General features: G+C 46.3%; 1 protein-coding gene and 1 pseudogene across 1 annotated transcript; both read right to left on the bottom strand.

Annotated features, from left to right (window-relative positions):
- Window positions 1-2677: 2677 nt before the first annotated feature.
- On the bottom strand, window positions 2678-3111 carry LOC101595651 (annotated as a pseudogene).
- Window positions 3112-13549: 10438 nt separating this feature from the next.
- Window positions 13550-67632, bottom strand: Grk7 (G protein-coupled receptor kinase 7). The gene is made up of 4 exons (XM_004663616.2): window positions 67027-67632; window positions 62656-63093; window positions 24759-25033; window positions 13550-13886 (listed from the first exon to the last, which is right to left on the bottom strand). The coding sequence occupies exons 1-4, from the start codon at window positions 67630-67632 to the stop codon at window positions 13550-13552; spliced, it is 1656 nt and encodes a 551-aa protein (XP_004663673.1).
- Between the last annotated feature and the right edge of the window lie 3812 nt (window positions 67633-71444).

The raw sequence follows: 71444 nt of genomic DNA, 5'->3' as shown, positions 1-71444 counted from the left end.
TAAAACAAAACCTATTGCAGGGTTTGCCTGTTTTGTGGTGGAAATATATCTATTACACCTGTCTTAGAATTTCGTGTACCCTATATATACCTGAGGATGACCTTGAACACTTTACCCTCCCACCTCCATCTCAAGTACTGGGGCTACAGGTATATGCCACCACACTGTTCTCTCCAGTCATCCCCATTGCCCTGCCTTCTGCCTCTGTGAGGAATCATGGGCCATTTTATGAAGGAGATACAGAAAGTGATCCCTCTGCCCCCACAGAGACCATCTGTTCCTCCTGCAAGCGTCCAGTGTTGCAGGCAAGAGACCATCAGCATCGTACCTGAGATAACCAGTCTGTAACTACAGCAAAGGAGGGGGCTGTGGGTACATGGGAAAAGGTGAGCAGATGGTCTGTTACTTAAGTTCTCAGAGAACCCAGGTTTCAGTTCATGTTTTTGATCTTCAATTTCTGTTCCAACATCCAATCAGTATATTTATTTCTCTTCACTCTCTCAGCCATACATATAGTGGATGGGCACTGTAAATAACTAAATGACCAAGAAATGTCTGGGTGGGTGGAGAGACAAGGTGACCAGACAGTCTCCAGACTGCAGATCACATCTAAGTGGCTGAGCATTGGTCACACATAGAGCTAAGGCCGAAAATGCTGCTGACAAAGACAGGCCCAGCCATAGCAGTGTGGGAAGATCCGCAGGTCTGAACAAAGTGTGCATTGCTTGTGTTATGCTGTTTTATGGGCCTAGCACCAGAACATGAGCTAGCAGAGGCCAAGCCTGGAGGGCATGGCACCCCACAGGAGGAGGCTCCGAAAAGGGCATGGGAATTGTGTTCGGTTGAGCTGTTCTTTCACTATTGTCTGCCACGTTACTGGTCGTGACATGTGCGGGATCAGCCTTCTCCCCCTCATTCCTCGGGCATTTGCTAGAATAACACTTGCCAGACCCAGCCTGGAAGTGCCTTGAACCTTGCTGTAACTTTCCATTTCCAGGGAGGTGTAATTAGGGTTTACAGGTCCTAATCTCACAGCTTTTTAAAACAAAGATACTAAAACATAAACTGGGAGAAATTCTTGTAAAGAGGAGAGGAAGAAAGAAAACTGGATTTGGCATCAAAGATAACAAGTATTATGTAAAAATTACAGGAGGCCATTGTTTTAAACTAGGCCTCAACAGAGCAGGATAAAAATCAAAATGGAAGACTGGAGAGATTGCTTAGTGGTTAAGGTGCTTGCCTGCAAAGCCAAAGGACCCAGGTTCAACTCCCCAGAAAGCATGTAAGCCAGATGCACAAGGTGGCACATACATCTGGAGTTAAGCTGCAGTGGCTGGAGGCCCTGGTGTGCCCTGCCCACTCTCTATCTGTCTCCTTCCCTCTCCCTCTCTTTCAAATAAGTAAACAAATCATTAAAATAGTTTAAAAAAATCAAACTGGAGTCCCTCATGCTCAAGACCCACCTCACCAAGGTGAAGCTCAGCATTTATACAACTGCCTGAGAAATCAGGATCTGAGAGTCAAAGCTTGATTTTCCAAACAGACCAGTTTTAACTTCATGACAATCATGTTCCCTTTGCTTCAGTCCTTACACAAGATAGAGAACTTGAAGTACCCTGGGGTTTACCAGTTATGTCTCCATTGTTCCATTAGCTCCCGTGTCCCTAACTTACAAGAAAAGCACTCCCATCCCTTCTTCACTCCTTCCCTTTCCTTCTTTCTCTTTTTCTTTCTTTTTTTTTTTTTCAAGATAGCCCTAGTTGGTCTGCTACTTGATATGTAGCCCAGGCTGGCTTGAACTTGAAGCAATTACAGGATCTTGCCATTATGCCTGGCTCTGTATGTGTGAGAGAGAGAGAGAGAGAAAGAGACTTCTTATATAGCCCAGGCTGGCCTTGAACTTGTTACATAGCTGAGAGCAACACTGAAGTCCTCTGGCCCTCCTCACCTCCCAAGTGCTGGGATTACACGTGTGCACTACTATGCACAATTTTCATTCATGTTGAGGATCAAACCCAGGGCCTTGTACATACCAAACAAACACCGCCGACCCTGTATCTCCAGCCTCATATTTCCTGGTATTTTTGAAAAAGGGTCTTACCTTACAGCCATGGCTGTCCTGGGACTTGCTAAGTACACCGAGCTGGCCTCAGAATTGTGCTGCTTCTTTTGTCCTCTGACCCCCAAATGCTGGGATGACAGATGCATCCCTCCACAGCTAGCCTTAAAAATAAAGCTGGGTGTTATAACTCACATGTGTAATGCAGCACTTAGGAAGTACAGGCAGAAGGATGAGGAGTTCAAGGCCAGCCCTGGCTACATAGCAAGTTTGAGGCCTGCCTGGGATACATAAGATCCTATTTTACAACAAACTAGCCAGCCAATCAACAAACAAATAAGAAAAAAAGAACCAAAAATTCCAGGCATGGTGGTGCGCCCCTTTAATCCCAGCACTTGAGAGGCTGAGGCAGGAGGAGAGCCATGAGTTCAAGGCCAATTTGGGACCACAGAGTGAACTCCAGGTCAGTCTGGGCTACAGTGAGGCCCTGCCCAGGTTGTCCTTTAAAGCGCTGTGTAGTGGATGACCTTGAACTCTTTTTTTTTTTTTTTTGGAGCTTTTACAATTTATTGGTTGTCTTAAACATTTGCAGCATCGCGACAGATGAAGTGGCCGCAGTCAGTCTTCAGTCCTTTGCCTGTTATCCGATCTCCAGCTCACTGTTTGCCGGCGCCGACATTGGCCTGGCAGTGCCCCTGGCTTTCTCCATCCTCTTCCCGCGTTCCTCCCGCCGTTTCCTTGAGGTCTTCGTTTTCTCATCCAGGCCGTGTCTGGCAAGCCTGTGTTTGGGTTCATTTTTCTTTGCATCATCCAGGGAATCATAAATCATGCCGCAGCCAGCTGTCTTGCGCCCCCCCCCCCCCACCAAAATGGGTTCTGAATCCAAATACAAAGATGACATCTGGTGTGGACTTGTACATTTTGGCTGTTTTTTCCCGAGTTTCTGTCTTGGGTACTGTAGCCTTCCCCAGGTGAGGGACGTTGAGGACCATTTGTTGCCTCTGAAGCAGAGGGGTGGTCATGAACTTCCTGGTCCGGATGGTTACTGCGTCATTCAGGATGGCGGTGATCCGCAAACGGCAAAGGTGGAAAAAGAGACCTTGAACTTTTGATCCTCCTGCTTCTGCCTCCCTAGTTCTGGCATTACAGATGTGGACCACCCCCCTGAGCTTACATGGTGCTGGGGATAGATCGCAGGACCACTAGGTGAACACTCTACCACCTGAGCTACACCCACAACTCCATGAGAAGTACGTCAAAAATAGGTATAGAGGCAGTTCCTGCCTTGGAATGTCAAGGACCCTCCGGTAGACCTGGGTTATCTCAGTGCTTTCTGTGTCCCTGGTCAGGGTAGTAAACCTCTAGAACATTCTATTTTTTTTCTCTATGAAATGCAGGTACTGTTTCTCAGGATGGTTGTAAGCATTGGAAACAATCTGCCAAAAAAAGTAGTGTGCCAAAGTGACCTTGGGACGACTCAGAAGGTATCATAGTGCCGGGATCACACCTTCCAAAGCTCAGGGTCTAATGCGGAAGAGGTGACGGAAAGAATGTAAGAGCCAAAGGAAGGGTAGGACTCTGTACAACGTGCTCACTCCAGACACAAAATGGCCTGGATATCCATGACCTCACAGTGCCTGACACTACCTACACAAGACCATCATAAGAGGAGGAAAAGATGATGACATTAAAATAAAAGAGAGACTGATTGAGATGGGGAGGGGATATGATGGAGAATGGAATTTCAAAGGGGAAAGTGGGGGGAGAGGGAGGGTATTGCCATGGGATATTTTTTATAATCATGGAAAATATTAATAACAATTGAGAAGAAAAAAGTAGTGTGCCAAGTTCTGTGCCTGTCGTGAAGCTCACGCTACACACTGCTGCCCACACCATCGGTGGCAGTCGGGGTCAGCAGCGCTGACCAGCAGCTATCCTCAGGAGAAAACATACTCGTGGACTTATGACAAAAAGAAAAAGAAAAAGAAACTGTACCTGAGGACAGTTCTGATGGAGTCATTTCAGACCCAGTCTCTGGCAACCCATGGGCACGCTAGGAGAGTCCCTGCATTTTCACTGAGCCTTATAACCCTGCTGTTAGACTAGAGAATTTTTTTTGCACATGCATGCATGCATGTGTCTGGTTGTGTTCCAGGATCTCTTGCTGCTACAAATACCAGATGAATGTTCTGCTTTTGTGTCCAGCTTTACATGGGTGCTGGGGAATTCAACTCTGGGTCGACAGGCTTTTCAAGAAAGTACCTTTAACCCCTGAGACATATCCCCAACCCACAAGGCATATTTTTTAAATATAGTTTTTGAGACTAGTCCAACAGACTGGTCTTTTTTTTTTTTTTTCCTTATGTGAGAGAGTGAGAGTGAGAGAACTGATGTGCCAGGACCTCAGCCACTGCAATGGAACTCCAGTTGTGCATGCCCCTTGTGTACATGGGTCACTTTGTGCATCTGGCTTACATGGGACCTGGAGAGTTGCATGTGAGTTCTTAGGCTTCACAGGCAAGTGCCTTAACCACTAAGCCATATCTCCAGCCCAAGGTATGTTTTTAAAAAATATTTATTTTTATTTATTTGACAGAGAAAGAGGGAGAAAGAGAAAAAACGGGCACGCCAGGGACTCCACTGCAAAAGAACTCCAGACGAGTGTACCACTTGTGCATCTGGCTAACGTGAGTCCTGGGGAGTCGAACCTGGGTCCTTTGGCTTTGCAGCCAAATATCTTAACCACTAAGCCATCCCTCCAGCCCTGAAGGCATGTTTACTTTTTTTTTTTTTTTAGCAGTCTGTATTTCTTTATTTTTTAATTGACAACTTCCATAATTTTAAACAATATCCCATGGTAATTCCCTCCCCCCTCCAACTTTCCTCTTTGAAACTCTGCTCTCCATCATATCCCCTCCCCCTCTCAATCAGTCTCTCTTTTATTTTGATGTCATGATCTTTTCCTCCTATTATGATGGTCTTATGTAGGTAGTGTCAGGCAATGTGAGATCATGGATTTCCAGGCCATTTTGTGTCTGGGGGAGAACGTTGTAAGGAGTCCTGCCCTTTCTTTGGCTCTTACATTCTTTCTGCCACCTCTTTTGCAATGGACACTGAGCCTTGAAAGGTGTGATAGAGATATTTCAGTGCTGAGCACTCCTCTGTTACTTTGAAGGCATATGAGTGTTTTCCATGCAACATTTTGGACAGAATTATTTCTGAAAAGAATCATTCATTGTTTTTCTAAGATTTACTTGGTATGCTAGCTTATATTGACTGTTGTCTTTTTTTTATCCCTATCATCTTGACAAGACCTATAATCAATTGTTTTCATTAGATTAGTTTAGGTGGGAAGACCCACTTTAGCTGTGGGTGGGACCCTGAAATGTACAAAAAGGAGATGGGGTGCTGGAGGGATGGCTTAGCAGTTAAGGCGTTTGCCTGCAAAGCCAAAGGACTTTGGTTCAATTCCCCAGGACCCACATAAGCCAGATGCACAAGGTGGTGCATGCTTCTGGATCTGGTTTGCAGTGGCTAGAGGCCCTGGCATGCCCATTCTCTATATATATATGCCTCTTTCCCTCTCTCGCTCTCTCTAATAAATAAATAAATAAACAAATAATTTAAATTTAAAAAAAAAAAGGTGGCCGGGTAAGTGCCAGCATTCATTGCTCTCTGCTTCCTCGCTGTTCTGAATGCGACCATACCTCAAGCTCCTGTCTTCCCCACCGTGATGGACTGTAACCTGGGACTCTACGCTGAGGTAAACCTTTCCTTCCTTAAATTGATTTTTGTCAGGCATTTGGTCCCAGCAATGAGGAGATCATGGATACAACTAGTTCTCCTGCACTTTACCTGGCAACCCTCAGAGGGGAGTAGCTATTGCCTGACCCACAAAGCACACCTGCCGTGGGTGTGCCTCTGGAGCGTGTACTGGCAGGATGGCCCTGGGGCTCAGCACACTGCTGGTAGATGAACTGCTGACACCTTCCTTAGTTCTTTGGGCTCCTGGCTTCCTCTTCCCTGTGTCTGTCTTCCCCAGCGGGAAAGCGCAACATGCAGGGACCGGCTACAGGATCGGACAAGGCAGCTGACAAGGCAGATGGAGAGGCAGGGTGGGGCATGTCGGCTTAAAAGTATTCAGCCATCAGCCGGCCTCATGCACCTCAACTCGAGCCCCTGGGAAGTGCTGGCTGCCTCCTGGGGTCAGCAACACTCTGCTTAAGGGCTCATCTGTTGTATGTTTGCTTTTTGTTTTCTGGGTAGGGTTTCACTCTAGCTCAGGCTGACCTGGAATTCAGTATGTGGTCTCAGGGTGACCTCGGACTCTCCTATCTCTGCCTCCTGAGTGCTGGGGATTAAAGGCGGGCGCCACCACACCCAGCTGTTGCATGCTTTTTAAGAGAACAAAAGGAGAAAGGATTCTTGCTATGGACTTTTGCTTCTGGAACCAGCATCCCAGAAGTGAGCCTTGTGTTCTTTTTCATTGTGATCCCTCAGGCTCTGTGAGGGGACATTCTTCAAGTCAAGGCAAAAGTATGACTGTCACACAGAAATACAAGTGAACATACACTAAGGATTTGACCTAACTCTGTAATGAGGACATTGGTTAGGTGTTAGGGTAAGCTCAAAAATGTGACAAAAAGGGCTGGAGGGATGGCTTAGAGGTTAAGGCATTTGCCTTAAAGCCAAAGGACCCAGGTTTGATTCCCCAGGACCCACCTTAGCCAGATGCACCAGGGGCACATGCATCTGGACTTCGTTTGCAGTGGCTGGAGGCCCTGGTGTGCCCATTCTCTCTCTCTCTCCCTTTCTCTGTCAAATAAATAAATTAAATATGTTTTTTAAATGTAAAACCCCCCACAAATTTATGTAAAGGAATCTTGAAATGGATGAGTAAAATGGGGTAAAACTACCTTAGGAAGTACTTGGGGGCTGAATTATGTCTACCAAAATTCATATGTTTAAGGTGTAACCCAAATATTTCAGAACATGGAACTACTTGGAGACAGGATCTTAGGTAATTAACCTGCGGTGATCTTTGCTGTATGCGCACACAAACACACACACAATTTTGAAAGAGAGGTAATTAAGTTAAAATGAGCTAATTACAGTGAGCCGTACCCAACACAGGAGGAGAAGATTAGGCTACTTACAGCAGGAAGATCCTGAGAAGATGTCGGGAGTCGACGGCCACCTACAAGCTGGAGCCCAGATCTTAGACTTAGCCTTCCATGCTGGGGGGCAACCCCAGGGCCTTGCTTATGTTAGGCAGGCTCTCTACCACTGAACCACCCCTCCCATCCTAAATGTCTGGTATTGTTTCTTCTTTCAGCTAGTGCCTCTTATATTTTGATGCCATCATTTTTCCCTCCTATTATGCAGGTCTCGAGTAGGTAGCATCAGCCACTGTGAGGTCATGAATGTTACAACTGCTTTGTGTCTGAAAAAGGAGTATTGCAAAGCGTTTCTCCTTCCTTTGGCCCTTACATTCTTTCCGTCACCTCTTCGGCAATGGTTCCTAAGCCATTCAAGGGGAAGTATGACAGAGATGTCTCATTTAGTGCTGACACTCAGTTGTCACTTCTCAGCACACTGATGAGTTTTTTATATTTATTTATTTGAGAGAGAGGGAATGGGCACACCAGGGCCTCCAGCTGCTGCAACCGAGCTCCAGATGCATGTGCCGTCTTGTACATCTGGCTTACATAGGTCCTAGGGAATCAAACCATGGTCCTTTGGCTTTGCAGATAAGTGCCTTAACTGCTAAGCCATTTCTCCAGCCCCTTGTTGAGTTTTTTAAAAAATATCTTTATTTGTTTATTTGCATGAAGAGATATATAGAAGAAAGACAGAGAGAATGGGCCTCCAGCCATTGCAAATGGACTCCCGATGCACGCGCCACTCTGTGCATCTGGGCTTTATGTGGGTACTGGGGAATTGAACTCAGGTTGTTAGGCTCTGCAGGCAAGTGCCTTAGCCACTGAGCACTCTCTCCAGCCCCACTGATGAGTTCTGAGTTACACTGATGTTCACGGCCATCTGAAGAGAAGTTTCTTTAACCAAAAGTGAGAACAGTACTGTTATGGGCAGAAACATAAATATTTAGAGAGCAATTTGATGAGCATATCTATTTAGCCCATCAACAATAGTAGCTTCCCTCCTAGGGCTCATGACCTTCTCAGACAGAGGCTTTTGACTAGGTCTTTAGTACCAGGCATGAGTCGGATCCTATGAAGTGAGCCTCAAACCTAATCAGAGAACAGTTGGTTTCCCCTATAACAGACATGACATTATTGCACTATGGCGCACGTCTTGCCTGGCCACTTGTATAGCTTGCAGTGGTTAAGACTGTTGCTGACTTTTCTCCCCCAGCAGACTGCATAGCACTTTGCAGCATGATGACAACTTGCAAGTTTTGTTTTGTTTTTCAGTGTATGTCTGTGTGATGGGTGTGTGTGTGTGTGTGTGTGTGTGTGTGTATATGTTCAAGTGGGGGGGGTCACACATGAACAGTGTGTGGTGGAGGTCAGAGGATAATTTCAGGTGTTGGTCTTCGATGTCCACCTTGTTTGAAGCAGGGCCTCTTTTTATTCACTGCTGCCTTTGCCAGGGTGGCTGGCCTGTGAGCTTCCAGGAGACTCTTCTGCCCTGTCTCTTCTCTCCCCGTTAGCACTCTGGGATGATGGATGCTCATGCTACAATGTCTGGATTTTGGGGGGTCCTGGGGATCCAAACTCAGGTGCTCACACTTGCGCAGCAGTGAGCCATCTTCCCAGTCCTCATTTGCATGTTTAAGATGAGAATCATTTTGCATTTCCATTATTGATCTACAATTTATAGACTGTAGGATATATACCATTGACTCATATAGCCCAGTCAGTTTATTTGTGTTTTTATTTTCATTTATTTGTGAGCAGTGAGACAGAGATAGAGACAGAGAGAGAATGGGTGCACCGGGACCTCTTGTCTCTGCAAATGAACTCCAGATACATGTACCACTTTGTGAATCTTGGCCTTATGTGGGTACTGGGGAGTTGAACCTGGGCTAACAGGCTTTGTAAGTAACCACCTTTTACTGCTGAGCCACCCTCCAAGCCCCCAGTCAGTTTAATAATAAGAGCTAATTTATTTTCTCCTCCTCCTCCTTCCTCTTCTTTTTCTTCTTTTCCTGAGATAGGGTCTCGCTCTAGCCCACCTCACAAATATAAGGACCCGAGTTTGATTCCCAGAGCCCATATGAACATGTCTGGTGTGGAGGCATGCATCTGTAACCCCACCACTGGAGAGGGTGAGATAGGTGGGTACCTGCAACTGTCTGGCCAGACAGTCTAGCTCCGAGTGAATGAGAGACTCGTCTCAAAACAAAACAAAACAAAACAAACAAAAAGCAGTTGAGTGGCATTACTGAAGAATGACACCTGAGGTTGTCTTATGACCTCCACATGTATGTACATACATGTGTGTGGGTGCCCCCACACACAAGCACACATGTACGCACACACTTGTGCATGTTAAAATAAACAGGCAGTGTAGATGAATTTGGACCACAGCAGTTGTTTACAAGCTCAAGTTATAAGTGAACTTTTATTAGACCGAGGCTGTAGTTTAATGGTGGAGAGCTTGCCTATCATGTGGGAGGCCCTGAGTTCAAATCCCAATACTGCCAAATAAAAAATAAAATAAAAAATAACAGCTGGGCATGGTGGCACAGATCTTTAATCCCAGCAGTTGGGAGGCAATGGTAGGAGGATTTCTGGGAGTTCGTCCAGCTTGAGACTACATAGTGAATTCCAGGTCAGCCTAGGCTAGAGCAAGACCCTACCTCAAAAAGACTAAAATACACAAACAAAAAAGACTGAGGTATGTAATTGCCATCTGCAAAGTCTAAAACATTTACTCTTTAGACTTTTATAGAAAATAAAAAGGATAGTAAACCTCCTTTAGATAATGCAGTTTTTCAGTGAAGCACAAATGTTTCACTATAATTTTAATGTGGTTTAAGGCCATTAAGTCCAAGGTTCCCAGTTGTGAGTCAGTACAATTTCAAAAGAAAATTTTTTGAGGGATTTTTTTGAGTCTCCAGTGTCTGCTCTGTCAGATAGCAACTAGTTCATAAAAGATGGCATTTAAACTACCCATAAGATATTTACAAGTATATGGAAGACTTGATGGCTTGTCCTTTCTTTTATTTCTCTGAGTTGTGGTTAAAACTTTGCCTCTGACCAGATAATTCATGGTCTGGGTTTATGCAATCACTGATTGGCCCACCCTTTGGCACCAACTGCTGGCTCTGTCCAAGGAGACTGTTGGCTTGGACCTGGAGTCTTGGGCTTATTCCCAGAACCCAGGCTGATGCCCTCTGGGAGAAAGGGGCTGGAATCTGGGGCCTGATTATGGCTAGAGTCAGCCTAGGCATGTACCTCATCCCCAGTCCAGTTATGATGGGTCCCTTCTGGCTTTCAATGATATAGCCACATTTAAAGACATGTTGGTGCAGAAATCTGCTGGAAACTGCAAAATACAAAATTCATCTCCAGCCACAAAGATTTATTGCTGCACAGGGCAAATAAAAAAATCTTTCCAACCAGGCAAGCAAGCACTTTAACCACTGAGCCATCTCTCCTGCCCCAACACTTTCCAATCAAATAATCCCCAAGAAATAAAATCATATCTCCCTTAAATAAAAATGGGGACTGACACATAGCAGGTGCCAAGATTTACTGAAAGAGTTAAAAAAAACTTAACAGTATTTTTCTTAGATGATCCAAGAGAATTCAGCCAGTTTTTTAAAATTTATTTATTTGTGTGTGTGTGTGTGTGTGTGTGTGTGTGTGTGTGTGTGCCAGGGTCTCTTGGTACTGCAGAGGAATCCTTGTCTGGCTTTATGTGTGTGGCTGGGGTACCGAACAAGGGCGAGCAGGCTTTTTAGCAGGTGCTTTACCTGCTGAGCTATCTTTCCAGCCCCAGCAAGGTGTTTTTCTTTTTCAAGGTAAGGTCTCACTCTAGCCTAGGCTGACCTGGAATGTACTCTGTAGCCCAGGCTGGCCTCAAACTCACAGTGATCCTCCTATCTCAGTTTCCCTAGTTTGGTTTTTCAAGGTAGGGTCTTACTCTAGCACAGGCTGACCTGGAATTCACTATGTAGTCTCAGGCTGGCCTTGAACTCATGGCAATCCTCCTACCTCTGCCTCCCGAGTGCTGGAATTAAAGGCGTGTGCCACCAATCCCGGATCCTTGGACTTTTCTTTTATGGATGTATTCCTCGTATAATTTTCCCCTTTAAGATTTATCTCTGCCAACAGTAACCATTTAAGAAACAAGGGTTGTTTTTACTGATTAGTTTTCATTACGATTTACTCTTCATAGTTTTAGCTGAGTTAGGTCTCATTATTCAACTTCCCCAGGGATATGTATAATATAATGATCTTTAACAGTTTGTTGGAGCCGGCTGTGGTGGCGCACACTCTTAATCCCAGCACTCGGGAGGCAAAGGTAGGAGGATTGCAATGAGTTCAAGGCTACCTTGAGACTGCATAGTGAATCCCAGGTCAGCCTAGGTTAGTGAGACCCTATCTCAAGCAACCAAAAATAAAAAGTTATTGGGGAGCCAGACATGCTTGTGTATATCTGTAATCCCAATATTTAGGAGGTGGAGACAAGAGGAGCATTTGAAGGCCAGCCTCCACCACACATTCAGTTTGAGGCTAGCCCAGGCTACATGAGATCCTGTTTCAATATAAAGGTTTAAAAATAGTGGACATGGGTCAGTGGAGAAAGCCTTTGCCCTTCAAGCATGAGGACCGGAGTTTGGATCCCCAACATTCACATAAATGTCAAATGGGCATGGTGGCTCTCCTATAAGTCTAGCACTTGGGAAGCAGAGACAGGCATCCTGGGAAAGTTGGCTGGCTAGACTAGAGGAATCAGAAGGCTCTGGGTTCAAGTGCAAGACCCTGTCTCAGTAAGTAGAGAAGAGAGTGATCAAAGATGATCCCCAGCAGTAACCTATGACCTCCTTTGTGCACCTGCACAGACATGCAAATTAACATGGGCACACCACACACACAAAAGTTAAGAAAATAAGTTGAAAATATTTTTTTTAACTTTTAAAAATTTATTTGACAAAGAAACAGGGAGAGAGAGAATTGGCACATGCCAGGGCCTCCAGCCACATTGCAAATGAACCTCAGACACATGTGCCCCATTGTGGCAAATCTTCTGTGAACCTTATTTCTTCATTAAATACGGAGTGATAACACCATCTGAAATCTACATTCTATCTTATACTATTTTAGTTTCCTTATTTCTCTTTGATGTCCCCCTGAACTACCCAGGGAACATTTAATGCATAAGGGGACCTCAACACATGCTTATTTGGTGATTTTTATTTATTATTTATATTGTCACTTACTATTTATCCAATTACTTTCCTGAAATATACCACCACACCTGATTAGAATACTTTAATTTACAGATAGTTTTATTTAAAACATTTCCAGATTTTGATGATAAATTACTTCAAAAGAGAAAAAATGGTCAGTGAAATTGAAAAAAAATATTCTGCAATCTGACATACATTGACGACAATACAGCACTTTTCATGAACATCAGGAGCATCTTCTTTCAGCTTCACATTCTCTTTTAAAGTAGAGAGGCAGGGCTGGAGAGATGGCTTAGCGGTTAAGCACTTGCCTGTGAAGCCTGAGGACCCGGATTCAAGGCTCAGTTTCCCAGGACCCATGTTAGTCAGATGCACAAGGGGGCGCACGTGTCTGGAGTTCATTTGTAGTGGCTGGAGGCCCTGGCACACCCATTCTCTCTCTCTCTCTCTCTCTCTCTCTCTATTGACCTCATTCTTTCTCTGTCTGTCACTTTCAAATAAATAAATAAAACAAAAAAAATTAAAGTAGAGAGGCAGAATAAATACTGGGAGATGAAGGGAAGAGAGAATATAAACAAAGAAAAACTAAGATGATTATTTACTGGGAATTGCAAATGTTAATTTCCTCACTGGGCACACCACAAATTTCTATTCTCTGCTCCTAAGGACTTTGCGTAATTCACAGACAATGGGGAAGGGCTCGTGTTTTTAGTTAGCAAAATAAACCTGAGTGCTCCTTTCCTTAGCTCCAGTGAAGTTGGTGACTTTACTGAGTTTTGTTTTTTTTTTTCCAAAGTTGGATCTCCCTGTAGCCCAGGCTGACCTGGAATTCATTGTATGGTATCAGGGTGGCCTTGAACTCACAGCGATCTTCCTACTTGTGCCCCCCTGAGGCTGGGATTAAAGGCATACTCCACCACGCCCAGAGACTTTATTAATTAATTTTATCAGGGAAAAAGGAAAGAAAACGACTTAAGCGACTTAGTTGTGAGCCCACCTGCCCTTTAGAATGTCCCTCCTAAGGGGCTCTCATTCAGCAGCGGTCCTCAGGGGTCTTCCTAAGGAACAAGCTGGGGACCTTGGAAGATGATGTCCGCTGACACAATTCACAATAACACACACACACCGGACTTGGAGGAACTGCCCTTTCCGTAAGCTGCCAGCCTGTTGGGGTCATTCAGTTCCTCAAAGAGACCAGTTTCTATGATTTCCTCCTGCCATGCGATGGGGACAGCACCTGTTGCAAATCTTTGAAAGAACTTCTTATCCTGGTCATCGAGTTCTACCCCCCGAACCTCGGAGAAATCTGCGATGTCGTCGATGTCTTTGGCATAAACCACAGAAGGGTCTGGCACAAACGGGGGATCGACTAGGCCTGCTTCCAGGCGAGGGAAATTGATGGTGCTGAAGAAAGGGTGCTTCCTGGGATCGTCAGACTTTTCTCTGTGAAGACAGGAGAGGATTGCCTGAGATGGAAGAAACGCTCTAATCATGCCCAGTACGAAGGACTTTGCTCACAATGCATTGCATTTTACTTCCAAAGGCAGTTTCATGAGTACAAAGAATAACTTTGAGCCTACTGTGGAGGTGCATACCTATAACCCCCACAGTAACCCCCACAGGGAAAAAAAGAAGTTCTTAGCTAGGCATGGTGGCACATGCCTTTAATCCCAGCACTTGGGAGGCAGAGGTAGGAGGATCACTGTGAGTTTGAGGCCACCCTGAGACAACGTAGTGAATTCCAGGTCATCCTGGGCCAGGGTGAGACCCTACCTCGAAAAACCAAAAATAAAAATAAAAAAAAATTCTTAACTCTTGTGTTAGTTATCTATTGCTGTATAAGAAGTTCTCCCAAGCTGCCCTTGGGAGCACATGCCTGGGGAGGTGAAGGCTGGAGGATCAAGAGTTGGGTCATTCTTGGGCTAGAGGGATGGCTTAGCAGTTAAGGCATTTGCCTGCAAAGCCAAAGGACCCAGGTTTGATTTCCCAGGACCCACGTTAACCAGATGCACAAGGGGGCGCACACATCTGGAGTTCATTTGCAGTGGCTGCAGGCCCTGGCATGCCCATTTTTTCTTTCTTTCTCCCTCTTTCTCTGTCAAATACATAAATAAATTTAAATAAAATATTTTTGTTTTAAATTTTATTTGCAAGCACACAGACCGAAAGAGATCGAGAAGAGAGATAGACAGAGAGAGAATGGGCGCGGCAGGGCCTCCAGCCTCTGCAAATGAACTCCAGACGCGTGCGCCCCCTTGTGCATGTGACTAACGTGGGTCCTGGGGAGTTGAGCCTCGAACCGGGGTCCTTCGGCTTCACAGGCAAGCGCTTAACCGCTAAGCCATCTCTCCAGCCCTAAATAAACTCTTTTTAAAGAGAGTTCAGCCATTCTGGACTGGAGAAATGGCTTAGCAGTTAAGGCGTTTGCCTGCAAAGCCAAACGACCCAGGATTGATTCCCCAGGACCCATGTAAGCCAGATGCACAAGGTGGCACATGTGCCTGAAGTTTGTTTGCGCTGGCTGGATGCCCTGGCATGCCCATTCTTTCTCTCTCTCAAATAAATAAATAAAAATATTTTAAAAAGAGTTCAGTCATTCTTCGCTGTGCTACACAGCTAATAGAGGCAACCTGAGCTACATGAGACCCTGTCTCAAAAGAACAAGGGGGGCTGGAGAGATGGCTTAGTGGTTAATGCATTTGCCTGCAAAGCCAAAGGATCCTGGTTCGACTCTCCAGAACCCACGTCAACCAGATGCATCTGGAGTTCATTTGCAGTGGCTGGAGGCCCTGGAGTGCCCATTCTCTGTCTCCCTCTCTCTCTCTCTCTCTTTAATGAATAAATAAAAATAAAGCTTTAATAACTTTTAAAAAAAATAACAAAGGCTGGAGATATGGCTTAGTGGTCAAGGCATTTGCTGGCAAAGCCAAAGGACCCATGTTCAATTCCCAGTACTCATGTGAAGCCAGATGCACAAGGCGATGCTGCACGAGCCTGGGGTTTGTTTGCAGTGGCTGGAGGTCCTGGTGTGCCCATTCTCTCTGTTTGCCTCCTTGTCTCTCTCTCTCTCTCAAATAAGTAACATAAATATTTTAAAGGATTTCATTATGAACTTTTTATATGTGTATAGAATGTACTTTAACCATAGTCACCTCTATTACTAACTTCTCTTGTCCTTCTTTCTGCCCTACCCCATCTCCTTCCTTTTCCTAGATAACCCTCCCTCTACATGCATGCCTTGTTTTGAAATCTGAATTCCACATATGAAACATGAGATATTTATATTTGAGCCAAGCTTAAACATTAAAAGAAAACAAAATGGAAGTAAACCATAGGTATAGTCAGAGGGCTTTTTTTGTGGCATCAGATTCAAAAAAATAAACTTTTCTTTCTCTTTTATGTGAATACATTTATTTCCAGGATATTGAGTAATGTGTTTTCCTTGAAAGAAGTCAATTTGTATTATGTCAAACTCAGTGTAATTTAATCAAAGTCATGGTCTCTTTTTACATTTTTCATTTGGATATCAATAAAAGGTTTGGGAAGGACTGAGGGTTTCCTCCAAGCAAGTGACTTTAACCACTGAGCCATCTCCCAGGCCCCATGATGTCTTCCTCCAAATCCCCTACATGCAGATGACAACTGCAGCTGCCTGCTCAGTAAAATGACCAGAGGCTACAACGAGTGGACACTCAATGACAAGCGTGAGGGTAATGAACATCCACTCAGGGCTTACTCTCAGCCAACACAAGCTCTTTGCTTACGTTATTCTCTTTAACCAGCACAGAACAACTCTGCTTCTAACGCTTATGGTTTTGATTTTTCTGGCTTCTGCAGTCATGAATAGCTGCACATCTGGGGAAGCTAGAGAAAATAGATAAACTTTTTTTTTTTTTTTTTTGAGGTAGGGTCTCATTCTATCCTAGGCTAAATTGAACTCACAGAGAGAAAGTGCTTCTCCAACAGAGTCAGGAACACCCTTGTGCTTGACACCTTTGCTGTGTCTCTAATAAATAAATAATAAATCTTTTAAAAAAATTGAATCAAGCCAGACATGGTGGCACACACCTTTAATACCAGCGCTCAGGAGGCAGAGGTAGGAGGTTGCTGTGAGTTTGAGGCCACCCTGACTACATAGTGAATTCCAGGTCAGCGTGGGCTAGAGCAAGACCCTACCTCAAAAAAGAAAGAAAGAAAGAAAGAAAGAAAGAAAGAAAGAAAGAAAGAAAGATGGAAGGAAAGAGAGAAAGAAAGAAAGAAAGAAAGAAAGGAAGGAAGAAAGAAGGAAGAAGGAAGGAAGGAAGGAAGGAAAAAGAGAAAGAAAGAAAGAAGGAAAAAGAGAAAGGGAGGGAGGAAGGAAGGAAGGAAAAAGAGAAAGAAAGAAAGAAAGAAAGAAGGAAGGAAGGAAGGAAAAAGAGACAGAAAGAAAGAAAGAAAGAAAGAAAGAAAGAAAGAGAGAGAGAGAGGGAGGGAGGGAGGGAGGGAGGGAGGGAGGGAGGGAGGGAGGGAGGAAGGAAGGAAGGAAGGAAGGAAAGAAAGAAGCTTGTGGATGCAGGAGGGAGATGTTGGGCTTTCCCCAGTGTCTCCTGCTGGCTTGGCTCTAGAGGATACCACAACATATAGAAATCATTCTTGCATTTGAATGAGTTTTCACAAATACAGTTAGAATGAAAATCTTGGAGGGCTTTCACCTTCAGTGAGCAGCTGTTTTTTATATGCCTGTCCTCTGATGTCTTGAATAGCTTTACTTGAAACAGTCACAACAGATGCTCTGTAACAGGGCTGTGCTGGGTGGAGCAGCCCTGGCAATGAGCCAAGGTAATTGAAGAAGTCTGTCAATATGTTTGTTATAGAAGCAAAGGCTTCTCTCCAGCTCATGACAGGATTTTTAAATGTTTTACTTTTATTTATTTATTTGACAGAGAAAGAGAGAAGGAGAGAGAGAGAGAGTGGACACACCAGGGCTTCCAGCCACTGCAAACAAACTCCAGACATGTGCGCCCCCTTGTGCAGCTGGCTAACATGGGTCCTGGGGAATCGAACCTGGGTCTTTTGGCTTTGCAGGCAAATGCCTTAACCGTTAAATCATCCCTCCAGCCCAGTGACGGGCTTTTAAAATTAAGCCTTATCTGAAGAATTCAAGCAGGTGGCATTCCCTTCACCGAGGTCATCTAAAGGGACCGTTGGCTGCCTGTGCCGTGGCCCTAGACTCCCTGACCTTTACAGGACAAACTGGCAGGAACTGTCGGTGGTCACCATATTTCTTCCTCTTGGGTACAAAGAGGGCAGCTCCTGAGGACTAGTTCTGGCGGGTGGAAGTATGCGAGCTGATGTGTGTTGCTTCCCGGCTGAAGTGGAGTTCTCTGCTCTCTAACTGCCACGGAAACAGAGCGCCATCATGGTGGTGGCTCTGCTAGAGACAGAAGCAGCCTGGCTGGCTGGGTCACTGCTGGGAAGAGAGATTCCCTGGAGAGCTCTGGTCCACAGTGGACTTCAGTGACTAGACGCAGTCTTGGGTGAAGCTGCTGGAACTTTGGGGTCTATCTGTCATCACAACATGGATTGTTCTGGCCTCATTGATATGATACTGGAATACTACACAGACAAACAGTTTCATATTATATTTCCATGTAATGGAGAAGTCTATCTAATTTAAAAATATTTCCTGGGCTGGAGAGATGGCTTAGCAATTAAGGTGCATGCTTACGAAGCCTAAGGATCCCAGTTCGATTCTCAGGTACCACGTAAGCCAGATCCACATGGTAACACATGGGTCTGGAGTTTGTTTGCAGTGGTTGGAAGCCCTGGCACACCCGTTCTCTCTCTTTCTCTCTCTCCCTGTCTTAAATGAATAAATAAATAATATTTCCTAGTCATGTTGGTCATTGCTTGTGCTTTGAAACATTTGTTTTTGCTGGGCATGGTGGTGTATGCCTTTAGTCCCAGCACTTGGAAGACAGAGGTAGAAGGACTGCTGTGAGTTCGAGGCCACCCTGAGACTACACAGTGAATTCCAGGTCAGCCTGGGCTAGAGTGAGACCCTACCTTGAAAAACCAAAACAAAAAGAAGGGTTGCTATGAGTTTGAGGTCAGCCTAAGACTACAGTGAATTCCAAGTCAGCCTGGGCTAGAGTAATACCTTTCCTCAAAAAAATTTTATTTATTTATTTGAGAGTGAGAAGAAGTAGGAGGAGGAGGAGGAGAGAAAGAGAGGGAGGGGGAGAATGGGCACACCAGGGCCAGCTACATCCCTAACCCTTTTAGAGATGTTTGGATTTGTTTGTTTTAAGTGCTGGGGATAAAATCCAGGACTTGAGCAGGGGAGGCATATGCTGTATCATGAGTTTCATCTCTAGACCATCTGTTCATGTAGTTTTTAGATTTAAAAGAATAATTTTTAGGACTGGAGAGATGGCTTAGCAGTTAAGACATTTGCCTGCAAAGCCCAAGGACTCAGGTTCAGTTCCCCAGAACCCATGTAAACCAGATGCACATGGTGACATATGCATCTGGAGTTCATTTGCAGTGGCTAGAGGCCCTGGCGTGCCTATTCTCTCTCTGTATCTGACTCTTTCTCACACTCTCTCTCAAATAAATAAATAAATAATATTTATTTTAACTGGGCATGGTGGCTCATGCCTTTAATCCCAGCACTTGGGAGGCAGAGGTAAGAGGATCACTATGCATTCAAGGCTAATCTGAGGCTACGTAGTGAATTCCAGGTCAGCCTGGGCTAGAGTGAGACCTTACCTTACCTCAAAAACTCAAAACAAAAAATTAATATTTCATTTGTTTATTTATATTTATTATATTTATTTATCTGAAAGAGAAGAGACAGAAAGAGAGAACAGGATCAAAAGAGAGCTGCAACAAATGAATTCCAGATGCATGTGCCATCTTGTGCATTTGGCTTATGTGGGTACCAGAGAGTTGAACCTGGGTCTTTAGACTTTGTAGACAAGTGCCATAATCACTAAGCCATCTCTCCAGCCCTATGTATTTATTTGAGGGAGGAAGAAAGAGGCAGATGGGGTTGGGGGAATGGGTGCACCAGGGCCTCTAGCTGCTGTAACCAAATTCCAGACGCATGTACCACCTTGTGCATCTGGCTTTACATGTATACTGGGGAATAAAACTTGGGTCCTTAGGCTTTTTAGGCAAATGCCTTAACCACCAAGCAATCTTTCCAGCTCTATTTTTAAGATATTTTATAATGTAATCCAAAAACATAAGATATTCAACATGCCTTTAATCCTAGCACTTGGGAAGCAGAGGTAAGCTGACCACAGTAAGCTTGAGGCCAGTCTGGAACTACAGAGTGAGTTCCAGGTCAGTCTGGGCTACAGTGAGACCCTACCTCAAAATAAAAAGATATTAAGACTGGAGAGATGGTTCAGTGGTTAAGGTGCTTGCCTATAGAGCCTAATGATTTGAGTTTGATTCCCAGTTCCCATAGAAAGCCGGATGCTCAAATGGGGTGCATGTGTCTGGAGTTTGCAGTGGCTGGAGGCCCTGTTGCACCCATTTTCTCTCTCTCTCTCCTTGTAGATAAATAAGTAAAATTATTTTAAAAAATTAAATAGAACTGCTGAGATGGCTTAGCAGTTAAGGCACTTGCCAGCAAAGCCAAAGGACCCAGGTTCAATTCCCCAGAACCCACATAAAGCCAGTTACACAAGGTGGCGCATGCATTTGGAGGTTGTTTGCAGTGGCTGGAGGCCCTGATGTGCTCATTTGCGTGTGATCTCTCTCTATATATATCTACCTCTTTCTCTTTGTCTCTCTCAAATAAATAAATATTTATAAATTTAATAAAATAAAAAATATATTCAGGCTGGAGAGACAGCTTAGCAGTAAGGCACTTGCCTGCAAAGCCTAAGGACCCAGGTTCAATTCCCCAGTACCCATGTAAGTCAGATGCACAAGGTGGCACATACATCTAGAGTTGGTTTACAGTGGTTGGAGGCCCTGGTATGCCCATTCTCTCTCTGTCCCTCCTTCCCTCCCTCGTTCTCTCTCTCTCTCAAATAAATAATAAAATATTTTTTAAAATATATTCAAGGAGCTGGAGAGATGGCTTAGCAATTAAGGCACTTGCCTGCAAAGCTTAAGGACCCAGGTTCAATTCCCCAGTATCCACATAAGCCAGCTGCACAAGCTGGTGCCCTGGTGCTTTCTTTCCCTATCTGCCTCTTATCTCTCTCAAATAAATAAAATAGTTTAAAAAACAGTCAAGCTCATAGTACAGAATATATGTATATATATACATGGTCTCACTCTAGCCCTGCTGTCCTGGAATTCACTATGTCTATCTACTACACTACTACCTTGGCCTCCTGAGTGCCAAGATTATAGGTGTGTGCCACCATGCCCAGTAGAGAGAGAGAGAAAGAGAGAGAATGGGCAAGCCAGGGCCTCTAGCCACTGCAAAGGAACTGTAGATGCATGTGCTACATTGTGCAGCATCTAGCTTTGCATGGATACTGGGGGATTGAACTTGGATCATTAGGCTCTGCAGGCATGCACCTTAACCACTGAGCCATTTCTCCAGTCGTAAAGTATCTTTTGTGTACACGTTTATGTGTGTGTACATATGTGTTCATGTGTGTGCGTGCAGGTGTATATGTATGAATGAACATTTGTGTAGAGGACAATTGTGGTAGCTTCAGTGGATGTCCCCCAATCAATTCAGGAGTTTTATTCAAGCTTGTAACTTGGTGTCACTGTGGATGGATCCCAGGTCCAGCCTTAAGGTGTTTGGGGGCAGATCTGAAATTCCAGTGTAAAGACATACAAAGTGCATGATCTTTGCCTGGAGTTCTTGAAGTGTGCTCACCTGTGCTGGTAGTAGTGACTCTTGGCTCTTGGCTTCTCTCTTTCTCTCTCTCTCTCTCCTTGGTTCTGTGCAGGGAGGCCAACTTCTGCCATTATGGAACTTCCCCTGGATCTGTAAGCTTCAAGTAAATATCTTTCCTCCATAATTGTGCCTGGTCTGGAAGTTCATCCCAACAGAAGCTGACTGCTACAACAGCCTTATGTGTTTACAGGTGCCTTCCACCTCTTTTGAGACAGGTTCTCCCAGTGGTCTGGAACTTAACTGATTAAGCCTGACTGGCTGGCCAGCGAGCCCCAAGGATCTGTCCATCTGCTTCGCAGTGCTGGGATTATAATCACATATAACACGCCTGTCTTTTTTTCCTTGAGTTTGAAGGGTTCACTGCGGGTAAGACCAATGATGACTTTTGTCTTCCAGCAGGTTGTATGGCACTTTCCAGCGCTATGACAGCTAGTCAGCAGAGAGGAGGCTTCCAGTCAGTTCTAGCTAGATTTCTCATAGTCCTACGGTCTAAGCCTGTGATATCTTCAGGACAATATGCCTTGTTTCTTTAAATGTTAGTTCTGGGGATCAAACTCAGCTCTTCATGCTTGCAAGTTGGTAAAGATTGAGCTGACTTCCCAGGCTCCTTTGCAAATATTTTGATCTCGTTATTCTATCATAAACAGTAATAATTCAGCTGGGCGAGGTGGTGCACTCCTTTAATCTCCGCACTTGAGAGGCAGAGGTGGGAGGATCACCAAGAGTTCGAGGCCACCCTCAAACCACATAGTGAATTCCAGGTCAGCCTGGGCTAGAGTGAGACCCTACATCAAAAAACCAATAAATAAATAAAGAAATACATAAAATAAGCTTAAAAACTCTACTTTCCTCAAGTCTAACTTCAATTGTACTTAACAGCTGGAATCACTACTATATATTTCAGGTTTCTAAATATTTTATGGGAGACATTTTGAAAGGGGCAGAATTTTTGGAGATAGGATTATCAATAATGAAGTTTTTATTTGAATTTTTTTCATTTTCATTGATTAGATATTTCTTTATTTTAATTTAAAATGTTTTTGTTTATTTTATTTATTTGAGAGTGACAGAGAGAAAAAGAGGCAGATAGAGAGAGAATGGACGCATCAGGGCTTCCAGCCACTGCAAAGGAACTCCAGACGCGTGCGCCCCCTTGTGCATTTGGCTAACGTGGGGCCTGGGGAATCAAGCCTCCAACCAGGGTCCCTAGGCTTCACAGGCAAGCGCTTAACCGCTAAGCCATTTCTCCAGCCCAGATTAGAGATTTCATTCACGTGATTCAAAATTTACAAGATAACAGAGGTATAGTTGAAAAATCCTCATGAGCATTCTGTGTGTGTGTGTGTTATTGGGGTTTGAACCCAGTGCCTTAGCCACGTGAGCACTCTACCACACCCCCAGTGCTATTCTGTTTTGAGACAAGCTTTCCTGTAGTCCAAACTGGCCTTAAACTCTACATATCTAGGGATTATCTTTTTTAAATTTTATTTATTTATTTATTTATTTATTTATTTATTTATTTATTTATTTGAGAGCGACAGACACAGAGAGAAAGACAGATAGAGGGAGAGAGAGAGAATGGGCGCGCCAGGGCTTCCAGCCTCTGCAAACGAACTCCAGACGCGTGCGCCCCCTTGTGCATCTGGCTAACGTGGGACCTGGGGAACCGAGCCTTGAACCGGGGTCCTTAGGCTTCACAGGCAAGCGCTTAACCGCTACGCCATCTCTCCAGCCCTAGGGATTATCTTTTTAAAAATATTTTATTTATCTATTTGAGAGAAAGAGGCAGATAGAGACAATGGGCATGCCAGGGCCTCCCGCCACTGCAAACGAACTCCAGATGCGTGCGCCCCCTGTGCATCTGGCTAAAGTGGGTCCTGGGGAATCAAACTGAGGTCCTTAGGCTTCGCCGGCAAACGCTTCAGCTGCTAAACCATTTCCCCATTTCCCCACTTCCCCAGCTTTAGGGAGTATCTTGAACTCCTAATTATCCAGCTTCTACCTCCCAAGTACCTGGATTTACAGGCATGGGCCAACATCCCCAGTTCATTTGCATTCCCATAGCCAGCCCCCAGTTTTCCTTCATCAGAAGTAACCAATCCTAAAAACAATCCTTAAGAATTTTCTTTGGAGCCGGTTGTGATGGCATATGCCTTTAATCCCAGCACCCAGTAGGCAGAGGTAGGAGGACCACTGTGAGGCCGCCTTGAGACTACAGAGTGAATTCCAGGTCAGCCTGAGATAGAGCGAGACAGTCCCTATCTCAGAAAAATCAAAAACAAAAACAAAAAAAGGAAAAGAAAAGAAAAAGAGAAAGAAAGAATTCTCTGAAATATTTTATATGTTTGAAAGATTCGTCCTTGTGCAAGCTAAGCAAGCACTCGACCACTGAGCCACACCTCAGCCCTTCTTTTAATGAAAGCTGAGCCAGGTGCAGCGACACATGCCTTTAATCACAGCACTTGGGAGGCAGAGGTAAGATCATTGTGAATTCAAGGCCAGCCTAAGACTACATAGTGAATTCCAGGTCAGCTGGGGCTAGAGTGAGACCTTACTTAGAAAAACAAAACGATGACAAAAAAAAAAAAAAAAAAAAAAAAAAGGTTTAATGCAAGCCGTTTTGTACTTTATTTTGAAATGATTTTTTGTTTTTGTTTTTGAGGTGGAGTCTCATTCTAGCCCAGGCTGACCTGGAATTCACTGTTTAGTCTCAGGGTGGCCTCGAACTCATAACAAGTCTCCTAACTCTGCCTTCTAAGTGCTGGGACTACAGGTGTATACCACCACTCCTGCCTTATTTATTTGCAAGGGGAGAGAGAGAGACAGCGAGAGCGAGAGAGAGACAGAGAGAGAGAGGGGGGGGGCACACCAGGGCCACTGCAAACAAACTCCAGATACAGGCATTACTTGGTGCACCTTACTTTACCTGGATACTGGGGAATCGAACTTAGGCCATTAGGCTTTGTAAGCAAGCACCTTAACTGCTGAGATATCTCTCCATCCCAATAAGGTTTTGTACTTTATTTTGCCACTTTAAAATATATTTCAAAGAAGTCAGGCATGGTACCACACACCTTAATCCCATCACTCAGGAGGCAGAGGTGGGAGGATAACTGTGAGTTCAAGACCAGCCTGGGACTGCCTGAGCTACAGTGAGACCCTACCTAGAATATATATAAATACACACATAGTTATATGCATATAAGGGTTAGAGTTATAGCTCAGAGGTAGATCACTTGCCTAGCTTGTGCAAGGCCCTAAGTTTGATCACCACCAACACAAAAACAAACACATATCTCACTCCCTCTCTATAAAATATATACAAAGTAACCATGTGTGTGCAAATAACACCAGGAAAGTGCTAATATTTAATTCAAGACTTGCCACAGACCCATAGTATCCTCGAAGCTGATGTGGTGGTGCTGATGGCAACGATTGCCTGCTGCACGGTGGCTCACCTGCTTCCTAAGCGCTGTTCTGGGTTCTTAGCCAAGAAGAGTCTGCAGATATCTTTTGCTTCCTCTGTGAAGTTGTCATGCTGGAACACGACCTCCTCTGTCAGGGTTCTGCGCTTGAGATCCTCTTTGCTGACCTTCTCCTGGTAGTCTTTGAACGGTGTTCGCCCAGCCACCATTTCATAGAGGCTACATCCCATTGCAAACCAGTCTACAGGGTAGGAATAGCTCACTTTTTCTGCTAGGATTTCAGGAGCCATGTAACCGTGGGTTCCAGCCTGTAACCCCCAAACATAAAACAAAACAAAAATACTAAGGTGAGTGTAACAGAAACCGCTGGATACCTACTCAGTACCTGTGGCAGTCAGGTTCGCATTGCTGGCAGAAAACACCGACCACAGCAGCTTGTGGGGAACAAGGGTTTATTTTGGCTTACAGACTCGAGGGGAAGCTCCATGATGGCAGGGGAAACAATGACATGAGCAGAGGGTGGACATCACTCCCTCACCAACATCAGGTAGACAACAGCAACAGGACAGTGTGCCAAACACTGGCAAGAAGAAGCTGGTTATAACACACATAAGCCCACCCCCAACAATACACGGCCTCCAGGGGGCTTGAATCCCCAGCTTGCCATCAGCTGGGAACCTAGCATTCAGAACACCTAAGTTTATGGGGACACCTGAATCAACCCACCACACTCATTATGTCATCTTGAAGATTAATAGTTCAAGAAGGGGCTGGAGAGATGGCTCAGTGGTTAAAGGCATTTGCTTGCAAAGCCTGACAGCCTATGTTCAATTCCCCAGTACCCACATAAGCCACATACACAAAGTGGTACCTGCATCTGGACTTTGTTTGCAGTAAAAAGAAGCCCTGGTGCACCCATTCTTATGCTCTCTCTAATTGCAAATAAATAAATCTTTAAAAAATAGCTCCTCAGTAGAATTGGGGTAGGGGAGAGAGGAGATATTAGGAGCAAAAAATAAGTTCAAGTCAATATCCTGAAGATTCCCTAGTCTCTTTTTTGTTTTTGAATTTAAACATGATGTAAAACTAGATGTATGGGGCATTTTTACAAGTGAACACTTTGTCACTCATATTGAATGCTCACATAAAAACTACTCTGTGAAATTTCTTATTCTTTTTGCTAGGTAATGACATTCATACACACATGTTTACTTGCCTATTTCTTCAGTGAATAACCAGCAGGGTTTTGTTTGCAAGTGTGCATGTGGGGGGCAGATATGCACAAGTGTGAAGCATGCATGTAGGGGGCAGATATGCATGTGTGTAGCATGTACGTGGAGGGTATATATGCACGTGTATAGCATGAATGTGGAGAGTATTATGCATGTGTGTAACATGGATGTGGAGGGAATATATACACGTGTGTAGCATGGATGTGGAGGGTATATATGCACATGTGTAGCATGCATGTGGAGGGTATATATGCATGTGTATGTATGCGGATATGCCCACCCTGTGCACACACATGCAGAAGCCAAAGAACAGTGGCTGTCCCTCTCCATTTTCTCTCGACTTGTTTCCTCAAGACAGAGTTTCTTGCTAATTACAGAGCTTGATGTCCCCCATATTCTCTGGTTTCTGCTCCTCACTGTACTGGGGTTACAAACGTGCGTGGCCTGCCCAGCTATTTATGTGAATGCTGGAGAAGCCATCTCACATGGTCTCCACACCTGCAGGTTTGTGTAGAAGAGCTCTTGGGTGCTGAGCCATCTTTCCAGCCACTTGATTTTTGTTTGGCTTGGATTGGTTTGAAGCAGGGTCTCACTCTAGCCCAGCTGACCTGGAACTCACTCTGCAGACCAGGATGGCTTCAAACTAATAGTAAACCTCCTATCTCAGCCTCTCAAGTACTCCCATTAAAGGTGTGTGCCACCATACCTAGCTCCCTTATTTTTTTAAATTGGGTTCATGTAGCTTGGGCTGGCCTTGAACTCACTATGGAGATGACCTTGAACTCCAATTCTCCTGTCTCCATCTCCTGAATGTTGTGATTACAGGTATACACCACCACACCTAGCTAACAATCATTTTAATTGAGAAAATCTTAGGATTCCACCTAAAATTTAATTTAACAGGTGTGAATATGTGTGTATGTGTATGTATGTATTCATGTATCACACTTCTGATGATATATGCCAAACAGTCGCTGGATTAAACACAGGCATATATATTTCCAAGGAAATTCACATAGCATGAACTTTTCCATTTTAGGAATTTTTCGATGTACAGAACAGTAACATTGAGTACATTTGTTCTGTTGTACAACCAATCTTTTAAACTCTTTTCATGTTAAAAATCTGAAAGTTGGCTGGAGAGATGGCTTAGTGGCTAAGGTGTTTGCCTGCAAAGCCAAAGCACCCAGGTTCAATTCCCCAGGAACCACGTAAGCCAGATGCACAAGGTGGCGCATGCATCTGGAGTTTGTTTGCAATGGCTAGAGGCCCTGGTGCATCCATTCTCTCTCTCTCTCTCTCTCCTTCCCTCTCTCTTTGTCTCTATCTGCCTCTTTCTCAAGCAAATAAATAATAAATGCTTTTTAAAAATTAAAAATATCTGAGGGTTATACTCATTCAACATGAACTCCTTGCTGTCCCTCTCCCCAGTCCTGGTAGCCCCCCTCTACTTCTGTCTCTATGAGTCTGGCTACCTTAGCACCTCATGCAGGTAGAATTTGTGGTATTTATCTTCTTGGGACTACATATGAATTTAATACACTCATTCACTCAACAATATTGAAGCAAAAGCTATTAGCAATTACGAAGTATATACAGACATGATTTTGTAAAAACTGTATTTGTTTTTGAAGTACAATGAATAATTTCTGTAGCAATTTAAACAAAAACAAGGCTAGGAATGTAGCTCAGTTAGCAGAAAGCTTGAATGCATGAAGCACTGGTTCAACTCCTTGCACCACATAAATGAAGAATCCCAGCAAGAGAGGTGGAGACAGAAGTTCAAGGTTGCCCTTTACTACATAGCAAGTTTGGGGCCATCCTGAGCTACATGAGACCCTGTCTCACAAAATTTGAAAAATAGGGAGAAAATCTAGCTTAAAAAATGTTAGGCTGGAGAGATGGTTCAGTAGTTAAGGTGCTTGCCTGTGAAGCCTAATGACCCGGGTTCGATTCCCCAGGACCCATGTAAGCTAGATGCACAAGGTGGCACATGCATCTGGAGTTTGTTTACAGCTGCTGAAGGCTCTGGCATGCCCATTCTTTCTCTCTTTCTACCTGCCTCTTTCTCTCTCAAATAAATAAAATAAAAATAAGTAAATAAAATTATAACACTTAGGAGGTAGAAACAGGAGGATCAGGAGTTCAAGACCATCCACTCTCAGCTACATAGCAAGCTTGAGACTGGCCTGGGCTACATAACAGCCTGCCTCAAAAAGAAATGATGGACAAGTTCCACATGGCTAACAACAATGAGAAAAGAAAGGATCTAAGAGTGGTGAGAAGTAATTGTCCTGAGCAAGAAAATTCTGGAAGTGACTAGGGTCTAGTAGCTGGGCATGAGTCAGCATGGCACTGCTCTTATCATTGAAGCTGATATATAATTTGGGTGACTGTATGTTCCGGTTGTCTGGAAAGTCCCAGTTTACATTTATCCTGGCATCTTGTCCAATTTTGCATTTGTCCAGACAAAAGGGTCCTGTGGGCAAAACCGCCCAGGATATTTACTCATCTTTGTATCCAAACCTATGCACTTAGCACCAGGCTTCACTTGGTGCCTGTCCAACATAGCAATTGTTAAACAACAGAGAAGACGGTGACTAGATATTTTCCATCCAGTGTCCAGCAAACATTTATTAAGCCATGCTCTGCAGTGAATTCCCAGAATACACAGACACAAGAGGTCCACCCTGTCCTCGAGAATTTTGACTGGTGGAGACAGACAGAGCAAAAGGTTAATTCGATAAAGCAGAGTAAGTGGCATAATGGAGTGCAAAGGAAGTGTAGAGAGACTCGCGTCCACGTGTGCACACATGTATGTGATGTGTGAGTGCGTGCATGCTGTGGTACTTTGCTGCAGATCCACCAGAGGTGAATCATGGGGTAGAGTGCGGAATCTATTGTATCTGAAAGGCTATCCAGATAATAAGCAGGTTATTTATTTATTTATTTGGTTTTGATTTTTAGAGGTAGGGTCTCTAGCCCAGGCTAACCTAGAATTCAGTATGTAGTCTCAGGCTGGTCTTGAACTCACAGTGATCCTCCTGCCTCTGCCTCCCTAGTACTGAAATTAAAGGTGTGCACTTCCACACCTGCCAGAGGGAGAGAGGGTGGGCACACCAGGGCCTCTAGCCACTACAAATGAACTTTAGACACATGCACCACTTTATGCATATGACTTTATGTGGGTACTGGGGAATCTAAGTCTGCTCGTTAGCTTTTACCCACAAGTGCCTTAACCACTGAGCAATCTCGCCAGTCCCTATTTTTTGAAATATATATATAAGTTTAGGAGAGAGAGAGAATGGGCGCACTCTAGGGCCTCTAGCCACTGCAAAACTCTATACACATCTGGCTTACATGGGTACTGGGGAATCGAACCTGGATCTTTTGACTTTTCAGGCAAATTCCTTAACCACTAAGCCATCTCTTCAGCCCTGAAATATTTATTTATTTATTTGAGAGACAGCAAGAGAGAATGGCATGCCAGGGCCTCCTGTTGCTGTAATCAAACTCCTGATGCATGTGCCACTTTGTGTATCTGGCTTTACGTAGGTACTAGGGCATAGAATCTGGGCCATCAGGCTTTGTAATGAAGCATCTCTTTGTAACTGCTGAGCCATCTCACCAGCCCATTAAGCAAGAAATGGAATTAGGAAAAATGGCTGGGCATGGTGGTACACGCCTTTAATCCCAGCACTTGGGAGGCAGAGGTAGGAGGATTATTCTGAGTTCAAGGCCCTGGGACTACATAATGAATTCCAGGTCAGCCTGGGATAGAGTGAGGCCCCATCACAAAAAGAAAAAATGTAATTAGGAAAATTGCAGAGAATATTCAGGGAACTTTAAGTAATTCATATCTCTGGAATGTAGAACCTATGAGTCTGAGGGATGCCACAATGGGCCCTGGGTCTTCAGAGACAGACGTGGATGAGAAGGAGAAATTCCATAGGCTACTGTAGCAAAATACATTTCCACTTTCCCCCTTTTCCTGCTCCCCTCTACTATAAAGGCCAGACACCTGAAGACACTAGGTCCCGCCTCCTCTGCATAGTCCTGTACTACGAGCTTTATTTGAGACGTGTGTGAACTGAAGATGCTAAGAGTTGGTGAAAAGACAAGTGGCTTGTTTAGAGATACAGAAGTGACAGAAGATGGATTAAATGGATAGCTAGAAGATGGATAAATGGATTAATGTGTGGTAACGCAAACTTAGTCATGTGCTGACGATCCCGAACTGAATACCGTGTGCCCATACAAACCTAGTCACGTGTTCACAGTCCAGAACCCAATACCGTGTGCCCATACAAAACACTCACACACATGCTTGTATTGTTTACACTTACATTTTTATAGCAAGTGACCAAAATAGACAATTCCGTAGGGACAGAAAGTAGATTATTTTTTCTCCATCTCTTCTATTTACAAAAAAGATGATTTTTGGGCTGGAGAGATGGCTTAGTGGTTAAGGTACTTGCCTTCAAAGACTAAGACCCAGGTTCAATTCCCCAGGACCCATGTAAGCCAGATGCACAAGGGGGGCACACACATCTGGAGTTCCTTTGTAAGTAGCTAGGGGCCCTGGCACGCCTATTCTCTCTCTACCTGCCTATTTCTTTCGCTCTCAAGTAAATAAAGAAAAATAAAAAATATATATATATTTAAAAGCCTGGCGTGACAGCACATGCCTTTAATCCCAGCACTAGGAGGATCACTGAGAGTTCAAGGCCACCCTGAGACTACATAGTGAATTTCAGGTCAGCCTGGCCTAGAGTGAAACCCTACCTCAAAAAAACAAAACAAAAAAAAAAGAAAGAAAGATGAGTTTCATTATGGAAAATTTCAAACCTCTCCAAAAGAAGGGAAAATAATAAATCCAATTTATACTTCACCCAGCTTCAGAGATCATTAAACGTGGCCAGTCTTGTTCGATCTAAGTCCCTACTGTCTTCTGCCCCCTGACTATCCTAGTTCTCACACAATTTGTATCTCACTGTAAATCTCTAAATGATACTGTCTTTTGGGCTGTAAGGCAGCTCAATGGAAGAATGCCGGCCTAAAGTGTATAAGGCCCTAGGTTCAATCCCCAATACCAAAAAGAAAAAGAGCAAAATTAAAAAAAAAAAAAAAAAAAAAAAGGAAAGGAAAACAGAACAAAACAAAGTACTCAAAACCCATCATCTCCCTTTAAAATGACAATAATTGATTTCTTGGTACTGAGGACTAAATCGAGTGTTCTTGCATGGCAGGTGAATGTTCGGCCACTGAACTCTATCTCCAGCTCTTTTTTTTTTTTACATCTTCCCTTTTCCTTCTTGCCTTCTTTTCTTTCTTTCTTTTTTAAAAAATATTTATTTATTTATTTATTTGAGAGAGACAGAGATAGAATGGGCACACCAGGGCTTCCAGCCACTGCAAACGAACTCCAGATGCGTGTGCCCCCTTGTGCATCTGGCTAACGTGGGTCCTGGGGAATTGAGCCTCGAACCAGGGTCCTTAGGCTTCACAGGCAAACGCTTAACCGCTAAGCCATCTCTCCAGCCCTTCTTTTCTTTCTTTTCGAGGTAGGATCTCAATCTAGCCCAGGCTGACCTAGAATTCACTCTGTACTCAGGGTGGCCTTGAACTCATGGCAATCCTCCTACCTCTGCCTCCCAAGTGCTGGGGTTAAAGGCATGCGCCACCACACCTGGCTCTTTTGTTTTTTTAAAGTTGAGTCTTACCCTGTAGTCACAGGCTGGCCCAGAACTCATAGCAATCAATCCTCCTACCTTTGCCTCCCAAGTGCTGGGACTAAAGCCTGTGACCTTACCTGGCTCTTCTTGTCTTTCTTTTACCCCTCCCCCACCCTTTGTCTCCCCTTCCTCACTTTCCCTGCACTGAACACCCTCTGCTTTCCAACGCTTTCCTCTTCTCTATAGATTTTTCCCTTCCTTCTTTCCCTGCATGCTTGCTTGCTTGCTTTTTAAATTAATTAATTTATTTGCAAGGAGAGAGAGGGAGAGAGAGGATGAGCACACCAGGGCCTCTAGCCTCTGCAAATAAACTCCGATGCATGTACCACTTTGTGCATCTGGCTTTACATGGGTACTGAGGTATCAAGTCTGAGTCATTAGGCTTTGCAGGCAAGGGCCTTAACCACTGAGCCATCTCTCCAATACCACCCCCCCCTTTTTTTGGACAGGACTTTTTTGACAGGATAGGTTGTCTAGGCAGGTCTTAACCTATGGTTCTCCTGTTCAACCTCTTCAATAGATGGGACTATAGGCCTATACCACCAGGTCTGGCTAATAGAATTTTTTTTCTTTGGATTTTCCGAAGTAGGAAAGTGAGTTTCAGATCAGCCTGGGCTAGAGTGAGACCCTGCCTTGAAAAACAAAACAAAACATACTAGATAAATTCCAGTTGCTGAGTAGAAGATGTAGGGTGAAAGTGGACAACATACTTGTTATTAACAAAGGTTTGTAAAACACATTAAGAGAAAAATTGAAAATAATAATAGACCTTATTGAGGGCTTATTGAATGCTAAGATATTGTAAGTGCTTACATGAATTCTGAATTTCTCACTGAATCTTCATAATCCTATAAAGACAACTAGTTTAGTCCCAATTTTATAGATTAGAAAATTAAACCAAAAGGTTAACTTTTTCCCAAGGTTACCCTCCTACGTTTCAAAAATAGATCTGATGTTTTGAATTTTTTAAATTTTTATTTAGAGGTTGGAGAGATGGGTTAGTGGTTAAGGCACCTGGCTGTAAAGCCCAACAACCCAGGTTTCATTCTCCAACAACCCAAGTTTGATTCTCCAGTCCCCATGTAAGGCCAGATGCTCAAGGTGGCCTAGCATCTGGAGTTCATTTGCAACAGCTGGAGGTACTGGTGCACCTATTCTCTATTGCTCAAATATAAATATATAATATAAATATATATATACTAGTATATATATTTATATTTATATATTTATATATATATTTAAAATTTTTTATTCAAAGCCAGACATATGGTGCATACCTTTAATCCCAGAACCAGGGAGGCAAGGTAAGAGGCTTGCTATGAGTTTGAGGCCAGTCTGGGTCTATAGAGTGATTTCCAGGTCAGTCTGGGCTAGAGTGAGACCCTACCTCAAAAACAAAAACCAAACGTTCAAGGGAAATAGCTTAGCAGTTAAGGCGTGTGCCTGCAAAGCCTAAGGACCCTGGTTTGATTCCCCAGAACCCATGTAAGCCAGATGCACAAGGTGGCACATGTGGCTGGAAGCCCTGGTGCACCCATTCTCAATCTCTCTCTCTGCCTCTTCCTCTCCTTCTCTCTCAAATAAATAAATATTTTTTAATTCAAATTTTGTTTATTCATTTGCATGATGTGTATCTGTCTGCCTGTCTGTTTGTATGGGTACACTAGGGTCTCTTTCCACTGCAAATGAATGATAGATGCTTGCATCACTTTTTGAGTCCGACTTTACATGGGTGCTGTAAACCTAGGCCAGTAGACATTTCAAGCAAGCACCTTTATCTGCTGAGCCATCTCCCTAGCCCCTGATTTTTTTTTTTTTTTTTTTGGTTGTTGTTGTTTGTATTTTGTTTTTTCAAGGTAGGGTTTCACTCTAGCCCAGGCTGACCTGGAATTCATTATATAGTCTCAGGGAGGCCTCAAACTCATGGTGACCCTCCTACTTCTGCCTTCCGAATGCTGGGATTAAAGGCATGTGCCACCACACCTGGCTGATTTTTTTTTTAAATATATATAGTGCTGGACATCACACCCAGGGGCCTTGAACATGCGGGCACACGCTAAAGCTGAGCCACACCCTTTGCTTCCAAAGGTTTCCCTTTTTCCTTTTTTGTTTTTTTGAGGTAGGGTCTCACTCTAGCCCAGGCTGACCTGGAATTCACTATGAAGTCTCAGGGTGGCCTCGAACCCATGGTGATCCTCCTACCTCTGCCTCCCGAGTGCTGAGATTAAAGGCGTGCACCACCATGCCTGGCTTGGTTTGCATTTTTAAAAATTGAAACTGTATTTATTGAAATATTTTACTTATTTATATACAAGCAGAAAGATACAGGCAGAGAGAGAGGGAGAGAGAGAGAGAATGGATGTGCCAGGGCCTCCATCCACTGCAAACCAACTCCAGATGTATGAGCCACTTTGTGCATCTGGCTCATGTGGGTACTGGGGAATTGAGCCTTGGGTCATTAGGCTCTGGAGGCAAGTGTCTTAACCATTAAGCCATCTCTCCAGCCTTGGGACTGTATTTCTAAAAACATTTTTTTCAGGCTGGAGAGATGGCTTAGCGGTTAAGCGTTTACTGGTGAAGTCTGTGGACCCCGGTTCAAGGCTCGATTCCCCAGGACCCACGTTAGCCAGATGCACAAGGGGGCACACGTGTCTGGAGCTCGTTTGCAGTGGCTGGAAGCCCTGGCGTGCCCATTCTCTCTCTCTCTCTCTCTCTCTCTCTCTCTCTGCCTGCCTGTCTTTCTCTCTCTCAAATAAATAAATAAATAAATAAATAAATAAAACACATTTTTTCCATTTAATAGCTGGGTGTGGTGGCATACACCTTTAAAAAAAGATTTTATTTTTATTTATTTACTTATTAGACATAGAAAGAGAGTGACAATGGGCATACCAGGGTCTGTAGCCACTGCAAACGAACTCCAGATGCATGTGGCATCATGTGCACCTGGCTTATGTGGGACCTGGAGAATCGAATCTGTGTCTTGGTGTTCATAAGCAAGTGCCTTAACTGCTAAACCATTCCTCCAGCCCTTTAAAAACATTTTTAGTGGGCTGAAGAGATGGCTTAGCAGTTAAGGCATTTGTCTACAAAGCCAAAGGACCCCAGTTTGATTCCCCAGGACCCATGTAAGCCAGATGCTCAAGGAGGCGCATATGTCTGGAATTCGTTTGCAGCAGCTGGAGGCCCTGGTGTGCCCATTCTCTCTCTCTTTCTCTTTCTCTCTCTGTCTCTCTCTCTCAAGTAATATATGTATTTTTATTTTTATTTTTTTTTTAATTTTTTTTGTTCATTTTTTATTAATTTATTTGAGAGTGACAGAGAGAGAGAAAGAGACAGAGAGAATGATTGAGAAATGGCGCACCAGGGCTTCCAGCCACTGCAAACAAAACTCCAGATGCGTGCGCCCTCTTGTGCATCTGGCTAACGTGGGTCCTGGGGAACCGAGCCTCGAACCGGGATCCTTAGGCTTCACAGGCAAGCGCTTAACCGCTAAGCCATCTCTCCAGCCCAATATATGTATTTTTTAATGAGAAAAAAAATGAGCTGGAGAGAGGCTCAGCAGTTAAGGCACGTGCCTGCAAAATCTGACAACCAGAGTTCAATTCCTGTTATCCACATAAAGCCAGATGCACAAAGCGGCGCATGCATCTGGAGTCCATTTGCAGCTGCTGGAGGCCCCGTCAGTCTTATTCTTTCTATCTGTTTCTCTCTGCTTGAAAATAAAATTAAAAAATGATTTTTAAAGTATTTTTATTTATTAGAGGGAGATGGATTAAAGGTGTGCCTCTTGCCTCTGCAGACAAGCTCCAGACATGTGGGCCACTTTGTGCATCTGACTTTATGTGGATACTGGGGAATTGAACCTGAGCTGTCAGGCTTTGCAAACAAGCCTTTACCCACTGAGCCATCTCCCCATCCTGGGACTGTACTTTTATTCACTACATTATGGTGCCTCTATGTAAGTAGATGAAATGGATCTTCTCTCCCCCTCCAAGTTCCCTTCAGGATTTATTTTTGTAGTGTCCTTTTTTTTTCCCTTTCCCCACCTGCCAACTGCTGCATTGGTCTCAGCCTGTCACTGCTTGTGATGCTTCCCTGACTCTTCTTCCAGTGAATTCTCTATGATTTGTCTGTATCTCTGTCCATTAGACTGGCTTACAGCTCTACTCAACGGAGGCGAGGCGCTCAGGACCTTCTCTTCCCCACAGAAATGCATGAAGAATTGACACACACCTGTAATCCCAGCACTGGGGAGGTACAGGCATCAGGATGAGTTCAAGGTCAATCTTGTCTTCATGAGACCTTGTCTCAGAAAAAAAAAGAGAGAGAGAGAGAAATTTAAAAAGTAAAAAATTGGCCTATTCTTTCAAAAACTATTTTTTTATCTTTCTGAAAGAGGCAGATAGATAGAGCATGCCAGGGGCTCTAGCCACTCCAAGAAAAGACTCCAGATGCATGTGCTAACTTGTGCATTTGGCTTTACGTGGTTACTGGGGAATCAAACCCCAGTCTTTAGGCTTTGCAGACAAGCACCTTAACCACTTAGCCATCTCTCCAGCCCCTGGCCCATCCTTTGTGTAACATTCAAGTCTCCTGGTGTAGTGGACAGAGCATGAGAAAGCATTCAAGGTAGCCTTAGATTCATTCCAAATGATTTCCAGGACTAAATTCACCTCTTACCCCTAAAGAGAAAAATGTCATTGTCGGAATCTGAAGGGCACCCCTCCTTGAAGAGTGGAGGGAGGTATTTCCCTGAGGAGAATGGAAGCAGAGGCGCACGCCAGACACCCACATTCCATTGCAGCCTCCAGCTGAAAACATTAATTGCCTGCTCTTTATGCCGTTTGTCTTCTGCCTGAGAACTGCCTCTGCAGAGCGAGGTGGGAGTTGAGAAGCCAGGCAGCGTGGGGCAGGCTCCAACCACGCTGGTCTCTCGCTGCTCAGGTTAACTCCGCGGCTACAAAGGGCCCCTGCACATCAGTGTCTGTGGCATCAAAACACTCTCTCGGTCCATGTGACTAGAACTGCCACCTCCAGGCCTGCAATGCTCCCTCAGGGGCCAGCAGGCACAGATCTCTGACTGGATGGGCTCTTGTATGGATTCTCTCTCCCCCCTCCCCTCGCTCCCTCTCTCTCTCTTTGTTTTGCTGTTGGTTTTATGATGTGACCTTTGGCAGATCCACACAATCAACACCTGCCCATGCAAAACAAAGCAGAACCAAGCATTGCACCAAATCCGTCATGCAACCTCAGAAGGTTTTGGAGGCCTGGCAACGTCGCCCCCTCCCCCCCTCCCCCACTGCCACCCCCCCAGCCCCCCACGGGGCAGCAGGAAGTCAGATCAGTAATCTCAACGGATTGTTAAATACCACCTGCACCGCTAGGCTCTCACAGGTGGCCTTAAAGACAGTGGACGCCTTAGATGGGGTTCAGACCCCTGGGCTGCGGGCACCTGTCCTTGACATCCCCTCCGATGCTCCGGTAGCTGTTGCCTTCCCGTGACCCGTGGGATTTAGTGGCATGGTCCGGGAAGGGCAGACAGTCTACTTCGTCCCAGTGTGGCTTTGGACAACAGTGGATAGTGACCTTGGCAGTGATGAGAACAGGGCGGGGCCTCTGCCCAGCGCTGAGAGGGCACAGTTCGCATCTTAACAGTTGTTTGCAAGTCCTGAGCGCGCAGTTCCTTCGAAGTCAAGGTCACCGGTCAATTCCACCCCCCCCCCCCAGCTCTCACTAAATCTGAAAAATTGGCAACTTCACATTCCATCATTCAAAGAAAGGTCCTTGTCGGCCCCTGGTGTGTGTGGGGGGGGGTGCTGGCCGGGGACCGGGCAGAGCGGCGGCGCTGCCACTCGCTGGCAGGCCGAGCAAGACGCCTCTCGCCGGCTCATCACGAACCCCGCGGCAGCGCAATCCAAACAGAAGAGGAATCAGAATGTACGTCTTTTGTTTGCCGTGGCAGGAGAACTGTTGAGCAGAGGAAAAATACACGCTGAGCTTAGCGCTATCAGCTGTTTCCTGGGGCTCGCTCCTTCCTTCCTCCGAGGGGGGCCTGGCCGCTTTGTTCTCGTTCCCAGCTGCTCGCCTGCGCCTTTAAGCGGTGGCCTTTGCAGACCTCGCAGGAATGCAGCCCCGCGACCCCGGGGGACCGGCTCCGGGCTCCGCCCCGCGCTCCGCCCGCCCAGCCCGCGCCGCGGGGCCCGGCTCGGCTGGACCGCTCTGCCAGCCACTTCCTGGGCTCAGGAGGATGCGCCTTCCCAGACAGGCTTCCTGTTTCCTTTGACATCCCTTGACGGCACTTTCAGTCCCACACAGGGACCAAAAAAATAGGGGTGTCCATAGTAATGCCGCTTACCCCCCTCCCCGTGCTCATTTGTTGTGGTTCGGATTCCAACTCTACCAGTTATTAGCTGGTTTCCCCAATAAGGAGCTTAACCTTTCTGAGCCTCAATAGCGCTGACCTGAGGGAGATTAAAGAGATAAGAGAGACTGGGTATTTTACCAAGGCTTGCCTCATAGGGCGCTCTCAACCGGTGTCAGCCACTATTACCACCATGCCTGGCATCTCTGGCTCAGACAGGACAGGTCCACAAGGAAAACAACCCAGAACCCTTTAAGACTCATCAGGCTGCCTTGTGCATACCTGTAATCCCAGCATTTGGGAGGTTGAGGCAGGAGGATTACCAGTTCTAGGCCCTGTATTAAAGAAAGGGGGGGTCTGGAGGGATGGCTTAGAGGTTAAGGCATTTGCCTGCAAAGCCAAAGGACCCAGGTACGATTTCTCCAAGACCCAAATTAGCCAGATGCACAGGGAGTGCATGAGTCTGAGTTCGTTTGCAGTGGCTTGAGGCCCTGATGCGCCCATTCTATCTCTCTCTCTCTGCCTCTTTCTCCCTCTGTCTGTCACTCATAAATGAATAAAAAATTGAAAATGGGGGGCGGGGCTGGAGGGATAGCATAGCAGTTAAGGCGTTTGCCTGCAAAGCCAAAGGACCCCGGTTCGAGGTTCAATTCCCCAGGACCCACGTTAGCCAGATGCACAAGGGGGCGCAGTCTGGAGTCCATTTGTAGTGGCTGGAAGCCCTGGCACGCCCATTCTCTCTCTCTCTCTCCTTCCCTGTCAAATAAAAAAAAATATTTTTTTTCAAAAAGCAAATCAAACTAAGTAAATAAAAGACTTGTAGGTACAAAGGGGGCACACGCGTCTGGAGTTCGTTTGCAGTGGCTGGAGGCCCTGCCGCGCCCATTCTCTCTGTGTCTCACTGCCTCTTTCTCGCTGTCTGTTGCTCTCAAATAAATAAATAAAAATAAATTTAAAAAAATTAAAAAAAAGACTTGTAGGTACAGTGGCTCATACCTTTAATATCAGCATTCAGGAGGCTAAAGTAGAAGGCTTGGCATGAATTGCAGTGAGTTACAGGTCAGCCTGGGCTAGAGTGCGACCCCTGCCCTGAGGGGGGGCAGGGGAGAGTGCTGTGGACAAGGGTAACTCCATAGTCTGAAAGCAAGGGTGTGGAAGAGCTCAGAGCGGATGGCCAGGGTTCTTCCCCGGGCAGGGTGCTCTCCAGAGGCACTGTGTGTGTTGCGGTGGCCAATAGGAAGCGAGACATCTAATGGCAGGTGCCTCAGCTCAGTCAGGGCCAGGGTCTCCCTCAGCTGCAGCCCTGGGCCCTACAATATATATATATATATATATATATATATATATATATATATATATATATATATATATATATAGAGAGAGAGAGAGAGAGAGAGAGAGAGAGAGAGAGAGAGAGAGAGAGACAGAGAGAGACAGAGAGAGAGCGCAAGGATCTCATCATGCAGTCTGGCTGACCTGGAACTTGGGACCTGCTGCGTCCCGCTGAGTGCTTGGGTGACAGGGAAGCACAGCACACCTGCCCCCCCTTTTTTCTTAATCCCATCATCTGCCCAGATGGACTGGTTGTGTTAATCGGGTTCAGAGAAGACCTGCTGGGCTGTGGCCCGCCTGTGGCGCACCTGTGATGATGCCACACTCTGAAGGGCTTCGTGTGAGGAGCATGGGCTGGAAGCGGGTGCCACCCCCACCAGCCTGGACCCCTCCCGATGAGTCAGCATGCACATGGCACACGGCAGCCAGGGTGGGAGAACCAGGACTCAGGATTCTCACACTCCAGCCCTTTCTCACCCAAAGACATTTGCTGCGTGTGACCTAAGTGATGCTCTGAGGCTCCAACCTCACAGTAGCCATTTCTTGGACCCTAGGCCATGTCATGGAGTCCCCCTTCTGCCATTCCCTGCAGGCCTTCCCACCTCAGTCTCCCCTTATCCCACCACCTCCCTTGATGGTGTGTCTGCCTACCCAGATCCCAAAGTCTCCACTTCACTTTTCCCTGTTTTTCGTCTCATCCAACTCCCTCTTTCTGATTGTCCTTCAGGGATGATGTTTAAATTTTTTGTTGTTGTTACTTATTTGCAAGAATGTGTCTGGGGCATACCAGGTCCTCTTGCTGTTGCAGACACATGTACCACTTTTTGTATCTGACTTTACATAGGTACTGGGGAATTGAGCCCAGGCTGGCAGGCTTTGCAAGCAAGACCCTTTAACCGCGGAACCATCTCTCCAGCCTGCAACCTCTAGGATGATTTTTTGTTTGGTTTTTCGAGGCAGGGTCTCACTCTGGCCCAGGCTGACCTGGAATTCACTATGGAGACTCACGGTGGCGTCGAACTCATTGTGACCCTCTTACCTCTGCCTCCTGAGTGCTGGGATTAAAGGCGTGCAACACCATGCCTGGCTCTCTAGGATGATTTTGATACTTTCCTGCTTCAGCGGGTCCTTTCCACATGCTTCCTGGCTCAAAATCTTCCTTCCCCGCCCCACACACCCATAGAGGCCTTGTGTTGCTAACCATAAAGACATTCTCTGGGGGTTGGGAGTATAATTGGCTGGTAGAACATGTGTTCAGCATGTGTGAGATCCTGGGGCCTGGGGTCAAAACCCTAGCACCAAAAAATAAAACAAAGCACAAAACCTCTCTGATTTACCTTTATCTGATAGCAGATGAAAAGGCTCCTGCCCTAGAGTAAGGAATGCTGAAACATCTGAACCAACAGGCCTGGCTGGCTTCTCTGCCCTGTCCATCAGCACATCGTCCAGTTACATCTCCAGCCTTTCTCTTTGCTCCGGTCATGTCTGTATGGTGAAGTCCCCATAGAGCCCCACAGGGACAGGGTTCACAGACCTCCCGGGTAGGTGAGCATGTGGAGGGCCCTGAGCTTGGCTGAGCAAGGATGCTAACCACCACTTCCCCCACTCCTGACCCCCCGTGTCACCTGTCTCTTGCAAGGTCTTTCATCATGACAAGCAAGTGGTTTCTTAGAGTTCTGTGAGCCATCGTGGGAACTTGAGCTCATTGTTAATGGATCAGAAGTGACAGAGAAATAGGAGCAAGATAGTTTTTGGGTACATAGTCAGCTAGGGAAGGACCAAAGAGAGGGAGCCAAGAGATGTCTCCCCACCTGCCTTGGCAAAACTGGAATTCAGTCTCATCCCTCAGCAACAGCGCCCCCCTACTTCTTCCTCGATTGACATACCTAGGTATGCTGGCCCCTGTTGGGCCAGCTTTTTGAGTCCAAAAAAACCCCAATCAGCTCTCCCCCACACTCACCTGATCCTGATGGTAGAGCCCACCTCAGTAAGCTATGAAAAGGCTTGTCAGGTGGGGGAGGGGGTTTTTGTCTTGGCTGCCCGTTCTCCTCTTGACCCTGAACTTGGGGATATCCATTCTGGTAGGGCCTCCCTACATCTCAGCCTGGCTGGTATTGTTACTCTCTTGTAAGCTATGGGACCTTTACTCACTGATCTCTTTTCTTCTAATTTGAAGGCTAAAAGCTTATACCTTCATGTTCCAGTTCTGCAGAAGCAGGTGGGGTGACATCTCTTTTGGCTCTCTTTGGGCCTTCCCCTAGCTGACTACCAGAATAAAAGAAAGAAGGAAGTTGAGAGAGAGGGGGCAGGGGTGGGCAGCATGGTGGTGCAAGCCTTTAATCCCAGCACTGGGAGGCAGAGGTAGAAAGATCGCTGTGACTTGAAGGTCAGTTTGGGACTACAGAATGAGTGCCAGGTCAGCCTGGGCTACCTTGAAAAAAATAAAAACAAAAGAACTACCTTGTTTCTGTTGCCCCCTTAGAAAGGAGAATTTCTTTCCACTTATTACCCTCCTCTAGGATGTGGCTCTTTCGTTTTGTTTTGTTTTGTTTTTCAAGGTAGGGTCTCACTCTTGGAATTCACTATGTCATCTTAGGCTGGCCTCGAATTCATGGCCATCCTCCTCCCTCAGCCTTCCAAGTGCTGGGATTTAAGGCATGTGCCACCACACCTGGGTCGGAGCTGGCTGTTTTAAATCTCCCCTTCATGTCTTCTCTTTACTTCCATGCCCTGCTTCCCACATGGGCTCTCTCAGGTCTGACTCTCTCTGTGTGTGTGTGTGTGTGTGTGTGTCCATTCCAGCCTTTTCCAGGATACTAATTTTCCCAAATAAACCTTATAATTTAAGCTTTTCAGAACCCATTTTCTCAATTCTTCGTTGGAATGCACAAGGATCTAAAAGTTGGAATTCACAGGCCAGGGGAGAAAAACCCTGTCCCCCAGGATCACATAACAAACGCACAAACAAACAACTGGAGGTTTGTGAAATGTGGTGAGGGAGCGCAGTCTGGCAGTAAGCCCTCAGCCTGCAGGACCTGATGCTACCTTCAGGTAAAGTGTCAGAATTGAGTCAAATAAGAGCCTGGTGTGGCGTCACACTTGTCTGTAATCCTGGTACTCAGGAGATAGAGGCAGAAGTATCAGGAGGTCATGGTCACCTTAGCTATATACAGAGATCAAGGTCAACCTGACCTACATGAGACCCTATCTCAAAAAGCCAAAATAATAGACAAATAAATAAATAAATTAACTGGGCATCATGGCACACACCTTTAATCCCAGCATTTCGGAGGCAGAGGTAGGAGGATCACCGTGAGTTAGAGGTCACCCTGAGACTACATAGTGAATTCCAGGTCAACCTGGGCCATAGCAAGAACCTACTTCAAAAACCAAAAACATAGCCGGGCGTGGTGGCGCACACCTTTAATCCCAGCACTTGGGAGGCACAGGTAGGAGGATCATGGTGAGTTCAAGGCCACCCTGAGACTACATAGTGAATTCCTGGGCCAGAGTGAAACCCTACCTCAAAAAAACCAAAATAAATACATAAATAAAAATAAAATAAGGGCTGGAGAGATGGCTTAGCGGTTTAGTGCTTGCCTGTGAAGCCTAAGGACCCCAGTTCGAGGCTCGATTCCCCAGGTCCCACGTTAGCCAGATGCACAAGGGGTCGCAGGCGTCTGGAGTTCGTTTGCAGTGGCTGGAAGCCCTGGCGCGCCCGTTCTCTCTCTCTCTCTCTCTCTCTCTCTCTCTCTGTCACTCTCAAATAAATAAATAAATAAATAAATAAAATTTAAAAAATAAAATAAAATAAAATAATAATTAAAAAATAAATAGGGGCTGGAGAGATGGCTCAGCAGTTAAAGGCACTTGTTTGTAAAGCCTGCTGGTTCTGGCTCGACTTCCCAGTACCCATGTAAAGCCAGATGCACAAATCTGTACGTGGGACTGGAGTTTGTCTGTAGGGGCAAGAGCCACTGGTGCATCCACATACTCTTCTCTCCCTCTGCTCACAAATAAATAAAATATCAGGAAATATGAATACCTAGGATTGGATTTAACCAGGGGAGACCAGGGGAGACACACGGTGCAGATGCTGGCCGTGTGGATGACAGCGCAGACAGCTGAGAAGCGGCCTGGGCCAGGGCACGTGGTCAAAGAGGCTGAGTTTGAGTTTGAGTTTGAGGTCAGCTTGTTTACCCCACACGCTGCTTAGCTTTCGCTGGTTCCCTGACACCCTCGGTATTGATTAAATGGCCTTGTTTAACATCTCCAGTCCTCTTGGGCCTGCTATCCTCGAGGATCTCTGGTCATGTCTTTGTCACACCTCTTATACCTCATGTCCCCACACTTCAGGCAGCTAGGGTCCACTGTGTTGTAGCTGAGCCCCAAGCCTCATGGTCCAGGCTCTTATCTAAGCCAGTGTATTTCAACCGAGGCACCCTGGCTGCTGTGGGCTGGCTATTTTTTGTTATTATTTTGTTATTTTTTGTTATTTTTGTACTGACCCCCTATTCAGTAAATGACAGCACATGCCCAGTAATGACAACCAGAGCTGTCTCTAGGCATTGCCAAATGCCTCCTGGAGGTCTGGCAATGGCGCTCTGGGTTGAAGACCATCACCTATGACGTCTTCCACTTTGCCTGCTCCTCTTCCTTGATGCCTGCCTTCCTTGTGCCTGACTTTTGAGTTTCTACTTGGTGTCATCTGTTGGGTGACTCCCCCCCCCCCACCACGTTCCCAACTTGGACAGCCCTTCCTGTCAGGAGACACTGAGTGTTCTCACTGCCCATTGGCTGTCAGGCTCTTCCGTCCTGTGGGGCTTCCTGACGAGTTTTCCTCCCTGGCTCCCTGCCGAGCCCTCAAGCACTGCATTCTGGGCCTGGGGCACAGCCACACCTCCTTGACGCCAATTCATGCACAAACCTCTCCAATACACCCATTGTGTCTGTCCGACACTCTGTCATCCCTTGACCCACAGCATCTCTCATCTGGATTACACAATGCCCACAATCCACCTAAATCCCTTCTAATCTGTTCTCACTTCAGCTGGGGCAATCTTCAAAACAAAAGGCTAAGCTGATTTTCCTCTTGGCTGAATCCTTTCAAAGGTTCTCTGGGCTCTAAGGCAACAACTTGGAGTCTTCCACCACCTGAAATGCCACGCTTGGGGTGGCTCATGTTGCCTCCCGCTGTGTGCTCTTCTCACCCTGGTTTCCTCAGTTTCCCCCAGAGACGCAAGCACCTATTGTGCTCTGGCTTGTCCTGTCACTTGAGGTGCTCTGGCCCACTGTGGTGGATGCCTGAACCCTGTCTCCACTTTGGGTTGCTCTCAGCTCCAACCACCCAGGAGCTGGAACCAGAGCAGCCTTTTAATTTATTTATTTGCAAGGGAGGGGGAGAGAGAGAAAATGCATGAGAAGGAGTGTGCCAGGGCTTTTTGCCACTGCGAATGAACTTCAGATGCGTACACCACGTTGTTTATCTGGCTTTATGTGGGAACTGGGGAACTGAACCCAGACTGTTAGGCTTTGCAAACAAGTGCCTTAACTGCTGAGCCACCTCTCCAACCCTAGATCCCTGTACATAGAAGCATCCCCATGCCGCATTTAGTATTGTTCAGCGACGGTCTAGTTACCTGTAATATTTATCTTTGAATTCTGTGGGGTTTTTGGTCTTTTCAAGGTAGGGTCTTGCTCTAGCCAAGGCTGACCTGGAATTCACTGTGTAGTCTCAGATTGGCCTCAAACTCACAGCAGTCTTCCTACCTCTGCCTCCTGAGTGCTGGGATTAAAGGTGCGTGCCACCATGTCCAGTGAATGCCCAGCGGATTTGTGTGTGATTTTTTAAAATATACTTTTTATTTTTTTAGAGAGAGACAGACAGAGTGAGAGAATTGGTACCTGAGGGCCTCAGCCACTTCACTCGAACTCCAGATGCTTCAGCACCTAGTGGGCACATAATACTTGCACTTGCCTCACCTTTGTGCATCTGGCTTACGTGAGATCTGGAGAGTCAAACATGGCTCCTTAGACTTCACAGGCAAGCATCTTAATGGCTAGCCATCTCTCCAGCCCTAATTTATTTATTTATTTATTTATTTTTTAATTTTTATTTTTTGAGATAGAGAGAATTGGCACGCAGGGCCTCAGCCTATATAATCAAATTCCAGACGCTTGCACCACCTAGTGGTCATGTGCGACCTTGCACTTGCCTCACCTTTTGTGCATATGGCTTAAGTGGGATCTGGAGAGACAGAGAACATGGGTCCTTAAGGCTTTGCAGGCAAGCACCTTAACAGTTAAGCCATCTCTCCGGCCCTGAATTTTTGTTTGTTCAGTGAAATCCAATGAGGCAATGAAGCAGGGGCAGGAAACTTGGATCCTCAATTGTCACATTCCTACCTCCTACAACCTTTTTATCATTTTGTTTTGTTTTGTTTTGTTGAGGTAGGGTCTCACTCTAGCCCAGGCTAACCTGGAACTCACCCTGTAGTCCCAGGCTGGCCTTGAACTCACAATGATTTCCCTACCACTGCCTCCCATGTTCTGGGATTAAAGGTGTGAGACACCACACCATAAAACCTGGCTATCCCACCACCTTCTGGGCTCCCATAGATGGTTACTTGTTTCCCCATCCCAGCCACAGATTTTACCACCTTTGTCCCTGAATTTATGTACAGGGAGGTTGGGGCAGGCCTATGCTTCTTCTAGTTCAACTGTAGGTGGAGTCCTGGGTGCTTTGTGAAGGTGGTCATTACAGAGTTTGAGGGGCTGTGACATTAAATAGTAAATAAAATGCTGTAATCCCAGCATTTGAGAAGCTGAGTGAGGCAAAAGATACATGAGTTTGATACCAGTCTGAGCTACAGAGTGAGACCCTTTCTCAAAAAAAAAAAACAAGGCTGGAGAGATGACTTAGTGGTTAAGGCATTTGCCTATGAAGCCTAAGGACCCAGGTTCAATTCCCCAGTACCCACATAAGCCAGAGGCACAATATAGCAACATGCATATGGAGTTTATTTACAGTAGTTAAAGGCCCTAGCATCCCCATTCTCTCCCTCTCTTTCTCAAGCAAATAAATAAAATATTCTTTAAAAAACAACAGACAAAGCTGTACGTGGTGGCACATGCCTTTAATCCCAACACTCAGGATGCAGAGGTAGGAGGATCGCTGCAAGTTCAAGGCCGCTCTGAGACTACATAGTGAATTGTAGGTCAGCCTGGGCTAGAGCAAGACTCTATTGGAAAAAAAAATCAGACAAATATATGGCTAGGTGAAAATTACAACCATGGATATTTTCTGGATATTTTAATAAGGGGCCCCATATTTTCCTTTAGGACTAAACCCCATAAATTATCCAGGTCTGGTTGGCCAGAGTGCTTATGTTCCTGGGAGTGGTCTCTGTAAGGAACTGTTTCCCCAAGCTCCCACCCCTTTAGCTGGCTCGTGCAGGGATGCAAAAGCCTGGACCCCACCATAGTTTGGGATAGCTCCCATGGGCCATCCTAACTGCAGAGCTCCCTGAGGGACTAGCTGGGGCTGAGGGCCAGCTTCTCCAAACTCTGCCCAGGCCTGCCTTCTTCATGGATGCACCTCACAGGAGTACCCCAGAAATCTTCACTGTGTACAGCTGTTTCAGGAATCACAACCTGAGACACCACTTCATCCACTGTGCTGAGTGAAACCCTGTCTCTTGCTGGGCGGTGGTGCATACTTGTCATTCCAGAGCTCAGGAAACTGAGGCAGGAGGATCACAAGTTCAGGCAGCCCTGGATGCATATTGAGGCTCTGTCTCAAAAATAAACAACGCAGGGACTTGGAGAGATGGCTTAGTGGTTAAGGTGCTTGGTTGCAAAGACTAATGACCTGAGTTCAATTCCCCAGTACCCATGTAAAACCAGATGCACAAAGTGATGGACTATAGGCCCCGGCACACCCATTCTCTTCATAGATGGGTGTGGTGGCATATATCTTTAATTCTAGCATTTGGGAGGCACAAGTAGGAGGATTGCCATGAGTTTGAGGCCACCTTGAGAATACATAGTGAATTTCAGGTCAGCCTGAGCTAAAGTGAGACCCTATCTTGGAAAAAAATAAAACAAGTAAAGCAAAACCTGATCTGATAGCAGTATTTCCCAGTACAGCTGACTTCCTCAGAAAGCCTTTACCTTCCTAGTGCCTGTCATAATGAAAGTCATATGTTCCTTTGAGTGACTTTTTAAAAATAGTTTGTTTATCTATTTGTTTGAGAGAGGGGGAAAGAGAGAGGGAATGGGCATACACCAGGGCTTCCAGCCACTGCAAACAAACTCCAGACACATGCACCCCTTTGTGCATCTGGCTTTATGTGGGTACTAGGGAACTGAACCTGGGTCCTTAGGCTTTGCAGCCAAGTGCCTTAACTGCTGAGCCATCTAATTTATTATTATTGTTTTGGTTTTGTTTTTTGAGGCAGTTTCATTCTAGTCCAGGCTAACCTAGAACTCCCTCTGTAGCCCCAAGCTGGCCTTGAACTCATGATGTTCCTACTACTTCAGTCTCCTGAGTGCTGGGAGCTGGCTTAATGTTAGATGTTCTGAGTGTAGACTTGAATTTCTGTAGTAGTCAAAAGTTACTTGGGCTGAGAGTAGTAGCTGACACCTTTAATCTACCACTGGGGGACACAAGTAGGAAGATTGCTCTGAACTCAAGGCCAGTCCGAGACTACATAGTGAATTCCAGGTCAGCCTAGGCTAGAGTGAGCCTCTGCCTTGGAAGAAAAAAGTGACTTGGAATTGGACTGAGTATATAGCTCAGTGGTAAAGAGCTAGCCTAGCATGCACAAAGACTTGGGTTTGATTCCCAATGCTGCCAAAAACAATTGCACTAGGAGGCCACTGAACTGAGCTGGAGCTGAGCTGAGAACCTCCTCCATGCAGACCAGCTGACAGAAAGCTGGAAGAAGCCATTCTGCATGCAGTTCAATGGGAGAGAGAGAAATCACCAGTGAAGATACTCATAAGTGGACACTGCAAGCCTTATATTTGGCCAGCCAGGCCAAATGAGCCAATGGGTGCAATAGTGGCATGTCTGTCATGGGGGAAACCAACTGCCCTCCAATTGGACTGGAGGCCTGCTCCATGGGAGGGAACACATCCCTGATACTGAAAACCTAAAATAGGGGTAGTCATGAGCCCTAGGGCTATAATGTCTGCTGCTGTCTGGCTAAATGTATATACTATGCTCATCACTGCCCAGTAAACACTTCTTTTAATGTTCATACACATATTAATGCTACTCTCACTTTTGGTACAGAACTTTCTCTTTTTAGATGGCAGTGACCTTGGGATGACTCAGAAGTCATCATGTTGCTGGAAAGATGTGACAGAGGAGTGCTCAGTACTGCAATATCTCTATCACACCTTCCAAGGCTCAGGGCCCATTGCGGAAGAGGTGATAGAAAGAATGTAAGAGCCAAAGGAAGGGTAGACTCCTTACAACATGCTCCTCCAGACACAAAATGGCCTGGATATCCATGACATCCCAGTGCCTGACACTACCTACACAAGCTCATCATAAGAGGAGGAAAAGATCATGACATCAAAATAAAAGACAGTGATTGAGATGGGGAGGGGATATGATGGAGAATGGAGTTTCAAAGGGGAAAGTGAGGGGAGGGAGGGCATTACCATGGGATATGTTTTTTTTTTTTTTTTTTTTTTTGGTTTTTCAAGGTAAGGTCTCACTCTAGTCCAGGCTGATCTGGAATTAACTATGTAGTCTCAGGGTGGCCTCGAACTCATGGTGATCCTCCTAGCTCTGCCTCCCAAGTGCTGGGATTAAAGGCATGCGCCACCACGCCTGGCGGGATATTGTTTATAATCATGGAAGTTGTTAATAAAAAAAATGCATGAGGGATCAGATTTGGTCCAGTGAGAGCAAAACGTGAGATCACAAAATAATCAGAATGTCTCTCTCTGTAGCTCTTAAACTGGTTCTTATAAGTAATTTTTCAAAGAGAAAAAAAAATCTAGGCCTGGGTCATTGCTATAGTTTGACTTTTTTTTTTTTTTTTTTTTTTTTTTTTTTGAGGTAGGGTCTCACTCTAGCCCAGGCTGAGCTGACCTGGAATTCACTAGGTAGTCTCAGGGTGGCCTTGAACTCACGGTGATCCTCCTACCTCTGCCTCCTGAGTGCTGGAATTAAAGGCGTGCGCTACCACGCCCAGCTCGACTCTTTTTTTTTAAACAACATATTTATTCATGAGAAAAAGAGAGACTAATATGGGTGTTCCAGGGCCTCCTGCCACTGCAAGCAAACTCCAGGCGCATGTACCACAGTGCACCTGACTTTATGGGGTCCTGGGGAGCTGAACTCAGGCCTTTACAAGCAAGCGCCTTTACCCCTGAGCCGTCTTTCCAGGCCCAGTCTGACTCTTAAATGTTCCCCAAGGGCTCTTATCTGCCGGCTTGTTCCCTCCCCAGCAGATGGTGCTGCTGGGAGGTGGTGGCACCTTCAGGAAGGGGGACCTGGTGGAAGGAAGCTGGGCCATGAGGGAATTGGGGGCCCAGGTCCCTCTTTCTTTGCTTCTCACCACAAGGGAAATAATCGCCCCTTGCTATGCACTCTTGCCACTAATGTGCACTTTTGCTACCTCACGGCCCAGCGACAGGGCTAACTGACCGTGGGCTGAAACCTCCCAAATTATGCTAAAAAAAAATCAACCTTTCCTCCTTTAAAAAAAAAATTTTTTTGTTTTATTTATTCATTTGAGAGCGACAGACAGAGAAAGAGACAGAGAGAGAGAGAGAGAGAGAGAGAGAAAGAGAGAGGGGAGGGAGAGGGAGAATGGGTGCTCCAGGGCCTTCAGCCACTGCAAATGATCTCCAGACCCGTGCGCCCCCTTGTGCATCTGGCTAATGTGGGTCCTGGGGGATCGAGCCTTGAACCAGGGTCCTTAGGTTTCACAGGCAAGCACTTAACCGCTAAGTCATCTCTTCAGCTCAATCTTTCCTCCTTTTAAGAGGGTTTTCGCAGGTGTTTTGTCATAGTGTAGAAAGCTACTGACATGGTGGTGAAGTATGTTAACCTTTAAGGAAATACAGAGACCTCTTAGAAATCATTTATTTACTGATGTCTCTAGTATTGTATTTGTTCTCAAAATGAGTAGACTGCCTGACCTCTGCCTCCCACAGTCCCTCTGAATATGAGGCGTTGGCACCATGCTTCACGGAGGGAGAAGTAGCTTGTGAGTCATCCTTCCAACTTCATTCCCATTCCCAACAGCACAGGAAGTTCTACTGATTCACAGCGCATACCCCCTGAAGGTCACTGCTCCCTAAACAGAACGCTGAATCGAATAGAAGTCCCAGCATGAGCCTTCGCTATCCAGTTTTCTGATCACATTTACCCAGTCTCTGAAAATAATATGTGTTAGTTTCACTGTGTTTTTGTCAATGTCAGCCAAGCACAGGCAGAAATACTTATCACATTAAAAGTCACTACCAGGCTGGAGAGATGGTTTAGTGACTAAGGTGCTTGCTTGCAAAGCCAAAGGACCCAGGTTCAAGTCCCCAGGCCCCATGTAAGCCAGATGTGGCACATCTGGAGTTCCTTTGCAGCAGCTGGAGACCCTGGCACACCTATATTCTCCCTCTCTCTCCCTCCCTCTCTTTCTCAAATAAATAAAAATAAACCAGGCATGGTGGTGCACACCTTTAATCCCAGCACTCGGGAGGCAGAGGTAGGAGGATCACCATGAGTTCGAGGCCACCCTGAGACTACATAGTGAATTTCAGGTCAGCTTGGGCTAGAGTGAAACCCTACCTCAAAAAAAAAAAATTAAATAAATACAAATAAATAGTTTTTAAAAGTGATAGGCTAGAAAGATTGCTTAGTGGTTATGGCACTTGCCAGCAAAGCCAAAGGACACAGGTTCGATTCCTCAGTATCCACGTAAGGCAGAAGCACAGGTGGCAACATGCATCTGGAGTTCCTTTGCAGTAGTTAGAGGCCCTGGAGTGTCCATTCTCTATCTGCCTCTTCTCTCTCTCTCTCTCTCTCAAATAAATAAATAAAACAAAATAAAAGCAAGGTGTGGTGATGCACACCTTTAATCCCAGCACTCGGGAGGCAGAGGTAGGAGGATCACTGAGAGTTCAAGGCCACCCTGTGGTTACATAGTGAATTCCAGGTCAGCCTGAGCTACAGTGAGACCCTACCTCAAAAAATTAAAAATAAAACCAAAGAATTAAAAAAAAAAAGTGACTGTCAGCTGGGTGTGGAGACTTCCCCTATAATGCCTGCACTTAGGAGACTGAGGGAGGAAGATTTTCAAGTTTGAGAACAGCCTGGGCCTAAGTGAGACCCTGTCTCAAACACCCCTCTACCCTCACCACACAAAGCGATGGAAGTAAAGGAAAGACAGAAGACAGAAAGGAGCATAGGCTGGTTGAATGTCCACAGTGCCGAGCACCATACTGCATTGTGCCTGGGTGTGGGAGGCTGGCTGGCTCTGGGACTCCGTGTCTTGTGTAGGTCAGGGTACTTCTTGCTGAAGTTTTTCTCTACGGTGGTTCAATTAAGCTTTTGGTTAGTTTATATCAGACCAGATTGGGACAATATTTTAATGTCCTCACGTGCTAATCTGAGTTAAAAAAAATTTTTTTAATGATTTGTGCATGTGTAAAATGTATGTGCCACCCGTGCCACGGCGTGTGCAGAGGTTAGAGGATGGTCTCAGGGTGTTTTCCTCTCCTTCCACCTTCTTTATTGAAAGAGAAGAGAACGGGTGTGCCAGAGCCTCTTGCCACTGCAAATAAACTCCAAAAGCATGAGCCACTGTTGCAGTCAGGTTCACAATGCTGGCAGAAATCACCCGACCAAGAGCAGCTTTTGGAGAAAAAAATTTTTTTTTAGCTAACAGAGTGGAGAAGAAGCTCCATGATGGCAGAAGAAACGATGGCATGAGCAGAGGGTGGACATCACCCCCTGATCCACATAAGGTGGTCAATAGCAATAGGAGAGTGTGCCAAACACTGGCAAGGGGAAACTGGCTATAATACCCAAAGCCTGCCCCCAACAATACACTGCCTCCAGGCGGCATTAATTCCCAAATCTCCATCAGCTGGGAACCTAGTATTCAGAACACCTAAGTATATGGGGGACACCTGAATCAAACCACCACAGCCACCTTGTGCATCTGTCTGGGGAATCGAACTCAGGTCCTTAGGCTTTGCAGGCAAGCACCCTAACTCCTGCCCCCACCCAGGCTGACCTGGAACTTACTCTGAGTTCCAGGCTGGCCTCAAACTTAACCATGATCCTTCTACCTTTGCCTTCTGAGTGCTGGGATTAAAGGCGTGTGCCACCGTGCTCCACTTTTTTTTCTGACCTCTGACTTTTAAGGTCATTGAGAGTTTAGTAAAACTCAGACAGAAGGCTCCCATGATCCCAGTGCTTCGTAGAAACCTCGGCCCCATGTAAGCCAAGTGGAGGAAGAAGGAATATACAGGCTGCAGTGTAAGAAAAGAAGGATACGGCAGAGGGCCGTCAACTGTTAGTGTGTGCGCCCACAGAACAGAGGAGCAGAAACAAGGAATCCATTGTCCGGCTCCAGGCTGCTATCTAGAACTTGTCCCCAATGGGTCGAGAACTTTCACTGATATCTGATCAACGAGACCACTTCTGAGAGACCCTCCACACTACACCAGGACAGCCCCTGCTCATCCTTTGCCCTTGATCTGTGACTTTTTAGACTTTATGTTCTCGGTTGTGGCTGAATATAATGTGCAATAAGTTATCCATAGTTGACATCTTCCTCTTCCTCCTCCCCCTCACTATGTAGCCTAGGCTGGCCTTGAACTTTGGTCCTCCTGTCTTGGCCTCCCAAATGCTGTGATTACAGGCATACACCAACAGACCTGACTTCATCTGCTGTAATAACAGATTTATTTTTTTTTGAGGTAGGGTCTCACTCTAGCTCAGGCTGACCTGGAATTCACTATGTAGTCTCAGGGTGACCTCAAACTCTTGATCCTCCCACCTCTGCCTCCCAAGTGCTGGGATTAAGGGCGTGTGTGACCATGCCCAGTTAATGACAGAAATTTGTTTTAATCCTGAAGGAAGAAGGCTCAGCACTTGCAAGCCCGTTGATCTGAGTTCAATCCTCATAAAGTGGAACACAAAGTGGTGCGTGTGTCTGTAATGCCAACATGCCCATGGCAATGAGAGGCAGTACCAGAAAATTTAGAAGCCCACAGGACCAGCAGCAAGAGAAACCCCGTCTCAGCCTGGCATGGTGGCCTCACCTTTCATCCCTGCACTCAGGAGGCGGAAGCAGGAGGATTGCCATGAGTTACAGGCCAGCCTGGGCTACCAGGTAAGTTCAACAAGGTCAACCTGGGCTAGAGTGAAACCTTACCTCAAAAACCAAAATGAAGAAAAGTAACTCAGAGACCAAATACATAAATCACAGGCCATGCCTTGTACATGCTTTTGTTCACACTAGTTGAAACTAAGTGGTTTTGAGTCTGATGTAGCTGGCTTCATCCCATACACTAGTTGTGTGGTTTGGGATGAGTAATCGGAGTCTCAATTTCCCTGGCTGTAAGTGGAGCTAATGGCAGAATCTTTCTGTCAGAATGTATAGCCCACATTAAAACAAATTTTTTATTTTTTATTTATTTATTTTTTAAATTTATTTGAGAGCGACAGACACAGAGAGAAAGACAGATAGAGGGAGAGAGAGAGAATGGGCGCGCCAGGGCTTCCAGCCTCTGCAAACGAACTCCAGACGCGTGCGCCCCCTTGTGCATCTGGCTAACGTGGGACCTGGGGAACCGAGCCTCGAACCGGGGTCCTTAGGCTTCACAGGCAAGCGCTTAACCGCTAAGCCATCTCTCCAGCCCAAATTTTTTAATATTTATTTGAAGGTGAGAGAATAAGAGAATTGGCATGTCAGGGCCTCCTGCCACTGAAAGCTCTGGACACATGCATCGTTTTATGCATCTGGTATTGGGGAATCGAACCTGGGCCATCAGGCTCTGTAAGCAAGCACCTTTAACCACTGAATCATCACTTCAGTTCAAAATCCCACTTTTAAACCTTCTCAAACTACTCCAGTGGCCGTGTCCACTGCACGTTTTACTTGACACCACTCCTCATGTCTTGCAGCCAGGTTTTCCTCTGAGAACACACCTCTGTTCTCTGCTCATGCGACTACGGTGGGCTAGGCCCTCCCTCTGGCTCTGGGGCCAGGCAGTGATGGGGCTAGCCCTAGCCACCGGAACTGGTTGAGGCTGGACACATGGCTGAGCTGAATGACAGCCTCCCTTGGGACTTGTGCAGGAACTGTAAAGAAATATTTCCCTCTGAGGGCTGCTCCAGGGATAGGATATGTATGGAGCTATGTGTGGGCTGCACGTGGAGGGGCCTGCCTGCCTCAGAGTGAAGCCAGCATGAAGGGGAGTGGAGCTGGCCCTCAGAGATAGGGGATCCCAGAGGCTTACATTAGGCCAAGACTCCTGGCTTCTTAACAAACCCTTAGTTTCACTATTAGTTTTCTGTTGCTGATTTATTTTTTTATTTTTGGAGTGCTGAGGGTGGAACCCAGGGCCTTGTGTATTGTAGGGGTATTATTCACATTTCTTACTTATTCTTACAAAATATCTGACAAAAGCAACTTAAGAAGGGGAGGGTTCATTTGGGCTCACAATTGGGGTTACAGCCCATCATGGTAAGGAAGGCATGGGGGCAAGAGCGGCTCCAGCTGTGACAGGAGCGGGAGGTGGCTGGCCACACTGAAGCTGCAGTCAGGAAGCAGAGAGACACAGAGAGAGATTGAGAGAGAGAGAGAGAGAGACAGAGAGAGACTGAGAGAGATTGAGAGAGAGAGAGAGACACAGAGAGATTGAGAGAGAGAGAGAGAGACAGAGAGAGATTGAGAGAGAGAGAGAGAGACAGAGAGAGATTGAGAGAGAGAGAGAGAGACAGAGAGAGATTGAGAGAGAGAGAGACACAGAGAGAGATTGAGAGAGACAGAGAGAGAGACAGAGAGAGATTGAGAGAGAGAGAGAGACACAGAGAGAGATTGAGAGAGAGAGAGACAGAGAGAGATTGAGAGAGAGAGAGAGAGACAGAGAGAGATTGAGAGAGAGAGAGAGAGAGACAGAGAGAGATTGAGAGAGAGAGACAGAGAGAGATTGAAAGAGAGAGAGAGAGACAGAGAGAGATTGAGAGAGAGAGACAGACACAGAGAGAGATTGAGAGAGAGAGAGAGACAGAGAGAGATTGAGAGAGAGAGAGAGAGAGAGACAGAGAGAGATTGAGAGAGAGAGAGAGACACAGAGAGAGATTGAGAGAGAGAGAGAGAGAGAGAGAGAGACAGAGAGAGATTGAGAGAGAGAAGGCTGGTTTTCGCTTGCTTGCTCCTCTTCCCTCTTACTCAGTCGGGGGTCTCAGCTAGGGGGCTGCTGCCACCAAGACTCAGTGTGGGTTGTCCCTCCTCAGTGAAACCTCTCTGGACATGTCCTCCTAGACATACCCAGAGATGTGCCTCTTAGTTGGTTTTAAATCTAGTCAGGTTGACAATGATCAACCAATAATTTAAATGGGCAGCTATTGAAGACATCCCGAGGTCTGTAGAAACACAGCGAATTCTGAGAAAGCCAGGAGGACGCAGGTTTCCATCTCCCCAGGCCAATGCTCTTAATGCACCTCTGTCTCCCCTTGCATGCCTGCTACGGTCTTTCTCAAGCCTGAAGAGACTCCCCAAGTCACTGTCCAGCTACCAGCAGCCAGGGCACGACATGGGAGGGCTGGATCTTACGATAGCTCCTTGCTGGACCTTGTCTTCTCAGCCCATCTTTTTCTCCTTCATTTCATCTTAGTAAGTGTCAGGCACTAAAGATGCACTGTAGTGATGCAGCTTTCTTATGCAAACTCCCCAGTGGCTCCCTGCTGCCTCCAGGGTGATGTCGGAAGCACTCCATCCACGGTCTCCCAGTAGCTTGGAAGGCTCATCGCTGGGGGAGAGTCGTCTTGGAATAAGCAAGTCCAGCCTGCGTCCGTTCTATGATGAAAGTTGGCATGCTGATGCCCGCAGGGCAGAAAACCTTATCTCAGGAGCACAGTCCAGCACCCTGATGTTCTTTCTCTGCCTGCTTTCATTTAAAAATTTGTATGAGTTCTCTATTGTGGATTAACAAAACAAACAAACAAAAAGAACCTTCTATCAGCTTAGCAGCTTAGAACAGCACCCACTGATTAGCTCAGCTCCCTGTTCTGTAGGTGGGAAGGATGAGCCCAGCAGGGTAGGGGTCTCTTAAGAATCGCACTGAGATGTTGGCAGGACGGTATGCTCGGCTAGAGCTCAGGCCTCCCCCCGCCCCCCCCCCGGCTCACATGCTGATGGCTGAATTTCACTGTGCTTGTAGATCAGGGTCCCAGTTTCTTCGCTGGCTGTCAGCCAGGGGCAGCTCTTAGCTCCCAGAGATGAGTGTTCCTTGCCAGCTGCCTTCTCGGCCTTCAAAGACAGCGTGATGGGATGCCCGCTCCTGTGTTCCGCGTTAGGTTCCTCTTGTCTCTGGTTCATATGATCATAACTTGGACAGTTTGTTTTGGTTAAGTCCAGCTTGACTGATAAGCTTAATTACTTCTTTCAAATCCCTTTTAAAATTATTTTATTTTATTTATTTATTTGCAAGCAGAGATAGAGAGAGAAGAGAGACAGACAGAGAAAAAATGGGTGCGCCAGGGCCTCTAGCTACTTGAGGAACTCCAGACGCATGTGCCCCCTTGTGCATCTGGCTTAGGTGGGTACTGGGGAGTTGAACCTGGGTCCTTTGGCTTTATAGGCAAGCAACTTAGCCACTAAGCTGTCTCTCCAGCCCACCAAATCCCTTTTGCATTATAATGTAGCACAGTTACAGTAGTGATATTTCATCATACTCACAGGCCCTGCCTAGTTTAAGAAGGGGCATGGGGGGCATCTTCAGTTCTGCCTACCACACTATTCCAACAACTATCCTCTAAGACTGTGGACTTGTCAAAAAAAGAAAAAAAATATTGGGGGGTGGTTCAAGGTAGGGTCTCACTGTAGCCCAGGCAGACCTAGAACTCACTTTATAGTCCCCAGCTGGCCTTGAAGTGACAGTGATCCTCCAACCTCTGCTTCCTGAGTGCTGGAATTAAAAGTGAGTGTCACCATGCCTAAAATTATTAAGTTTTTGTTTTTAATTTTTTGAGGTAGGATTTCACTCTAGCCCAGACTGACCTGGAATCCACTATGTACTCTCAGGGTGGCCTCAAACTCATGTCAATCCTCCTACCATTGCCTCCCAAGTGCTTTAATTTAAAGGTTGTGCGCCACCATGCCCAGCTTTTTTTTTTTTTTAAATTACTTATTTATTTGCAAGGAGAGAGAATATGAACACATCAGGGCCTCTATCTGCTGCAAAAGAGCACCCAATGGATGTGCCACTTTATGCATCAGGCTCTGTATGGGCACTGGGTAACTGAACCCAGATTATTAGGCTTTGCAGGCAAATGTCTTACCTATTGAGCCATCTCCCCAGCCTCAGCCTTAAAATTTTTTGTTTTGTTTTGTTTTTTTGAGGTAGGGTTTCACTTTAGCCCAGACTGACCTAGAACTCACTCTATAGCTCCAGACTGGCCACCAACTCAGTGATCCTGCTACCTCTGCTTCCCCAATCCTGGGATTAAAGGCATGTGCCATCAGGCCCAGCTAAAAAAACTTTTAAAATATTTATTTTTATTTTTTATTAGTTATTTATTTACTTAGTTTGGTTTTTTGAGGTAGGGTCTCACTCTAGCTCAGGCTGACCTGGAATTCATTATGTAGTCTCAGGGTGGCCTCAAACTCATGGTGATCCTCCTACCTCTGCCTCCCGAGTACTGGGATTAAAGGCGTGCACCACCACACCCGGCTTTATTTATTTATTTATGAGAGAAAGAGGTAGATAGAGAGAATGGGCACTCCAGGGCCTCCAGCCATCTTGTGCATCTAGCTTACGTGGGTCATGGAGAGTTGAACCTGGGTTCTTTGGCTTTGCAGGCAAGCACCTTAACCACTAAGCAATCTCTCTAGCCCTAAAAAAAATTTAGTTTATTTATTTGCCAGCAGAAAAAGTGAGAATGGGTGCACAGGGCTGCTGGCCACTGTAAATGAACTTCAGATGCTTGTGCCATTTTGTGCATCTGGCTGTTATGTGGGTACTGGAGAACTGAACCCTGGCCAACAGGCTTTGCAAGCAAGAACCTTTAACAGCTGAGCCAGCTCTCCAGCCCCTTCCCCTGTTTTTGAGATAGGGTCTCATTCTCTAGTCCAGACTGGCCCAGCGTTCACGATAGCCCTGGGAGTCTTTGAACTCACAGAGTCATTCCTCCTCACCCTCCTAAGTGCCAGTACTACAGGTTTAAAGCCACCAAGCTCTGTCAGTTTGAGGCCAGCTGGGGTTACACTGTGAATCCCACGTCAACCTTGTCTTGAGTGAGACTCTCAAAAGACAAAGTAAACAAGTCCACCTGGGGAGCTATAGCTTTTGTTTGTTTGTTTTTCAAGGTACAGTTTCACTCTAGCCCAGGCCTGGAACTCACTCTGTAGTCCCAGGCTGGTCTCGAACTCATAGTCATCAGCCTACCTCTGCCTCCTGAGTGCTGAGATTAAAGGCGTGCACAACTCTCTCTTTGCTTAAAACGTATATTATTGGCTGGTGTTGAACTTATGATCCTCTCAGGCCAGCTTCCTATGTGTTAGGGTTATAGCTATAAACCACCGTGCCTGACTCCTGTCTTTCCTTTTATGGCCTTCAGCCCCTCCCCAGAAACATTTCCGTGGCCTCCTGGGCTTCAGTGGAAGGCCTGAGGACTGGAGCCTGAATGTCTTGGTCTCATGGGACAGAATGGGAATTTGAGGCAAAGGGCACCGGGCCCCAAGACTACTGGTAACTCCTGGTTACTCATAGTAAGGTGGACAGTGTCGGGTTAGCACACCTTCTTGCAGACTCTGAAGTACAGCTGAACACAGCAGCCAGTGACGGGACAGTCCTTAGAACCTCCCTTAACCCAGAGCAGAGCCAGAGGGAGACTGAGAAAGGGATTTATAAAAGAAATAGTGCTGCGTGTGTCTCCTAGGCCCCCAGCAAAGACGGACTCCAACAATTAGCATGTATTTGGCACGCTGAAGGGGAGCATTTCTACTCTGCATGACTGATGGTACTAATTGAAAATCGTGAGGTAATGCGCTTCAGTGTTGAGGGCATGGGTAGCCATGGATTGCTGGCAGTCCTGCTTCCATGGAAAAGTCCCAAGCAGGCAAACACTCCACAGCGGCCCCTGCCTCACCCCACTGCAGCGGGTGCTAAGTTCTACCGCAGATTCCCTCCAGCATCCAAATGTACCTCACCCTCTGTTGCAGTTACCTTCTTGCTGTGGCATAAAGAACCCTACCAAAAGCAGCTTGTGGAATGAAAGGGTTTATTTTGGCATACAGACTTGAGGTGAGGCTCCATGATGGCAGGGGAAAACGATGGCATGAACAGAGGGTGGACATCACCTCCTGGCAAACATCAGATGGACCACAGGGGAGTGTGCCAAACACTGGCAAGAGGAAGCTGGCTACAGCACCCATAAGCCCGCCCCCAACAATACACTGCCTCCAGGAGGCTCCAGATCTCAAATTGCCACCAGCTGGGGACCTAACATTCAGAACACATGAGTTCATGACACCTTCCATCTGGAAAAGGTCCTGTCCTGCTCTAAGGACCAACCTCCCTTCTTCCCTGATTTCAGTGTTGACTTCCAGATCAACCCACCCCCAAAGTGTGAGTTTGGTCCTGACCTGTGCTTGACAGCTGCTCTTGCTAAGGGCCCGGGGTTTCTCCCAGGGCAGTGTGGCCTCTAACATTTGGCACAGCTGACCACGCTCCTCCTCTGCTTTGCCAGGGCTCCTGGTTACCTGCTCAATACCAACCTTTTGTCTCCTATACTAACTAGAACTTCCACTTCTCATACAAAAACAAAACAAAGCAACAGGTCTGAAGAGATGGCTTAGCACTTAAGGAGTTTGCCTGTGAAGCCTAAGAGCCCAGGTTCAATTTCCCAGTACCCATGTAAGCCAGATGCACAAGGTGGTACATGTGCCTGGAGTTCATGTGCTGTGGTATCGGTCCTGGCACACTCATTCTCCCTCTCTCTTTTTGGCTCTTTCTCAAATAAATAAAATGTTAAAAAAATGTTTTAAAACACCCTGAGAACCCAGAGTGAATTCCAGGTCAGCCTGGGCTAGAGTGAGACCCAACCTCAAAACAACAACAACAACAAAAGTTAAAAAAAAATACAACAAATAAAAATAAGTAAATAGGCAAATCTAGGGACTGGGGAGATGGCTCAGCAGTTAAAGCTTATTGCTTGCAAAGCCTGCTGGCCAGCTTCAATTCCCCAGCCACCACATAGCCTGATGGAAAGTGGTTACATGCGTCTATGACCCAAATGCACCTGTGATGATGGGAGGCAGAGCCAGGAGAAACTAGCTCAAGGGTCAGACCTGTTTGAAGCACCAAGAGGCCCTGTCTCAAAGAAGGTGGAGCACAGACTTCTTCTCTGACCTTCATTTGTACACTGTGGGTAATATGCCCATACACACACACACACACACGCCTAAAATAAGGTGAATCTGGGCTGGAGCGATGCATTAGTGGTTAAGGTGCTTCCCTGCTAAACCAAAGAACCCAGGTTAGACTTCCCAGGACAAATGTAGCACCAGATGCACGAGGTGGCACATGTGTCTGGAGTTTGTTTGCAGTGGCCAAAGGTCCTGATGCACCCATTCTCTCCCTTTCTTTATCTGCCTCTTTCTCTATCCCTCTCTCTGAAATACATAAAAATACAAAATTAAAAAAAAAAAAAAACAAGTTAAATCTGCTGGGTGTGGTAGCACACACAAGTTTGGAAAACTGCAGGTGATTAAAAAAATTTGTTTACTTTTTATTTATTTGAGAGTGACAGACAGAGAAAGAGGCAGAGAGAGAAAAAATGGGCATGCTAGGGCCTGCAGCCACTGCAAATAAATTCCAGATGCATGCACCACCCTGTGTATCTGGCTTATGTAGGTAGTGGGGAATTGAGCCTCAAACTGGGGTCCTTAGGCTTCACAAGCAAATGCTTCACTGCTAAGTCATCTTTCCAGCCCCCTGCAGGTGATCTTATGTATTGCAGTGTAGGGATTTGACAAGCTATGTCAAATTTTGACAAGGGTTCAACTCTTACAAGGGCCTCTTATGGGGGAACATGGAACCACTGAAATAAATAAATCACACACACACACACACACACACACACACACATATATATGGATTAGATTCACCATTTTTTTTTCTGAGGTAAGGTCTCACTCTAGCCCAGGCTGACCTGGAACTCACTCTATATTCCCAGGCTGGCCTCAAACAGTGATCCTCCTACCTCTGCATCCTGAGTGCTGTGATTTTAGGAATACACTGCCATAGCCAGCTATTTTTATTCTCTTCTATACGTTTTCATTTAAAATTTCACTTTCCAATCAGACAGACATGGTGGCGCATGCCCACTTGGGAGGCAAGAGATAGGAGGATCACTGTGAGTTTGAAGCCACCTTGAGACTACAGAGTGAATTGCAGGTCATCCTGGACTAAAGTGAAACCTTACCTCTAAAAAGCCAATAAAATAAAATAGAATTTCACTTTCCAGGCTCAGGATATAGCTCAGCGACAGAGTGCTTGCCTAGCATGCACTAAGGTTTTGGGTTTGATCCCCAGCACCCCATAAACTGGGTGCAGTGGCTGATGCACTCTGGAGGTAGAGGCAGGAGCCTGAGAAGTTCAAGGTCATCAGCCACATAGAGTACTTGAGACCAGCCTTGGCTGCACACATGAAATCTTGTGTCAAGATGAAGGAGGAGCATGGATGCTAGGTGTGATGACAACTCCTTTAATCCCAGCACTCGGGAGACTGAGGGAGGAGGATGGCTGTGAGTTTGAGGGCAGCCTAGGATACAGAGTGAGTTCCAGGTCAGTCTGGGCTAGTGTGAGACCCTACCTCAAAAAAAAAAAAAAAAAAAAAAGGAGGAGCAGGAGAAGAAAGCAAAGTGGCCCTCAAATCACCAAGTAAGCAAATGCTCCTGGCCAGTTCCACTTAAGGCACGATGGCAAAACCAGAAGACTTAAGACCATAGCTCTGTTGGCCTTGGGAATAAAACAGCCCCCTCGCCTCCTCCCAGGTGGCCACTCACCCTTTGAGTGACGGGCTGGTCATCTTGGATGCGCACGGCCAGTCCCAGGTCGGAAAGCCGACAGTGGCCAAGGTCATCGAGGAGCACGTTCTCCGGCTTCAGGTCCCGGTAGAGGATGCCGAGGCCGTGGAGGTGCAGAACCCCACAGGCCATCTGCGCCGAGTAGAAGACCACGCGACGCATGGCCAGGCCCCGCGGGCCCGTGCTGTAGATGTGGAACTTCAGGTCTCCCCCATTCATCAGGCTCATGACCAGACAGAGATGGGACTTGCTCTCAAAGGCATAGGCCAGCGACACGATGAAAGGACTGTTCACCTTCTCCAAGATCTCCTTTTCCAAGAGAGCCATCTTCTCCCCGTTTTTCTTCTTTAGCCTTTTCTTGTCTAGTTTCTTACAGGCATACATCTTTCCAGTGTCTCTCACCTGTACAGCGCAGACCTGTGGGAAGGAGGAAGAGGGGGCTGAAAGTAGGCGGGGCCAGATAGAGGAGGAGAAGAAGGGTGTGTGGAAACCAGTCCAGGCGAACAACCACTAGGTTGGTCATAATTGACAAAAAAGGGAAGCTGGGAAGATGGCTCAGCAGTTAAAGGTGCTTGCTTGCAAAGCCTGACAGCCCAGGTTCAATTCCCCAGTACCCACGTAAAGCCAGATGCACAAAGTGGTGCATGTGCCTGGAGTTCATCTGCAGTGGCAAGAGGACCTGGCTTATCCCCACTTCACTCTCTCTGTCTGTCAAATATAAATATAAATAAATATATATATGTATATAGTTGTCTTTGTTTTTTTGAGGTAGCTAGCTCAGGCTGACCTGGAATTTACTATGTAGTCTCAGGCTGGCTTCAAACTCATAGTGATCCTCCTACCTCAATCTCCTGAGTGCTGGGACTAAAGGCATGTGCCACCATGCCTGGATAAATCAATATTATAAAAGGGGGGGGCTGGGAAAAATAGCTCAGCAGTTAAAGGTGCTTGCTGCCAAACCTTCCATCCCAGGTTCAATTCTCCAGAGTCCACATAAAGCCAGATGCACAAAGTGGCATACGTAAAGGCCTTGGTATGTCCATTCTCTCTCTCTCTCTCTCTCACTCTAGCCCAGGCTGACCTGGAATTCACTATGTAGTCTCAGGGTGGCCTCAAACTCACGGTAATCCTCCTACCTCTGCCTCCCGAGTGCTGGGATTAAAGGCATGCGCCACCACGCCCGGCTTAAAATATTTTTTTAAAAAGGAAAAAGCAGAAATGGAAGATGCTGGGAGTATAGCTTAGTAGTGGATGGCTTGCCTAACTTTGGGGTTGATATCTGGCACCCCTTCCTATCCTCCCCCAACACAGAAAATGTCAAGTGTTGGCAAGACATGGAGAATGAATTGCTAGTGGGAATGTAAGTGTGAAAAAAAGTACAGTGGTTCTTTAAAAATTAAATAGAATCACCATATACCCCAGTGTCGTGTCCCCCACAGCCTCAATTTTATTTATTTATTTATTTATTTTGGTTTTTCAAGGTAGGGTCTCACTCTGGCCTAGGCTAACCTGGAATTCACTATGTAGTCTCAGGGTGGCCTTCAATCATGGCGATCCTCCTACCTCAGCCTCCCAAGTGCTGGGATTAAAGGTATGTGCCACCACACCCAGCTATTTTATTTATTTATTGGAGAGACAGACACAGAGAGTAAATGTGTAGCCCAGGCTGGCCCCGAACTCCTGATCCTCCTGCCTCTGCCTCTTCAGCAATTTCCTACTGCTGTGTGCCACCACATCCTTTATTTATTTATTTTTTTCAAGGTAGGGGCTTGCTCTAGCCCAGGCTGACCTGGAATTCATTATATAATCTTAGGGTGGCCTCAAACTCACGGTGATCCTACCTCTTCCTCCCAAGCGCTGGGATTAAATGCGTGCACCACCATGCCGGGTTCAAGTGCTAATGAGCTGGTGGAGCCTTTAAGAAGCGGAGCCCGGCTGTAGGAGGTCTGTCACTGCAGCAGGTCTTTCGGGCTATTTGTCCAGCCCTATTGGGTGCTGAGAGATAGCTCAAATACTTCCTTCCTGTTGCTGTGACGAGATGTCACATCCTTACTGCCGGGCCTTCCCTTTTCTCCCATAAGATACTTCTGGTCAGGTGTTTGGTCCCAAAAACATGAAGGTACCTACCACATCAGAAACTCCACTCTCAGACATCTGCTCAAGAGAATGAAAACAAGTGTTCAAGCAGCACCTGTCCAGGAATGTTCATCACACCACTATCCACAACAGCCCCAAAGAGGGAGCAACCCAAGTGTCCCCCAAGAGGTGAACGGATAAGTGGTATGTGGTATATTCAGGTGATAGAATTCAGAGAACCACACATTGTATGAAACATCCTTGTTCTGGTTTCACTCTGTACTGTGCCCTGAAGACTCATGTGTTAATGGCTTACTGCCGGCTGTTGGGTTTGGGAAAAGAATTAGATAATGAGGGGTCTGACCTAAACAAGGGGTTAATGTCTGGATGGGTTTGTCATTTAATAGCCTTATGGGGAAGTGGACGAATGATGAGCTGGGGCCTAGTTGGAGGAGTAAGTCACTGGGGAGGGGGTGCTATTGACATACAGTCTCCCCCACCCCCCACCCCCGGCTGTAAGGAGCAACTCTGCTCCAGGTCTGTTTAACCTACCATGAACTGCAACCTTTGAAATCATGAGCCAACAGAAATTTTTCCTCCTATGTTTCTTTCTTTCTTTATAATTATTTGTAAAGAAAGAGAGAGGCAGAGACACAGAGAGAGAATATAGGTGTGCCAGGGCGTCTTGCCACTGCAAGTGAACCCCAGATGCATGTGCCACTTTGTGCATCTGGCTGTATGTGGCTACTGGGGAACTGAACCCAGGCCATCAGTCTTTGCAAGTGAGCACCTCTAACTGCCGGGCCATCTCCCCAGCCCTGTCTCCTTTACGTTTCTGATGTCAGGTATTTTGTCACAGCGACATGGGACACAATCCAGACAAGGCAAGGATATGGGGACAAAAAGCAGACTAGTGATTGCCAGGGGCAGAGGAGGAAAAGTGGGAAGTGGTTGTTGGTGGGAATAGGGCTCATGCAAATGTCTTGACCTTAAACGGAATGACTCACAACATGTGAATGTGCCAAATTCCACTGGACTGTATGCTTTAAAATTGGTTTATTTGGGTTGGAGAGAGGGCTAAGGGGTTAAGGCACTTGTCTAAAAAGTCTAACAACCCTGGTTCAATTCCCTAGTACCCATGTAAATCCAGATGCACAAAGTGGTGCATGCATCTGGAGTTCATTTGCAGGGGCTGGAGGCCCTGGTGTGCCCATTCTCTCTCTCTCTCTGCTTGCAAAAAAATAAATAAAAATATTTTTTAAAAATTAAAATTGGTTAATTATATGTTATGTGAATTTTATGCCAAAATGGCTTTCTTCTTTGAAAAACTTGGCACAGCAGTGGTGCAAAACAGGTTCTTAACTGATCTTCACGATGTGTGTCCTTAGAGGAGCGCTCTTCTCAAATCACTTCCATCCCAACTAAGAGGAAAGAAGGTGTTTGGCCCCACGTAGTTCTCCTTCCCTAAAGTGTCAAGGGCACTTGGGCCTGTTCCTGGGGTAGACCTAATGCTAAAGATTTTTAGCAAAGTCCACACTGCTGGTCACACTGTATTTCACATGGTCACCATCAAGGACAGGTGGTGGGGGAGCCTGAACTATGTGGCACTGACATTAGTTCCCTTGAGACCAAAATCAAACCCAACCCAACACAGACTACTTTTCTTTCTTTTTTGTTTAAAATATTTTTTTAAGCTGAGCATGGTGGTACACGCCTTTAATCCCAGCACTGGAGAGGCAGAGGTAGGATTGCCATGAGTTCAAGGCTACCCTGAGACTACATAGTGAATTCCAGGTCAGCCTGAGCTAGAGTGAGACCCTACCTTTAAACCCCCATCTTAAAAAAAAAATAATTAATTAGAGAGAGATAGAAACAGCAGAAGGAGAGAGAGAGAGAGAGAGAGAGAGAGAGAGAGAATAGGCACGCCAGGACCTCCAGCCACTCCAGTACACGCATGTGCTACCTTGTGCATCGGGCTTATGTGGGTACTGGGGAATCGAACCTGGGTCCTTAGGCTTTGCAGGGAAGTGCTTTAACCTCTAAGCCATATCTCCAGGCACTACACCCCCCCCCCCCGTTTTTTTCAAGATAGAGTATCCCAGGCTGACCTGGAATTCACTATGTAGTCTAAGGGTGGCCTTGAACTCACGGCGATCCTCCTACCTCTGCCTCCCGAGTGCTGGGATTAAAGGCGTGCGCCACCCCACTGGTCCGGGACTACTGCTTGTGCTTACTACTATTTTCCCCTCCAGCCCAGTATTCAGAGACACTCACCTCCCCAAAACCACCTTTTCCCAGCACACGGAACTCGGTGAAGTACTTGTCCGAGATGGGTTGCCTCTCCAGGAGTTTCCACTGCAGAAACTTGTCATAGAAAGGACTGTCCAGGAAGTCCCGGAAGGGCTGCCCCTGCAAGAAGGCCATGGTGTCGGCCTTGACCAGCGCCACCAAGGCCTCTCGCTCTTCGTCGGAGCTGGCAGCTTGGCACCGGGTGGCCAGGGCGGCGCTGAGGAAGGGCTGCTCGGCAGGGGCGCGGGTGCAGGCGGCCACCAGCCCCTGCAGCGCGCGGGCCTTGCCCGGGCCCTGCTCGGCCAGCTCCCAGCTCTGCACGTCCTCCAGGAAGGCGGCGGCCTCGCGGTACGCGGGCACCGAGGCCAGGAAGTCGCGGAAGAGGCGGCGGCCGAGGGGCTGCTGCTCGCACAGGCTGTGGAAGTGCGGGGCGAGCGCGCGGCGCAGCTCCGCGCAGCCCTCGAGCCCGGGCAGCGCCAGGCCCCGGCGCCGGCGCCGCAGCTCCGGGTCGCGGCCGCCGTCCAGCGAGCCCCGGGCCTGCAGGTAGGCCGTGTTGGCGATCAGGTTGTCCAGGCCGCCCATGTCCACCATGGCTGAGCTTCCCCAGTTCACCTCCTTTCCGGGGAATCTGCTGGTCTGCGAGTGGGACCCGCAGAGGCTGCAAGAGGTTTCTCTTAAGAAGCTTTGGCTGGCTATGTATAGCCGGCCGGGGACTGACATGACAGGTCACGTCGGGTCCACCAGGCTAGGCCGCCTGCAACACCTGCTGGGTCCACCCGCCTCTCACTCAGGCTTTAGTTCATCTCTTCAGGGGCCCTTTTTTTTCTCCACACACCCGCTCTCTCGAGCTTTGCTTTGCTTTACTTGTTGCTGACCGCTAAAACATTTTTGTTTGGGCTTTTAATTACAGGGAATGTGAGCACCAGGGCCTCCAGCTGCTGCAAATGAACTCCAGATGCATGGGCCACCTTATGCATCTGGCTGATGGGGGTCCTGGGGAATCAAACCTGGGCCCTTCAGCTTTGCAGGCAAGTGCCTTAACTGCTAAGCCAGCCCTGTTTGGGTTAAAAATATTTATTTATTGGGCTTAGTGGTTAAGGCACATGTGTGTGAAGCCTAAGGACTTATGTTCCACTCTTGTAAGCCAGACACACAAGGTAACACAAGGGTGCAAGGTCACACGTGTGCACAAGATGGCAACACACATCTAGAGTTCGATTGCAGTGGCTGCGGGCCCTGGCATGCCAATTCTCTCCCTCTCTCTTCTCTCTGATAATAAAAAATTTTAATGCATGTATTTATTGGGGGCTGTAGAGATGGTCCGCGGTTAAGGTGCTTGCCTGCAAAGTCAAAGGACCCAGATTCAATTCATCAGTAACAACTTAAAGCCAGATGCACAAAGTGGCGCATGCATCTGGAATTTGTTTGCAGCGACTAGTGGCTCTGGTGGGCCCGTTCTTTCTCTTTCACAGGCTGTATGTGGTAGTGCATGTCTTTAATCCTCGCTTGGCATTTGTTAGGTGGAGGTAGGAGGATCACTGTGAGTTCAAGCCCAGCCTGAGACTACATAGTGAATTTCAGGTTAGCCTGGGCTACAGCAAGACCTTACCTTGTGAAACCAAACCAAACCAAAAAACCCCACAAAAAAAACCCAAAAAACAGTATTTATTTATTAGAGAGGGATGGGCACAGCAGGGCCTCCAGCAAATGAACTCCAGATGTATGGACCACATCATGCATCTGGCTTTACATGCGTACTGGGGAGCCAGAGCCCAGGCTGTCAGGTTTTGCAAGCCATCTTTGACCACTGACCTATCTTGCTAGCCCCTTGTTTGGATCTTTGGTTTTTGTTGTTGTTATTGTTGTTTTGTTTTTGTTTTTCAAGATAGGGTTTCACTCTAGCCCAAGTTGACCTGGAACTCACTCTGTAGTCTCAGGCTGGCCTCACATCAACCCTCCTACCTTTGCCTCCCTGGTGCTGGGATGAAAGGCATGTGCCAACATGTCCAGTGTGTTTGGGTTTTGGGTTTGGGTCTTTTTTGTTTGTTTGTTTTTTTGAGGTAGGGTTTTACTCTAGTCCAGGCTGACCTGGAATTTACTATGTAGTCTCAAGGTGGCCTTGAACTCTACTTGAACCCTACTTCTGCCTCCTGAGTGCTGGGATTAAAGGTGGGAGCCACCATGGCTGGCTACGGTTGAGTCTTTTTGAGGTAGGGTCTCATTCTAGCTCAGGCTGACTTGGAATTCCCTCAGAAGCCACCGTACCTGGCTCAAAGCTAAAGCATTTTAGGTTTTCTAACATTATCCATTTCTTACCAGCCTCCTTACCTGAGCCACTCTTGGTAAACTGGAATAACACTAAGAGGCTTCTTCCTGGAGTCTAGCAGCTTGCCACAGAGCCAGCTACACAGGAGACACTGTGAATTCAAATCTTAGCTCTACCAAGCATCCTCCAGCTATGACTTAGTTAGGTCTGAGGACTCTGACGTGCCTTAAATATTTTTTTTTAAAGGAGGGTATCATCTTGACCCAAACATACTATGAAGTGATATAAGCAGAAAAAGCCAAATTCCTGAGAGATGAAGGGAGTCTGCTGGGAGTGTGGGCTTTGAATATTGCAAGAATTTTCCATGACTCCAAAAACCGGAAGCACGACGCACCACAGGACATGATCACAGCTATTACTGGGTCCAGTCTCACCAGTGGATTCTGAATGCCAAGGGGTATTCGTGAGACACCAGGGCAGTGAGATTCAAGGGGGCCCATCCCCATCTCTGCCTTGAAAGATGGGAGGACATTCAGGCCTGAGCCATCACAGCCTGTGAGCTCACCAGGAGCAGAATTGATTTAGACAAAGATCAGGCTAAGAGCCTCTGCTCCAAAAATAACTGTGTCCTACAGGGAAGAAATACTCAGGCTTTTTCTTTACAAAGCAAGGCTAAGGCAGCTTAAAAACAAAGTCATTCAGTATTAGGCCAGAGTGTTGAGAGAGAGAGAATTTTTCCAAACAAACAGCCTCTCTCACATGCACTGTGAAAACATTGTCATGACTGCCTGTCCGCCTGTCAGCCTCTCACCATCCCCTCCACCCCCAACAGATACCCGCTCCCAAGAATTATGTAATGAGCTCATGGGAGCCCTTTGGCCTTTTACCACTGAGCTGTAAACTGTCACCTGTGTCGCAGACACGGGTGATGGGAACGAGCGTCTGCTGCTCAGAATCCTGCCTGAAACCCACAGGACAAACCACACTTCGTTGTTCCCATTGTGTTGTCCCAGAGCCACAGTATACACAGAGTAGTGAAAACTCGGTCTGAGCATTTCATCTAATGAGGAAACGCCTTTTCCCAGGGTCCTCATGAAAACAACAGCAATCAAGCAGGACAGAGCTTTGAGGAGACGGTGGACCTACCACCACATAGAATCACTGGGAGAAAAGAGCTTTCACTGAGGAATGTGGACTGCTTGATTCCCCTCACATTGGGCATTTCTAAAATAATTTTGTATGTTTCTACTTATTTATTTGAGAGGGGGAGGGCCTCTTGCTGCTGCAAACAAACTCCAGACAAATGTGCCGCTTTGTGCATCTGGCTTTAAGTGGGTATTGGGGAATTGACCCCGAGCCTAAATGCTTTAAAAGCAAGTGCCTTTAACTGCTAAGCCATCTCCTCAGCCCTCTGGTGTTCTTAATTGGTGAAGCATTATTCTCCTAGCACTGTCCAGTAGAAATATATGAAGCCATAAAAGTAAGTTCAGATTTTCCAGTAGGAACACTGAAATGATAAAAAGAAGCACATTCAGTTCAATATATCCAAAATATGATAATTTCAACTTATAATTAATATAAATGTTGCTAAAGGCATGCATTTTATTCTCTTTTTGTGTCCCTAGTCTTTGGATTCTGGTTTGTGTTTTACACTTACAACACGTGTCAGTTCAAATTAGCCATGCTTCAAATGCTTGCTGGCAACTTATTGCATAACATGAGCTGAACCTTTTTGGTTTGTTTTTTTTTTTTGGTAGGGTGGGAGGAAGGGTTGAGATAAAGTCTTACTCTGTAGCCCAGGCTACCTGGAACTTACAATGTTGCCCAGGGTGGCCTCAAATTCATGGCAATCTTCCTGCATTTGGCTTCTGAATGCTAGGACTACAGGTGTGCACCACCACACGTGACTCCAGAAAAGGAGTGCTGGAGAAGCCAGGAAAGCATGGCACCATGAAAGCCAAGGACTGGCCAGATGCCAAAGCTGCTGAGAGGCTGAGGACAGAGAAATGCCACCAACCGAGTGAAATGGAAAAATGGGATCCTGGAGCAAAACACTGTTGGTGGCAGAGTGGAGTTGTCAGTCTGACAGCGGTGGGTGGGGGAGATGGAAAAGCAGAGGCTGTAGAACTTGGCCATG

The sequence above is a fragment of the Jaculus jaculus genome, chromosome 17 (genome assembly GCF_020740685.1).
Source record: "Jaculus jaculus isolate mJacJac1 chromosome 17, mJacJac1.mat.Y.cur, whole genome shotgun sequence".
Classification (NCBI taxonomy): Eukaryota; Metazoa; Chordata; class Mammalia; order Rodentia; family Dipodidae; genus Jaculus; species Jaculus jaculus.
Note: the sequence above shows the minus strand (reverse complement) of the source record. Positions and strands in the feature narration are given on the sequence as shown.

What these genes read in the sequence shown, in the direction of transcription:
- Grk7 (XM_004663616.2), bottom strand. Translation starts at nt 67,632, where the DNA reads ATGGTGGACATGGGCGGCCTGGACAACCTGATCGCCAACACGGCCTAC. An exon ending in GAAAAGGTGGTTTTGGGGAG is followed by an intron (nt 63,094 to 67,026) that starts GTGAGTGTCTCT and finishes TCCTTCCCACAG; the next exon opens with GTCTGCGCTGTACAGGTGAG. An exon ending in ACCAGCCCGTCACTCAAAGG is followed by an intron (nt 25,034 to 62,655) that starts GTGAGTGGCCAC and finishes TGGGGGTTACAG; the next exon opens with GCTGGAACCCACGGTTACAT.